The sequence below is a fragment of the Lolium perenne genome, chromosome 7 (assembly GCF_019359855.2).
Source record: "Lolium perenne isolate Kyuss_39 chromosome 7, Kyuss_2.0, whole genome shotgun sequence".
Classification (NCBI taxonomy): domain Eukaryota; kingdom Viridiplantae; phylum Streptophyta; class Magnoliopsida; order Poales; family Poaceae; genus Lolium; species Lolium perenne.
The window spans coordinates 105,031,466-105,103,554 of record NC_067250.2 but is presented as its reverse complement, the minus strand read 5'-3'; the positions used below and the strand labels follow the sequence as shown (position 1 = coordinate 105,103,554).

The 72,089-nt window shown below is 45.3% G+C and overlaps 1 protein-coding gene, 1 long non-coding RNA gene and 1 other non-coding gene across 3 annotated transcripts; 1 reads left to right on the top strand and 2 right to left on the bottom strand.

Annotated features, from left to right (window-relative positions):
- Positions 1 to 23,554: 23,554 nt before the first annotated feature.
- Positions 23,555 to 26,818, bottom strand: LOC139833175 (uncharacterized). Its single transcript, XR_011748420.1, has 3 exons — positions 26,666 to 26,818; positions 24,822 to 24,880; positions 23,555 to 23,777 (listed from the first exon to the last, which is right to left on the bottom strand). It is a non-coding gene; the product is annotated as an uncharacterized lncRNA (long non-coding RNA).
- A 16,920-nt stretch (positions 26,819 to 43,738) lies between these two features.
- Positions 43,739 to 43,810, top strand: TRNAP-UGG (transfer RNA proline (anticodon UGG)). The gene has a single exon. It is a non-coding gene; the product is annotated as a tRNA-Pro (tRNA).
- A 159-nt stretch (positions 43,811 to 43,969) lies between these two features.
- On the bottom strand, positions 43,970 to 47,977 carry LOC127316420 (beta-galactosidase 11). Its single transcript, XM_051346809.1, has 11 exons — positions 47,663 to 47,977; positions 47,391 to 47,503; positions 47,235 to 47,301; positions 46,996 to 47,088; positions 46,732 to 46,875; positions 46,406 to 46,500; positions 46,221 to 46,326; positions 46,020 to 46,104; positions 45,787 to 45,905; positions 45,347 to 45,702; positions 43,970 to 45,259 (listed from the first exon to the last, which is right to left on the bottom strand). The coding sequence occupies exons 1-11, from the start codon at positions 47,960 to 47,962 to the stop codon at positions 44,203 to 44,205; spliced, it is 2,535 nt and encodes an 844-aa protein (XP_051202769.1). The 5' UTR covers positions 47,963 to 47,977; the 3' UTR covers positions 43,970 to 44,202.
- Positions 47,978 to 72,089: the final 24,112 nt, after the last annotated feature.

Genomic DNA, 72,089 nt, shown 5'->3' with positions numbered 1-72,089 from the left:
TTTGGAGTGACTAAGTCATACTCCTGCATACAGGAAATTTGGAGTGACTAAGTCATACTCCTGCATACATGAAATTTGGAGTGATTTAGTCATACTCCTGCCTAGGCGTATAATATGCATACTCGTAGTCTTCATAGCCGCCGCCGTTGTACCGGTAGTCGTCGCCTTCTAAGTTGTCGGCGTCGTCGTCGCTCTTGTCGTCGCTGTCGTCGGGCGGCGCTCGTGGCTCGAATCGAGGGTAGCGCAGCGGGGATATCGCCGGCCGTGATGTAGTCCATGACGCTCTGCGAGAGTCCGGCCGTACCACCATAGCCGATGGCCGGCCTCGTGGAAGTTTCCGGGAGGCGGACCGTCCTCCTCATACCTGGCGAGCGCCCTCTCACGCCGATTGATGAAGAAGGCGTCCCAAGTATGCTGGTTATCGGGATGCCGTAGGGATTCATCCGCTGCTCCGGCGTGAGGTCGAGGTACTAGTGGTTCGTGATGGCCGCCGGCGCGCAGCACTCGAGGACGGGAGGGACCGGCACGCCGCCGGCGCTTAGGCTCCAGCCGGCAGGGACGCGGTAGCCCGGAGGGCAAGGGTAGTTCGAGGCGCAAAGCTCCTCCACCTGCTGGTAGGTTAGAGTGGGTGCGTTGGAAGCCATGAGAGAGTGATGAGAGATTGTAGAGATGTGATAATGCTGGCCAAGCCGGGCTACCTATATGTAGTGACAAATGGCGGGAAAAATGGGAGCGGGAAGACAGGAGGCGGGAAGAAAGAGGCGGGGAGAAAGTGGCGGGAAGAAATTGGCGGGAAAAAATTGGCGGGAAGAAAGAGGCCGGAAGAAATTGGCGGGAAACAATTGGCGGGAAGAAAGAGGCGGGAAGACAGGGAAGAAATGGCGGGAAGACGAGGAGGGAAGAGGGGGTCGGCGGAAAGAGGCGGGAAGAGGGGGCCAACGAACTTTTGAATTGAATTAGTTTTATTTTTATGAATTTTTGATAATTTGTATTTTTAAAATTTTGAATTGAATTAGTTTTATTTTTCTGAATTTTTTGATATATTATTTGTATTTTTAAGATTTTGAATTGAATTAGTTTTATTTTTATGAATTTTTTGATATATTATATGTATTTTAAGATTTTGAATTGAATTAGTTTTATTTTTCTTAATTTTTTGATATATTATTTGTATTTTTAACATATTGAAATGAATTAGTTTTATTTTTCTGATTTTTTTGATATATAATTTGTATTTTTAATATTTTGAATTGAATTAGTTTTATTTTTCTTAATTTTTTGATATATTATTTGTATTTTTAACATATTGAAATGAATTAGTTTTATTTTTCTGATTTTTTTGATATATAATTTGTATTTTTAAGATTTTGAATTGAATTAGTTTTTTTTTCTGAATTTTTTGATATATTATTTGTATTTTTAAGATTTTGAATTGAATTAGTTTTATTTTTCACATTTAATTTCGAAATAATTTCGAAAAAGGCCTTTAGTCGCGGTTGGCTGCCAACCGCGACTAAAGGTCGTTTTCCGCGGAACCGCAAATGGGGCCAAAAATGGGCTTTCGCGGCGGTGGGGGCCACCAACCGCGACTAAAGGGTGACCTTTAGTCGCGGTTGGTGTCCCCAACCGCGACTAAAGCCCATTTGGTATAAATACACGCGCCCTCGCCCGCGCACTTCATCTTCTTCGCAGATCGACTCGTCGCCTCTTCCGCGCCGAAGGCCTGCCGCGCGCCGTGTCGCCCTCGCCCTCGACAACGCCGCCCGCCGTCGCCCCGTCGCCCGCCGCCCCGTCGTCGTCCTCGCGCGCCCCGGCCGCCCCGTCGTCCTTCGAATTCCTCGCCGTACGTGTCGTCACCGCCCGCCCCGGCCCACGCGCGCCGCCCTCTCGCCCACGCCGCCGCCGCGCGCCGGCCGCTATCACCGGGCGCCGCCCTCGCCCACCGCGCCCGCCGCGCCTCGCTCGCCCGCCCTCAACGGTGCCGCCTCGCTCGCCCACGCGCGCGCGGCCGGCCATGTACAGAGAGAGATGAGAGGCCGGAGAGACGAAGGGGCCGTGGCCGCCGGCCCCCTTTTTTTTGTTTTTTTTGTTTTTATTAATTATCTCACAATTTGTTAATTAAAATTGTACACTAAAATTTGACTTAAAAAAAGATTGTGTAAAGAAAACTAAAATTTGACTTAAAAAAATTAAAATTGACTTAAAAAAGATTGTGTAAATTAAAAAACTAAAATTTGACTTAAAAAAGATTGTGTAAAAAAAATAACCACCGCACGTATACGGAGGGGGCAGCGAGCCCCTCGTCGCCCCGTCCGTATACGAGCGGTGTTTTTTTTTTGGGTCGAGAGGGGGTGGCACCACCTTTCGCCACCGCGCGCCCTTTCGTCACCGACCCCGCGTGTATACGGAGGGGGCGGCGAGGCCCTCGCCTCCCCCTCCTTATACGCGCCGGCCGCCGGTGTTCGCGGCGAGGGGGCGGCGCCACCGCCACCGCCGCCCCCCTTTCGCCCCCGCCACCGCGCGCCCCCCGTCCGCCGCCCCCCGTTCGCCACCGCGACCCCGCATATATGCATGTGTTGTGTCTCGACTCCGACTCGCGCGCACCCCTTCCTCGCCCTCCTTTTGCCACCGCCCTTTCGCCACCGCCACCGCCCCTTTCTTTACTTAATTAATTTGTTTTGACTACATGTTTTCGGGATCGACATATGGCGGACGATAGAGCTGACCCGATTCTGGACAACTATGATCCGGACGCTGAAGACCATATGTTCGGCATCATAAAAGGCGATATTCTATATGTGCCGACCGGAGAAGAAGAAGATGATATCTCTTCTTATCTGAACCTTGAGGGTGAAGATGAAGGGCGCCGTCAGCAAGATGATGCCGAAGAAACGTCGATAAACGACGATCTTCAATTGGAAGTAGCAACCACCTCCGACGCCGAGGTAAATATATATACATATTGAGCGTCTGGTGATACAAACTAACTGATTTGAATAAATGTGTGTGTACTAACGCGCGTGACTCTCTTTCTTATTTTAGCCCTCGGCCGGATCGTCGAAAAAATCGAGTACGTCGTCAAAGCGTGGCGCAACCAAGACGATGAAACCAAACGAAACATGCACCATCGAGGTTGTCGATGAAGAAACCGGCAGGCCGCTGGAGCCCAGCAAGAACGCCACCAAGTTTATCAGCCAATGCGGAGCCGTTGTTAGAGACAACGTCTCGATCACCGTCCAGGAGTGGAATGAGCCAAAGAAGGCACGTCTTGGTTTCACTTTTGTCGATAAGAGAACAAAAAAAGATTGCTTCAAGAAGCTTATGGAACATTTCGTTCTACCTCCGGAATACCGCAAATACGATGAGGCGGGTAACAAGATTCAGGAAAACAAGGAGAGGTGCAAGCTAGTCAAACAGTTCGCTCTTTCTAAGATGGCCAACGCATTCCGGAAATACAAGCAAAATCTAGCCCATGACTTTGTCAAGCAGGGCAAGACTCCGGATTTCAAAGGACAATATGAGAAACTGCAACATGATTGGCCAGAATTTGTGAAGCAAAAGAAATCGGAGCAGTTCCTTGAAATATCGAAAAAAAATAAGGAGAATGCGGCCAAGAAGGAGTACAATCATATTATGGGGCCAGGAGGGTATCGCTTTTGGCAGCCTAAGTGGGAGAAGATGGAGAACGAGCCGAGGGCGCGAGGAATCCGTCCAGTACGGAGGATGGGACCCAAGGGCCAAAAGCTGGTGGTACGGGCATGGGGGATCGCTGAACCCGGAGACAGGGGAGTGTGTTTATCAGGGCAAAATAATTACACCCACCCAAAAGCTTATTGAGGCAATGAGGGATGCTCAAGAGGGGAGGATCAAGTTCAACAGAGAGAACGACGCCCTGACAAAAGCCCTCGGGAATCCTGAACACGGAGGACGTGTACGAGGCATGGGGCCCATTCCGTGGAAAGTAGGGTTCCCCCAGAACGATGACCCGTACGGTTACAGAAGCCGTAAGAGAAAGATGGATCGGGATGCAGATGTTGTGGCGAAGTTGGTAACGGAAATGGATGTGATGAAGAAAACCGTGAGTGTACTAGTCGCCGAAAGAGATGCAGCTCGGGCGCAGCATGAAGATCATCCAATGGATCTCGGAAGCCAGCAGCGGAGAAGAAGCAGCGTGGCTTCCACGGAGGCCTCACCGGCTGGTGCACCGACGATCGAAATTACTGCACCGGAGCCTCTGGTGGTCGAAATTACTGCACCGGAGCCTCCTCGCTACCCCGTGGACGATATAAAGGAGATGAAAGCATGTCATCTGTATTATCCTATCGGGAACATGTCCATGAAGGTAGCCATCGGCAGTGCTTTACCACCTGGAGCACTCCACCACAACAACCCCATTCAAGATGGCTATGCTCGTGTCACGGTGGAGGAGATAGTCCAAGGGTTTGAGGACCTGGACATTGACATTGCTACACCTGAAGGGGTGAAAAGACTTGGAGATGTCAAGCGCCAGTTCATTCTATGGCAGAAGAAATTTATCAAGTTTCCAGGCGAGGCGCCAACAAGTCCACCCCCGTACGGTGGTGGTGGTGGCGGTGGCGGTGGCGGTGACGGTGGCGGTGGCGGTGGCGGTGACGGTGGCGGTGGCGGTGGCGGTGGTGGTGGTGGTGCTTCACCTACACCTCCTTCACGTCAGCCGACGCCGCCCCCCAATTCACCTCCGGCGGGTAAGCAGACGCCGCCCCCCAGTCCTCGTCCGGCGGGTCATGATCAGACACCGCCCCCCAATCCACCTCCGGCGAAGAAGCAGAAGCAGTCCTGGGTTATTAACCCGGACCCTTATGTACCTAGAACCACAAAGATACCAGAGCCATCACTGAAGCCTCTCCCCACAAGGCCTTGGGAACGTAGTGCCGAGGAAGTCGACGCACACGCGGCTGCTGAATATGAGAAATGGAAGGTGGACTGCAAGAAGAAAAGAGAGCCCGAGCCCAAGCAAGTATTTTCTGACAAGGAAAAGAGCTGGGCTAAGTCATTTTTGAACACACCATCCCAAGCCGCGAAGAATCTGCCTGACGACTATTTACATGAACTTCGTAGGCAAGCACTCGCGTTCAAGAGGAACCAAGAGTTGGCGGAGAAGAAAGCCTTGGAGGAGGCCGAGAAAAACTTAGAAAGGGGGAAAGAAGTTGCCCAGCTCGGGGAACAAAGTAAACAATCGATCGCCCCGCTCATAGTGCAAGCCGCCGGTCCGGATGCCCCCGATATCATAGCAGCTGCGGCAGCACATGGATTGACTGTAACGGGTGCCAGAGAACAAGCGGCCGACTTAGGTATCACTCTTCGTGCACTGTTAGGCCTTGATGAGGCGCCAATGAAGGACGTAGTATTTACATATGTGAAGAATGGCCCTCTCGTCGAGCCTGCGCAGGAAGAGGATCTACCTCGACAAATGAAAGGTCTGCTAAATTGGTACAAGGGTTACATAAAACATAAAAACGCCAAAGACTATATCTATGCGGAAGTTAGATATGAGCATCACTTCAAACATTACTATGTACAAATTCATCTGAGTGAATTGTTCCAGCTGTTCAATCTGCGCGACCTCGACAAATCTATCATCAGTTGCTACGTTCTGTAAGTGATTTATTAATTTCTACCCCATCTCGTTCATTGCCTGCACTATATATATATATATTGTCCTAACTATCTTGTTGTGTACGCTATTATGCAGAATGAAGAAGCAGGAAATGCGAATAAGGAACATCCATGATGTTGGGTTCATTGACCCACAAATCGTTAATTCATATGTGTTAGAACACCACCCCGCCGACGTGGAGGATGACCTGTGGCGGTTTATTAGAAAACAGACACTCAAAAGTGATATTCTATTTCCTTACCATTTTGGGTGAGTGTTTCTGTCTTGAGCACATTCTCTTTTGTTTACTCCATGCATGGTATGTGGCTAATCGATGAGTTATGCATGACTGTGCATGTATCGTGTCCGCAGGTTCCACTGGATTCTTATGGTAATTCAAGTTCAGACCTCCTCAGTTCTCGTCCACGACTCTCTGAATATGGATCCGGCGCTTTGGGCCGACAAGAGAAAAATGATGCAAAAGTAATTATTTTCATTCATTTGCGCTCTATATCGATCGGCCTATTTCGTTCATCATTTCCTAATATCAAGTAACTAATTAATAACTCTCTTGTTCATTTAATTTTCTTTGCCTCGTAGGGTTTGGAGACGGTTCGTAGATACCAAGGTCGGTGAATTCAAAAAAGAGCTACATTTTAAAATGGCAGTGCGGACGACTGGGGATATTCAGCCACCGGGGACCAATCTATGTGGATACTATGTTTGTGAGAGGATCCGGAGATACTGCAATGAGCGGGACCAGAAGTGTGAGAACAACATCCTGAGGAATAACCTCCGGAAGACGCTTAGTCCAGAAGCTCGCTTCCGACCACTTCAAGAGGAACTAGCTGGATGGTTGGCGAGGGAAGTCATCGATCCTAGAGGAGAACACCATTACGATGACGTAGAACTTTATATGCACTAAATTATGGATGGAAACTTGTTCAAAATTGTATATGGTCATCCGATATTGAATATATATTGTATATGGTCATCCGATATTGAATATATATTGTATATTCCTCTTGAATTCTTTTTGGTTCTAATTTCAAATTTGTTTGAAATTGTACATTCATATGCATGTATGTAGTACCGTGAAATATGTGAAACTCCTTCAAAATTAAAACCCAAAAGAAATAAAACAATACAAATTAAAAAGAAACCAGATTTAGGGGGAGGGGGGCTAAACCCTAAACCCTGCGGAGGCCATAAGTCGCGGTTCGCCAGCAGAACCGCAACTAAAGGTCCGCCGCCTGGCGCTCGCCTGCGGCCCACGTGGACGGGCCTTTAGTCGCGGTTCGTAAGGAACCGCGACTAAAGGGGGGGGCCTTTAGTCGCGCTACTTTGGTCGCGGTTGCGCAACCGCGACTAATGGCAGTTGCGAACCGTGACCAAAGCCCCTTTTTCCACCAGTGACACGACGTACCTAGGTTCACGTCCCCGTAGTGGAGGATCGCTACGTCCTGCTAGCAATCCAGTATATGAATATATGGGTACAGGGGGCCGCCATAGGCGGAGTAGTTGTATCTAGTCTAGTTCTAGTTCGCGGGTTGCGATGTCTAGGCGTGTCGCCTCTATGATCTATGTTTCTAAATATGCGTGTGTCCCTAAGGGGTGCCCCTGCCTGGCTTTATATATCAGCCAAGATAGGGTTTACAAGAGTCCTAGTAGGATTCGTGTTGGAGCCTTCTTTCCTTGTAGTCCAAGTTGAGGCGCGTGCAGGTCCAGCTCGTCGAGTCCTTGTGCTGGTCCAGCTTCATAGTTTGCACCGGGTATGGCAATGTCGAGTACCCGAAGGGTTATGCCCACGTCAATCGGCGGCCGAGCAACGGTGCCCACAACACCTGATTGTTGGACCAAGTCCATACCCGAACGCCGCCGCTTACTGACCCTCATCACCGCGACCAGGCTGGCAACTTCGGCGGGGGTTGGCACAACTCCGCCTGCCCCGCGAGACACCTCCACCACGAGAGAGGGTGGCAGAAGCTGCGAGCTACCTCCAGCGGCCGGCGGCGTCCAATCGAGACTCATCGCGCCGAGATCTGGTGGCAGCGTTGGAGAAAATGGTGATGGCGTGTAGATCAGCGGTGGCGGCGGGCGAAAAGGGCTCGCGTTCAGTTCGGCCTTTCGACCCTTACAAGTAGGGGACGAGTTGCGTTTTCGGGTTGGGCCTGTAAATTTTTTTTAGGCTGGCCTCGTTGATGGTTACTAATCTACGCCATTTTGCAAACTGAACCTGTAAACTTGCGGTTATTTTACAGTTTTCGGCTGTTTACGGCTGTTAGAGATGCTCTTATGGCAAAGCCTAGGGTGCCTTTTTGAAAGGATAGATGGGGTGATGGTAATCCTAGGGTGCCTTTATTGTAGTCGGTTTATATTTAGTGTAACTCAGGTTAGGGTTAGCCGTTCGCCCCATATATATACTCTATAATCTGAATCAATCAATGAATGAGTATACAACAATTGCAATCTTACATGGTATCAGATATCGATCCTCTCTAGGGTATGGCCCCTCCATCCAAATCGTCGTCGCGCCCGGCTACTTCGAGTGGCGCACCGCCATCACCACCGCCAAAACCACCACCACCACCAAAGCCTCTACCTCTCTAGCTCTAGCTCCTCCTCCTCCTCCCTCTACCATCTCCTACACCGATACAATTGGTGATCTTTATCCTATTATCCCAATCACATTAGATCTTGCCGCTCACAATTATTACCATAGGTGTCATCTGGTTGAAGTTCATCTAGGTCGATGCCATCTTCGCGGCCACGTTTGTGGTGACCCAGCGTACCACTGCATGGTGTAGTACACAAGTCATTGACATAACACAAGTGAAACATCGTTCCACTCATATTACATCTCTCAGAGTGGTACAACAGAAACATATGTGAGTCCAAGGTATGTCTATAGAAGTACACACGAACTGTTTACATAAGATCCACACAGCCTCCTACTTTACAGTGAGGTAAAACTTCAAATAAAGCTCCAGAAGAACGACTCGTAGTCTATCTTATTGCTAACTCAAGTTTAAGAGCTAATTGGCTTGCTATAGAAATCTAGCTACTTCGGTGCTAGGATTAGGGAAAGGTTCCCTTCTATTACTAGTCTAGGTTTCCATTATAGCTGATGCAGAAGTTGACTCCATTGGCTTCTTTGATTGAATTCATCTTGTTGTAGTTGACTCATTTGTCTTCGAGTTTCACGGTAGTTTCTCCTTCGGTGCCTTGATCTAAGAAGGGGGTTCAAATGGGATAGAATGAGTACGAGCGTACTCAGCAAGTTCATATTAGGAAATATGTGTATCATGCACTAGCTACAGCCACAGACCAGAAAGTTATAGGCCAATGCAAGTTTTTGTAATCATTTCTTCAAAAGGTTTATTTTATTCTGAAAACTATGCCCGTCAGTCTTCACAGGTTGACTAGAACTTCGTGGAGTTCCTTTCCTGCCGCGTTCGCAGTTCCCTTCCCGGAACAGGGAGTGACAGTCACAATTCTTGATACCCTCTGCAGAGGTGCGTTACTTTACCCCACAAGAGATCTTAACTTTGTTGCCGGCCGAGAGTATGTCCTCGTCCACACTTCCTTTGGTGTGAGGCCCAGTATAAGATCCAAGCCAATCACTGCCTTCTCCGCGACCCTGCAAACCCACCCTTTTGTCCGACCCTACACCTCCAGTAGACTTCTCCCGATAATACGGCTTTACTCATGGTGTACTCCGGACAATCCATCATAGATCGTAGAGCTTATCATCACTAATGGATGGGGATTTAAAAGGCTATCCCAACCTATTGCGGCAGTGCCTCCAACACCCCGCCAGCTCTACCAATCCGTTGGCGTGCAGAAGGGAAAAGATACAGCTGACTTCCCCAGAGCCATTATAGATCTTATGGATAACGCGATATGTACGGCGCTAGAATCACTGGACGGCATTGGTACTTAGTCCTAGATGAGTAGTACCCATGCAATGGAACCTCCACCATATCAACACATACCATGGTTCCATTGCCTACCACATAGTCATATTCATAATTGTAAAATAATACTTTGCTTTTCAATGCATGAGTGATAAGTATAGTACTTTGCATATAGTTTGATACAAATAATCAAATGACATGAGCAAGCGATGAATTTGCCTTTCTTGACTGCAAGATTATGCAGGCAAAAGCTTCGATACGTGATAACTCCAAATGTTGAAATACCATCATCGTCCGGTAAGGACAATGTTTAAAGAACTGGCAAAGATGCTATAATTCATAGTATGAGATGCAATTGTCCCGAGCATAACTTGATCCCGATGATTTAAGATTGATGAGTTGTAAAGATTTCTTTAGGGTGTGTTGCACTTTTAGAATGGTTCTCAAACAAGGTTCTTATTAGGGTTTGGTTATATTAGCATCATAACCAAGTGATATTAGACATCATAACAATCATACACCTACATAATAGTGATGGAATAATGTGTAACGAACAGTTGTCAATTTTAAGTTCTACAGATCATGGTTGATGATTACTTATACTATACTTCAAAAGAATAACTTTTGAAGAACATGTTGTTTAAGAAATAATGAGTATTTCAAAGAAGGATTAGGCTTCTAAGGTTCGATTGACATTTGTACTTCAAAAGAATAACTTTTGAAGAACAGGTTAAATAAGAACAAGAACTATTATAAATAGGAGCTATGTAACTTTAGGGTTTATTATTGGGTTCATTTAGTTTCAATAATAGGAACTAGTTGGGTTCTTAAATAGAATGCGTTTCTATATAGCAAGTATTGGTAAGGTTATTACTATGGTTTCCTATATACATCATATCAAAGGATGGTTGTTTAAGATGGTTCTATAAATTAGCTATTAGGGTTTACTATGGTTTCACAACTACTTAACTAAGTAATCTCTAATGGTTGCCCAGCTAAGTGGTTTATCATTTCCTAAGTAGGGTTGAGTTGGATAGGAGCATGTGATGTGATTTGCTACACAAGGTTGTAACTAGGGTTCATAATTATGGTTCTACTAAATTATGATGGTTGAGGTTGATCCTAATGGTATGGTATATAGGATTAGTGATCAATGGTACTAATTCAATTAATAAGTTAGGGTTTATACCTAGGTGACATTATTGGATCATATAGGTTTTAATTAAGAATAGGAACATGAAATGATAGTCTCCTGTGAATTGGTTCTATGCTAGTGGATCATAAGAATTATTCAATTGTTGCTTATTAGGGTTCTATGTATCAAGTAAATCTCACATGATCACATGTGACACATAACTAGGGTTTTAGAGTTGTTTCTAAAGTGTAATGATCACATGGATTAAATCCCTAGGGTTTTAGGTTTGCAACTACTACGGATGAACACATGAAATAATGAGATCAATGTCTTACTTAAATTAAAACTAGGGTTTCTAAATTATGGTACAACTCCTAAAATGATAATTGGTAATATAGTTGTGGTTACAAATTACTTTGAATCAAAATTAGTAATGGTTTAACATTTTATTAATTTTCCACAAGAATTAATAATTAGGGTAACTCCTATTTTGGTTTAATTAAGAATCAGGGTTTAATAATTGTTATTAGGGTTTAAAATAATTAACTTGTTAACTAAAGATGTTTAAGTAAATAAGTTTTGGATTTACCAAAATAATATTGGCTTATAATATTTTCTTGAGTTATTACTTATTTAAAGAAAATGGTAAATGGTAATTTGCAAATTAGGGTTTATGAATTACCACTAATAATTAAGTTAATGCAAATATGATAAATAAAATTAATCTTAACATTTTACTTAGTTACTGAATAGTTAAAAATTTAATTTTTACACTTAACAATTTGTTGAATTCAAATGGTATTTTAAATAAATGAAATGGCATAGTTAATATGGTTAAAAATAAATGAATTTTGATTTTGACACACATTTTTGTTTTATATTTTATTTGAATAGAGTTTATTTTTGTGAGCATTTTGATATATTATTTATCTTTTTCTGAGTTGAAATGAAATTTCTATGATTTTGCAAAGTTTCAGACATTTACTGGAATTTGAAATAAAACGAAAATGCTAAAGATACCGGTTCGCACCTAGCCACTGCGACTGACGAGTGGGGCCCGGGTGTCCACCTCAGCAGCCACGCGGTAAGGTCTGGTCAACCTTGACCACGGGTTTGACCTCACCTGCGTTTAACCGTCGGCGGTCTGCTGAGGACGGCGCCGCCGTTTTATGGCCCCCCGGGACGCGCGAATAGAGTTTCCTGACTCTCCTCGACTCACTGAAGCTGATGGTGATGTTGGTTTGGCGAGGGGTTCACCGGAGCTACGCCAGCAACAATGTCCCGCGGCGGTGCTCTCCGGTGAGGTGGCTAAACGGAGCTAGAGAGAGATCTAGGAAGCGAAACTTGGTTCATCAGGTGCGCGAGCTCACCGTGAAGATGATGGTATGGTCGTCGAGGGCGTTGGTGGTCGGAGACGAGCTCAATTTCGCCATTGCCGGCGAGGTACTGCAAAAGGGATCGGCGAAATTCGTCGGCTTGAGGAAGATCCAGGATGATTCCTTCCTCCCAGATGATCTACGGTGCCAGGCTCTTCCAACGAGCCACTTGGTAGACGCCGGGGTGGTCTCCATCGACGGCTAGCCGGAGAACTGGCCGGCCATTGCGGGAGTTCCAGTGAGATGTAGAGAGGGCTAGAGAGCGAATTGAAGGGCGGCGAAGAACAAGGACTATACGGTGATGATCTCCACCTATTTATAGGCCGAGGGAACCCTCGAGGCTTCGACACGACGACGGCGACGGTCAGGAGGTGGCGGTCTCTGGATGATCTAGTCTGGCGAAGATCTTTCTCCCGCGGATAGACTCGGACGCGAGAGAGATTGGGCGAGGTTCTGAGAGTACTGACGACGTCCGAGACGAGCTTATCGTCGACGAGGTCGTGGCCTACTGGCGCAAGCTCGCTGTCGACGCCGGGGAAGAGAACGAAGATGATGGCCTCCTATCGCACGATTTTTGAAGCACTTGAAACGGTATGTGGGTTGTTTTCGTTGGTGGGCTGGGCTAGTACTGGGCTGTCGACGTGGTGGTAATGGGCTACTGCGGTGCTGAGGTCCAGGTAAGTTTCCCTCCACTTCTTATTTCAAATTTTCATTTCCTTTTTCTGTTTTTATTTACTGGTTTGAATTCAAATTGAATTCTGTTTTGTTTTACAGGTTCTAAAATATTTGAACATTAATATAATTTGATAATGATGCTTGCTGCATTGTTTTGTTTTTAAACAACATTTATTAATTGATTAAATTTGTGTTGTTGGAAAGCACAAATTAAAAATGCAAATAGATATGAATTTTAGGGTTCATCTCAATTACCCTTTTAAATTTAGAAATCAATTCTGTTTTAAAAGATCTGAAATTGAGAACATGTGAATGGTGAACATATTCTATTTTGCAAGTGCTTAGCCTATTGATTATTCCTATATAATTTGGGTATAACTAGGGTTTAACAAATGGGAAGGAAAATGGAATTGCTTTATGATTTCATGTGGAAAATTACTTCTAAGGGTTTAAGAAGATGGTTTGATGAACTCTATCTTTAATAATCTTGCTTAGCAATTCTGGCTTGGCTTACTTGAAATAGATCCTAAGCTCATCCTGGTTAATTTAACTACTTATATGAATACTATTTTATTTGGTTCACTAAACAAGGTACTTGGATAGCAAAGTAAAATGGAATATTGATTTCATTCTACTCCCAAATGGCATTAGTTTTTCAGTATATATGGCTTGGGTTATTACTTGTGATCCATGATACACAAGTTAGGGCTTAATATTTCATGTGGGGTGGATCCTATATGAAAGGGTTTGGGGTTTTGGGAATACTTCACTAATTGAAGTTTAAATAGGCATGAGTCATGGCAGGGTTCTATTTATAATCCATAGTGATACTTGGATTGGAATTTAAATATGGCATAGGGTTTTAATAGTGATCACTCAAGTGATACCCAACTAGAATTTGAGTGTGTGCATAAGCTGGGGTTATGCTAAATTGGCTAGGATTACTACTCCTCACTTAGGTGGAATTATTGTATCAAGGCAATGCTAGGTTTGTCTCAAGTGTTTGACTAGGCAAGGTTTAAATACAATATCATTACTACTCTATACAAGGCATGAGTATTGGTCTGGTTAACTACTAATGATTTAATTATCATTTCATGTGAAGAATGAGATCTATGGATCACTTATAGAGGTTTAACTTAGCATCTCCATTTATAAAGTAAGATCATGCATTAGACATGATCCACTTAATTCTCACTACTCTCTCTTCTTTAATACTTCTCTCCACACACTCACTTAGATTCTTAGGGTTTATGATCATCACCCAATTTGTAATGATCAAAGTATTGGCCTCATAACAATTCATTGGTGAATTATGGTCTCTATCCAAGATCAAGTATAATTCCATATACTTGAGTATACCTCTTTAGGTTGAGCTCTTCTGAATAGGTAGGGTTTCTCTAGGGTTTATGATCATTACCAAGTTGTAATGATCACAACACTTGTCTCTTTCTTGAATCACTAGTAAAAGAGGTTCTTACTTACTATCAAGTGTTTGCTAGGTCAAGTAGGGTTTAATACTTGACTTGTACTCCTTATAGCATTGATTAGTATTAATGGTTTACCTCACATAGATAGGTTGAATATTCAACTAGGTTCTACCCAATGAATAATATAAGCATATGAATGATTCTCTCCTTTCTCTAGGGTTAATGGTATGAGTTGGGAAACAAGGTTGGAATGATCAAAATTTAATGAGGAATGAATATGAGTGTTCTTGACTTGGTTCAAGTATTGTAGTTGAAAAGATATACCATGTGACTCATGGTAGGAACATTTATTTAGTAGAAGACAGGGATAAGATAAGTAAAGAATAGTGTCTTACTTAATTGTGTTCTCTGATTTACAGTTGAATAATTATTCATGTGTTGTTGTAAGGAATGGCATGTTGAGATCTTTTATGAGATCTTGTAATTGACCCTTACTTAAGGTGTTGTTTGTTGTAAAACTAATTCTATTTGATCTAGCCCATAGATCAAATCATCTCTACCCAAAAACAAGGTTTTAGCAAAGGTCACAGTGAAGTTTATAGCGCTTGACTTGATGATCTACTTCAATTCCAGCAAGTCAAGTGAAACTTCAGTGACTGTGGTAAGTTTTATTTGAAAGCGCGAAAATTCCCTGGATTTTCTATGCATGAATGCAATGCACACTTTGGTGTTTTCTCATTTTGTAGCCTCTAAACCTGGGATATTACAACGTTGCCGCCGACTCGGTGCCGCGCCCCAATGATCCGCAATGGGTCAAAGACGATCTCGCCATTATCCAGTGGATCTACACGCGTGTCTCCACCGAAATCTTCAACCTCGTCTTCCATGATGCCGCCACCACCTCGGCGCTCTGGTCGGCCCTTCGGCAGCTCTTCCAGGTCGACGCTTGTGTCACCAGCCTCAACAATGATCTCTGCAACACCGCTCAGGGCGACCCCTCCACCAACATGTACTGCCAGCACCTCAACGCCATCGCCGACGAGCTCTGCGAACTCGGTGATCCAATGACTGATTGCCAACTCATCAACATCCTTGTTGCCGGTCTCAGCGAGCACTTTGATAAGAAGGCGTCCCCCCACATTCATCAAGGTATGGTCCCTGCTTCAGCATGCCGACAGCAGGCAGGCTCACAAGGAGACCCACCCGCATGTCTTTGTCGCCACCTCCTGCCACTGCACCACCTGCACTGCTCGCGCAACGTCCTTCTGGGTGGCGTCCCAACCCCAACTATCGGGGCAAAAACCCTACGTGGCGTCCACCCCGCCCACCACCGCCACACACACTGTCCTTTAGCGCGCCTCCACCTCCTACGTCTCCAAGCTGGCGAGCCACGCAAGATCCTTGGACAAGGATGGTTCAGGCTTGGTTTATGCCTTGGGCAGCGCCTTCCCCGATCGGTGCGCCCCCGACCTATTCTGCTCCTTGATGCCAGGCATGCGCCCCCCAGAACGGCTACGCTAGACTGCTCGGATCGCGGCCGCCGCCACAAGCCTATCATGTTGTGCTAATGCCCTACATGTACGACACTGCGCCGCCCTCCCTCTACACCAACCCAGGAGGTGGTCTTCATCTACCGTACCAGCTGCCAACCCTGTCGCCTCCGATATCATTAGTAGCCGCACCATCTTCGCGCCCTGCTGCGACGCCAAACTGGGATCAAGCCGTTTTTCTTCAGGCCATGAACAACTTTGCTGCCCAGGGAAACTCAGTTACGGACTGGATTTTTGATTCTAGTGCGTCTAGTCACATGTCTTCATCTAGCAGTATGTTGTCAAATTGCACTCCCTCCTTGTTTTCCTCTATCACCCTCGGCGATGGTTCTTCTATTCCCATTTACTATGCCAGTCACACTAATCTTCCCTCTCTTAATAAACCACTTGTTCTTCGTGATGGTATTGTCGTTGCCTAATCGACGGTACCTCGGAGGAGGGATCCTCACGAGGGGGAGAAGAAGTAGGGGCCATAGGGCGGAGTGCACACGGGACGGTGGTACGCGATTTACCCAGCTTCGGAACACCTGCACGATGACAGGGCCTACTGCTGCTTGTCTGGAATTATCTGGGCGCTTTCGCGTTGTTACAATGAGTTGAGGTTCTGCCTCTAGGGCTCCCGGGATCCGGCTTATAAAGGCGCACGGATCTAGGGTTTACACGGAGAGGCCTAGCCGGATTACAGATAGCCTAGCTACGGTACAATATCTTGCCGTGCACGTCACGGATCCGCCTTCCATATACATCGTACCGGATCCGGGTTCCTCATGGGCCTCCGTGGATCCGGGTTACTCCTAATGTCGGTACGGATCCGGCTTACTGATCCTGGGCCGGACTTCTTCCTTCATGATCAACAGCAACTGGGCCGCCCGATGGGCCACATGCCTCATCACCATCTGTGGGCTACCCGGGCTTGCCGGATCTAGGCACTGTCGATGGTACACCCCTGAAGTATACCCACAACAGTAGCCCCCAGAGTTCTCCGAGTTTCACCTGCGGTTTCCGCCTTGCTGGTCCATCATGATCTCCGGCAAACGTTGGTAACGCGGAGAAACTTGAAGAGCTCCAACTTTGCATTTTCTTCTTTCCTAACCTTTAGTCAGAAAATCCCCCATCCCGCGGGACTTCATCCATCGACAGTTTCAAAACATGTCTCCGGGTTACTCCCCTGCTTGTGAATGAGAGCCAACTTATCCTCACGCAATTACCCGGAATCTTAAAAGACTCAAACGGTTCCGCCAATTCTGGCGCCATTTTCGCGCGATTTGTGCGGTAACTTATCTCTAGCCATTTTTACCGTTTAGGGTTTTGGACACGTGTCACACATCCAACGGTGCGACGCTTGCATTCCGACCACAGGATGCGGAGCACGAATCTTATCCCTCCAGCCTATAAATATCCACCGTCGAGGCCTCAACCCTCATTCACCCCCCTCCTCACCTCTCTGCCGAGCGCCGCCACGAACTCCTTCCCCGCCGTGCCGGAATTTCACCGGAACATCGCCGGAGTCGCTTCGCCACCGCGTCGTGTTCATCCTGTTCTTAACATCAGCGAGCCACCGCGCGGAAAACTCGTCGCCGGCGACTCCGACCACCGCGAACGCCATTACGGTAAGTCTTCGAGCTTTGCTTTCGCGCCGTAGTTGGTAGGGGTGAACTTGGGGAAGATGATGTTGGATCCGACTAAAGAAAGTTTCCGCCAAACCCTTTTTCTTCAGATGTCTTCAACGACTCCGCCTCCGACCTCGGAACCAATCATGGCGACCCCAATCTCCTCCGCCCCTCCACCCTTTGTTCCAGTCAGGCTGGATCCTTCAAAGGATTCCGGCAAGGAGGCTGAGGGTACCTCTGCTCACCCGGAGAAAGCTTCCGGGGCGGGTCAAACGGAGCACCAGACGGAAGAGGTTGCCAAAAAGTCGAAAGCTCGCAAGCGAGACTCCGAAGCTAAGGGAAAATGGTGGTCCTGCACCACCACCGAGATGGAGCTGAAGAACCTCGAGGCGGAGGGCTTCCTGCAACCCGGAAGCTGGAGGTCAGTTCCAGATGAACTAGCTCCAGCTCCGAGGGATGATGAGATGGTGCTGACGAAAGCGCTGGTGGAACGCGGTTTTTCATTTCCGCCTTCGGACTTCTTCCTGGAGATTCTGAAGGCGTATGGGCTCCAACCCCACAACATATCTCCGAACAGCGTGCTTGCCATCAGCAACCACGTCACCCTCTGCGAAGGCCATCTCCGGGTAACCCCCGAGCTCTCTCTGTTCCAATATTTCTTTACTGTCAAGAAGGAGAGGATCCGGCAATCCGCCGAACTTGCTACATGCGGATCCATCACCTTTATAATCCGCCCGGGCCGCGTCTACCCCCCCATCGACCGCCACGAATCCGCGAGGTACTGGTCCGGGGGTTTCTTCTACTTGAAGGACGTCTCCGACCCCGCGAGCGAAAAGAAGCTGCCGCCTTTCAAGAACTGCCCCGCCACCAAGCTTCCGTCATGGTCGCACTGCCCCCACCTTTCCGAGTCGCCCCAGCTCACACACGCCGTCAGGCGGATCTGTAAGCTGACGGAGGAGGGGCTGACGGGGAAGGACTTAACCCTCTCCTGGTTCACCAAGCGGATCCAGCCGCTCCAACAGAGGGACCGCCTGATGTTCCAATACACAGGGCGCGATGACGCAATGCGCGCTACAAAAGATAATCTTTCCGCCGATGCCATCGACAAGAGGATCCGGCTCCTCATCAAAATCCCACGTGAACTTCACGTTCACGTGTGCAATAAAGACATTCATACGAATGGTTCCGGAACCGCGGTACGTCGTCTCGACTTTAATCTTTTGTTTCTCTTCACATTCAAACTTTTTTATCTAAGTGTTTAACTTTGCATTAGCTCGAGGCGCTTGAAGAAAACGAACTCGGAACTCTCCTCCGGGTTCCTTCTACCGGCAACACGGATCCGGAAGCCGCATCGGAGGCGGAAGCTCCTGAAGCCCCACGCCCTGCTAAGAGGAAGAAGCCAGCCCCTTCCAGCCCCTATGCGAAACGCCCCCGCGAAGTGCTTAGCACTGCGGCTACCCGGAAAGCGGAGGCGGAAAAGAAGCGCCTCTCGCTGATTAATACCAGCAACAAGGGGCAGCCTGCCATCCAGCATTTCTTCAAGCCTTCCGGGTAAGCGCCTATTTCCGAGATCCAAGTTCTGGTTTTACGCTTAAACTCTTACTTATGCTTTTATGTTATTTCTGAAGCTCCGGAAGCCAGCCCCCCAAGGCCCCAAGGGTCCCAAAGAAGAGAGCCAGGCCATCTCCGGCTTCCTTTCCTATTACTCCTGAGGTTGAAGTTCCGCCCAAGGCTTCATCCGCCAGCAAGCCGGATCCGAAAGACGTCATCGACCTTGATGACCTTCCTGAGGATCCCGCTCACCATGGCGACTCCGCCAAGGGGACCTCCTCACCCGTTCATCCGCAAGATCAGCCAAGCTCCGCCTTCGCGGGGCCCACAGAAGAAGAACAGGAGCAAAAGGTAAAGCTCCTTCAGGTCACCAACGCGACTCGGGTCAACCTCCAACCAACTCCGTCCCTTCAAAAGCTTACCCTTGCACAGCGTCACGCGGAGGTTTCCGCCATGCTGAACAAAGTGTGGGGAAAGCCGGACGAGGAAGTGCGAGAACTCGCCGACCTGGAGGACAGCCTGAAGGAGTTTTTCGCCAAGCACAAGGAAGTGCGGCAGGTGATACTAGCCCCCAAGCATTGGGTGATATATTTCCGTGTAATATGTATTAGCCGATGCTTTCCCAAAATGTACCTTTAGGCGGAAATTTGAAATATTTATCCCAAGACTTTGAATTCTTCGCTAGCCACCCAGATTTTAATATCCGACTAACTCTTTGCTGCTTCGTAGACCACGCGGAAACTGCACGAGGATCTGCGCGTGCACGTGCTGGAGCAAATCACGGAAATCGAGGGGCTGCGCCAGCACGCGGAAAATAGCAAAAAAGATATCCAGCTGCTTGAGACCCGCCTTCAAGGTACGAGATCCGGGTCTTTACTTCTTGTGCTGACATAGTTGTTCAGGATGCATAATATGTGCAAATTTCTGCCTTCAGAAGAAACTGCCAAGCACTCCTCGTTTGATGAGCTTTCCGCCAAGGTCAAGGTGCTTGAGGCGGAGAACGAGTCCCTCAAAGCCTTCATCCAAGAATCATCCAGCAAGGAGACTGAGGCGAGGAAAGAACTCTCCGAGAAGCATGCCCGCGACTTGGCGGAGCTGAATGAAAAACTGGAGAGAAGCCAGGGTCGCGTGATCTCCGTGGTAGCCAAGAACAAAGTTCTGGAAGCGGAGGCGGAGGCCATCGATAAACTTATCTTCTGTAAGCATTTTTCCATGTCGTTGCTCCGACTATCTTATATGCCTTCTCTCTAACGGAACTGGACCTTCTTCCACAGCAAGCCTTGGCTTCGAGTGGTCTAAAGAGTCGAACCTGAAGAGGACGGAGGCATATGATGAAGCGCGGATCTCAATTGACGCGTTATTTGAAGCCTGTCGCGGAATTGCCAAGACTCTGTTTCTGAAGAAGGCCAAAACCACGATTATCGATACGATGACCAAACTTATGAAGCAAGTGCCGGATTTCATCAAGGATTGGCAGAAATCTTCAGCACGCGGAGCCGCCTCCTTAGTCCTGGCCACCTGCAAGGCTCACTTCCCCTCACTCAACCTGGCGGATGTTGCACGCGGAGCCCCCAAGGATTCCGACATGGGTGCCCTCCTCGCGGAAACCGAAGGCTATGAGCAGTTGTTTGTCAGGCGAGTGGATCACTCGTTCTGGTATAACAAACACGATCTGCCCGAAGGTTTTTCCGATGCAGAGGAGGAGGCAGGTGAGCCGGAGTATTATGGGGAAGGCTCCGGGTCAAGCGGCGAGCATTCCGGAGGAAACTCTGGTGACGACTCTGAAGCCGGATCTGGTGATAGCGACGACGGCTCCACCTACCAGCAATCTGAAGAGGAGGACTCCGAGTAGAGTTCCTGTTTAAACAATGAGACAAGTTGCATCATTTTTGCCCCAGAGTGGGTTTGTAATAAGACTTAAATTCTTAAGCAGCTAGGAACGAAACGATTATGCATGGGGCGGAAACACTTATCCTGCTATCCGTTAATGTTATGTGCATGTTTCGTTTTGTGTCGGAAAGCAAGTGCTGATTTCGTTGTTTTCCGGCTTGCCCACTTGACCTTCCGCGAGCCGGAAGACCTTAGCCGGAAACGCTCGCTAGCGGCGACGAAGCCCAATGGCAATCCGTCAATAACCGCGGAAACAAGCCCCCAAGCATAGGTGCCGGAAATCGCTACTAGGAATCCACGAGTTCGCAACAGACAACAACTTAATCAGAAAACTTAAGCTTACGTCCTAAAGGACGATTTTTGAAAATCACAACTTTTATACACGCCTAGGCGGAAACATCCAGCTCTGCGGTTTTAGTCGGAAAAAACATACACGATCTAAAATGAACAAGTAAAGGAGGTAAAAGACTCAAAGAGTGAACCATAAGCTTTATTTCATTGATCATGTATAGCTATTACAGAGTTTGTAACTCGGAAAAAATATGCTAAGTGTAGAAAGGACGTAGCTGTGCGATGTTCCAAGGGCGATCTGTTTCATCGTAGATGTCATCCGGATCCTCCCGCTTGCGTTTCCGGTGCCAATTAGCAGGTCTATCCCTCAGCTCGCGGAAATCAACAAGGTAGTACGACCCGTTATGAAGCACTTTGCTAACGACGAAGGGTCCTTCCCATGGAGATTGCAGCTTATGGTCTTTCACCTGTCGAAGGCGGAGGACCAGGTCTCCTGCCATGAAGGAGCGTTTCCGAACTCGACGACTGTGATAACGTCGGAGCTTCTGCTGGTAGATGGCGGAGCGCTGGTCAGCTAAGTTCCGAGCTTCCTCGATCAGGTCCACAGATAGCTGTCTGGCCTCATCAGCTGTTTCTTCATTGTAGGCGGAAACTCGCGGTGAATCGTGGATGATGTCGGAGGGAAGCGCGGCTTCGGATCCGTATACTAGGAAAAATGGGGTAAACCCTGTTGATCTGTTAGGGGTGGTTCGTAAACTCCACAAAACAGCTTCCAACTCATCAGCCCAAGCTCCGGCTGCTCGTCGCAGCGGTTCTTCAAGGCGCGGTTTAATTCCTGATAATATTAGGCCGTTAGCCCTTTCAACCTGACCATTGGATTGTGGGTGAGCCACAGATGCAAGGTCCAGCCGTATCCCCATTGTTTCACAATAATCCCTCAATTCTCCTTGAGCGAAGTTTGTGCCATTATCTGTGATTATGCTGTGTGGGATGCCGAATCTCATCACGAGGCTGCAGACAAATTTTAGTGCTGTAGCACCATCGGCTTTTCTCACTGGCTTTGCCTCGATCCATTTGCTGAACTTGTCAACAGCGACCAGGAGGTATTCAAAACCGCCAGGAGATGATCTTTTTAACTTTCCAACCATATCGAGCCCCCAGACCGCAAATGGCCAGGTGATAGGTATGGTCTTCAGCTCTTGGGCTGGAGCGTTTGGTTGAGTAGCGTAGTACTGACAACCTCGGCAGGTCTTGACTATTTTGTCAGCGTCTTCTTTAGCTGTGAGCCAATAGAACCCTAACCGAAAAGCTTTTGCAACGAGTGACCTGGGAGCGGCATGATGCCCGCAATCCCCTGCGTGGATCTCTCTGAGGATCTCAATGCCATCTTGATTGGAGACGCATTTGAGAAATACCCCTGCTGCACTTCGTTTGTAGAGCTGTCCATCAACTACTGTGTAGGTTCTTGCTCGTCTGACGATCTGTCTTGCGAGGACCTCGTCCTCAGGCAACTTCTGATCGATGAGGTAGTCCAGGAAAGGCTGTGTCCAAGCCGGAATGATAGCCATCACTTCCCTAGCCGGAGACACTGCCACCTCTGGGTTTTCCGGGTTAGCGCCCTTCACCGAGGGTATCCGGAGATGCTCCAGGAAAATGCCAGGCGGAATTTGCTTCCTGCCGGATCCGAGCTTGGATAGCATATCTGCCGCTGTGTTATCGTCTCTCCTGACGTACTTGACTTCGTATCCGAGGAAGCACTTGGCGATCTCATCAACTTCGTCTCTGTAGGCCGCCATGACGGAGTTTCTGGCGTTCCAGGTTCCGGCTACTTGTTGTGCCACCAGGTCGGAATCTCCACAGCATATGATGTGCTTGATCCCAATTTCCTTAGCGATGCGCAGACCGTGTAGTAGAGCCTCGTATTCCGCCATGTTGTTTGTAGCTTCGAAGTGGATCTGCAGAACATACTGCAGTTCTTCTCCGGTAGGGGACTTCAGGGTGACTCCGGCTCCTGAGCCTTGATGCTGCTTGGATCCATCGAAGTGCAGGACCCATGTTTCTGGTTCCGGCTCCAGACTTGCATCCGGAGCTTCTGTCCAATCTGCAACGAAATCTGCCAAGACTTGGGATTTTACCGCAGTCCTAGGCTTGTAAGCGATGTCGAAGGCGGATAATTCGATGCCCCATTTAGCCGTACGTCCTGTTGCGTCAGCGTTGTTGAGAATTGTTGACAGCGGAGCCTTGCTCACAACTGTTACTGGGTGCTCTTGGAAGTAGTGTCTCAGCTTCCGGCTGCCTAGGAACACTCCGTAGGCTAGCTTCTGAAAGTGAGGGTATCTTTGCTTTGACTCCGTCAGCACCTCGCTAATGTAGTAGACAGGTCTTTGGACGTCATATTCATGACCTTCTTCCTTTCGCTCCATGTAGCACCCTACCTTTTAATAAAGGCAAGATACCTGTGTATAGCGCTATTCCCGGGATCACTGATAGCACACACATTACAAAATATAGTAATCATTGCAATAGTATCAAATTACTACATCGTTGATCCAGAGGGTACAATAAAAACTTACAAATTGCATAGTCAAATGGACTAGCTCAGAATAAACACAGCGGAAAGTAAATCAGCAATGAGCCTTCATCATCTTCATGTGCCACAGGCAGTCATGTTGGAATGTAGACTCGAGATCCTACCACGTACTTCTCCTCAGAAAATCCTGCATGTTTGAATATGCAGCCCCACGAATGGAGGTCAGTACAATGATGTACTGGCAAATGACACTTATATGGTGGCAGTTTTGGGCATGACTATCTACATGATATTTGGCAAGTGGAGTTTAGGCAAATTTGCATAAAGCCAATTTTATCCTACATTTTATTTAAAAACAAAACATTTTTACAAAACTTGTAATGATGTCATAAACAGTACCATGGTTACATCTCCCATGTACTATCCGACAGTTGCTACTCAAATTTTAACTTATTCAGAAAAGGTGATGAGATTCTTCCGTACATTCCCTGCCTAGAAAGCTCAAATTGTCCATAACCGGGGACACGGCTAAGATCTTAGGTTTACTCTCGAGAGGTTGTGCACTTTCACCTTACGACCCACCCTTCCCAAGAGAAGAAATGAGACAAGATCTTTCAGAAGGAGGCTTCAACCATAACCAGCTAGACCCGTTCCCGTTTGGTTGCAAGCCACATCATCATGTCCAGCAACAAGTTTGACCTCACAACTTACTTAATCCCGGCAGAGCCCATAATACCATAAGGCTGCACTGGAAGCTAACTAGAACATGGACGACATAGTAATCTCTTTAATCCTGGGTGGCCATCCACAAGTGAAACTCACAAGCTTAAAACCATTAAAGATAATAAACCCCCGCACGATCCCCTGGTGAAAACCAGAGGTGCAGTCTAGAGCAACCACTATTCAACTGCGCACTCTCAGGTACCCACCTGCCACTGGTTTCTCCAGGGTCGGAGCCCTGAGCAGCCGCCCACCACACAACCAATCCACCCAGGTGATTCATTAAGGTTGTTAATTTTAATTCTCAATACTCACAATCCAGAATAATCAAAACAGCAGTGGCATTTTGTTATTGCTAGGCAACTAAGTATCCTAGCAAAGGTTCATGGTGGCTACACACTACTAGGATTGATAAGCATAGCATAACTTTCGAAAACAAAATCCTACCATGCATACTAGATTGAAAAACACTAATGCATAACAAAATAGGTAGGAATTGAGTGTCACTTGCCTTTTGGTAGTCGAAGCGCGTTCACTTCTCTTAATCAAAATACGTGCCTTTCCGTACAACTATAACATAGAATATAGCACAACATAAACACACCATTCAATTACAACATCATAATCAAACAAGACAACAATCGGAAGTCGCTCTATGGTACTAAGGTGTGGCATGAGGTTTGGCTTGCAAGATATCGCTATGAGAGTTTGGACGGAAGGTCACATGATTAGAAAGTAATGTACTATCCAAGATATAATTGAAGAATCTTTATGCTTTACAAGAGCATGAAAAGAATTTGGAACAACTCATGTGAATTGAATCATATAAGTGACAAATAGTGCAACACAAATACTATTGAATAAGTGTGACAACAATTACTCAAAATAGTATGAATTACACATAGGCTTGGGTATGGAGTTGTGACATATTGAACTACTCAATTACTCATTTGTAAATTGAATAGATCAATATAAACCAATAAGATTAAGTGGACCTAAGATGGAATATGTATAAATGGTAATTAGGATGATGATGGATGTTTGGACTCAAGATATGTGTGATATGAGGTGGAGTGTATCAAACACAAGTATCCAAGGCATACCTAATTGAGATACATTATCAATTAGTGAAATAACTCAAGTGAAATGTGAATCTATGTGAACTAGGTGGAGAGGTTTAATGTAGTAAGGATATTTGTTCAAGGTAAAGTGTCTAGTGGTATTATTGTGTGGATGTGATCATGAGTTTCACCTTCACAAAAGAATCATGTTGAGAAAGGCTTATAGAAATCGATAATGAATATATACTCAATTTCTCATATTTGAATTTGAATATTTGCAAAGTGATTCAAATATTTTGGACGGTGGTGCTATTGGATGAAGTACTGTAAAGCAACGCTTATGCAATTGACATAGTGTGACAACACTTATCAGAGTAGCACAAGGTCACACATAGCATTGGATATTAACTAATGATATGGTGAACTATTCAAATAACTCATTTGAAATTCGAATAGTTCGAACTAAGTGGAAGGATTGAATGGCATGATGGTGTATAGGCATGAATGATATCGGGATTTGGTTCGCGGTGCCTAATGGATAACAAAGATTCATCACATGTGATATGAGGTAGAGTATCTCCAACCTACTAAAGCAAGGTAAAATCTAAACTAGAACATGTCACACTTTACTCAAATAACTCAATTGTTATTGAATAATATGAACTAGACAACCAGGGCTAAGTTATGCATTATCTGTGAACATGATAAAGAATTATAACTGGTGCTAGAAGATGGGTATGATCATAAGGATCATTTTGCCTAAAGGAACTATTTCAAAACCAGTTATAGGACTACACTTTTCGCGAAAAATTATTAGAAGAAGTTCTCCGGATGAAAGAACTTTCTACACGGAAGTTGTAGAGAATTCCATTATAAGCGTATCGCCAAAAGAATCTCTCGAAAAAAGTTAGTAGGATTTATTTTATAGACGATGTTGCGGATCAAAGTGATACCACGGAAATAAAGTGGGCGAAACTGCCACGCAATAAGTCTAAGATGATCTACGTGATTTGCTGATTCCAACGGTATAGGGTTTGTCGAAATCCGACGTGTAGAACTTAAGATATCGATTTTACAAAACTAGACATAAGTGGTCACAGTCCTAATGGTGTATGAAAAGTTATCCGAACAAGTTGCTCGGATGGAAAAACTTTCTACATAAAAGTTGTAGAGAATCTAATTAGAAACTTAATGGAAGAACCACTACTCTAAACGGAGGTGTAGATCTAAAAAAATAAAATTACGAAGTTGCGTACAACAGTCTACGTAAAAAGAGCGGGAAAAGAATTATTACCGGGCAAGGGTTGCGTTGAGACGCGGCGTTTCCCAAAATAGCGTTGCGGATGCTGCGTCGCGAGTGTGCGCCACGAACAGCAGCGTCGCGCAAGAGAGAGCAGCAGGAGCAGCTTTTGCGTCGGGTGTGCTGCGCCGAAAAGAAAGAGAGGGGACGCTGGGCGCTTGTGTGTTGGGGCTGCCTAGGGTGTCTCTTTTATAGGCGTAAGCTGGAGGAGAATTAATGAAAGGAGTCGATGTGGGACTAAAAACAAAGAAAAAGGCGGCGGGGGCAGGCGCTGGCGCTGGCGAGATCGCGCGGGGCGCGCTGGCCGCGATGCTGGGCATGGCCGGGTGGGCCGGGGACTGGATCGTGCGGAGCTCGGCCGGTGTGGCCGGGTGGGCTGTGGCGCGCGGGGCCTGGGCGAGCTGGACCGCGGCAGGCGACGCCGTGCTGCCTGCCGCGCGCGGGCGAGCTGGGCCGGGCTAGCTGCGCGGGCTGGGCCGTTCAGCCTGGCCGCGTTTTTTTTTCTTCTTTTCAGATAATGAAAATATATTTTTGGAGGCTCAAAAATAATCCGAAAAATGCAAATAAGGTATCGTTGGATTCATTATGAAAAATACTTTAATATGAGACTAAATTTGGGACAAAAATACAAAGTTTATAAAACCAAAATTTGACATATATGTCTATGTGGCTATAGTGCCTTTTTAGGGTTTAAGGTTTTCTCAAATAAAATATTTTATAAGTTTTAAAACCATCGAACAAAATAGAGCTGTTGGCAAATCTTTCAAAAACAAAAATTTATGAAAAAAATTCTAGGGTACTATTTTCTAAAATAAAAATCCATTAAGGATTTGAAAACCTTAAAAACCAAGATATGTTTAGTTTTGAAAATACTTTGAAACCAAAAGTCCTTACAAACCTTATTTTGGAAAATACTTTTAAATAACTTCAAAAAGTTTTAATTCCTTGTGAATTTTCAATCAAGTTCAAACAATCAAGCATTAAATTCATTTTTATTTGACATTCCAAAATTTAGAAAATTTCGGGATGTGACAGACTACCACCCTTAAAAGAAATCTCGTCCTCGAGATTTGAGAAAGGCTAGAAAGAAAAGGTTTTTGGGCTTAGGTCTTCTAGAATGTTCGTATTGATTATTGCTTCTCGTTCGGATTTCTCCGAGGAGATTTTTGAAGTCAACCTTGGGCTTTGAAAACGTTACACTAAACCATATACAGTCATACCATCAAATGTATCCATTCTTACGATAGTACTCCTCCCATGGGTTCTATTTCGTACATGGGTATACTCATGGAAACTCCTTGTGATACCTTCTCCAAATACCAACTCATGCGGCATCTTCGTGTAAATCCATAATTCAGGGGTATGGCTTCTACCACCCTTAAAAGCAACTTCTGTTAGGTAGTCTTAGGTTTTGGGTTTAGGCTAAGATCATCTTGGATATGATTTGGCACTGGGTCATGGTTTGAAACACCTATGGCTTATGGCTTCTGAGTTAAAATCGAATAGGCGAATGTTTATTCACATATAGTGAACACATATCTCTTCAAGGTGAGTCAAATAAGTTTCCTTCATAGTAAGGCTTCTAATCCAAATGGTTGGTTGAACTAATTTTTGATACTGATGGGTCACTCTTTGAGTCAATCAGGAGACCATGATGTGTAAACTTCATGACTTTCCTCATCTTTGTTTATTAGTGTTTTCGAAACCTTTCACCACTCTTTATCTAGTGGCTAGATCTTCAAACTAAAGGTAGTCCTACCCTTGGCAACACTTGCCTACTATAAGGGTATAATATTTCTCCACCCTAAGGTTTATGCTCATTCGCCGACATCTCACTTGTAGGTATGTCTCTCTAGATCCGCAAAGTCAATATTACGAAAGCGAATAATAAGAGTAGTAGGAATGGTGATCAATCCATCCTGCACCCAGATCATTACTCCGTAATTGATTTATTGAATCTCGCATTCTAACACTTGGTCAACCTCACAAGTTTGAAAAAAAAATCCATGGAGAATTGAATCAATGTTTCAATCCCCATTATTAAATTGTTTTGAAAACATTTCTATCGATCCCTAGCTACGGTTTTGCGTATCTCACAAAGTATACTTCTTCATCTTGATCGGAACATCAAGGTTGGTTTCACTAAAGTTGTCTTCATGGCGGGTTGCCGAGAAAACATTCTCTGGGTTGGGTATAGATGAGAATAGATAGAAAGTTCTAAAGAAGATTTCCTACCCAAACACATCAGATCAAGGCAAAACATCTTACAAACAACATCTAACAAGCATCAAACAACATTTTTCAAACACAAAATAACTAGTATGGTCATACCTCAATTTGGTAAGATCAATACTTTGTTACTTTATCGTTGGTTCGCTAAAAGAGAACTAATGGTGGTCTAGTCTATTTCTATATTGGATGCATCAAGTTTCTATTCTACTCCTTCGGTATATCTTCGTGTGTTGTGCCGTTTGCATCGAAGTCCTTCTTCAAGTTCTTCATTGGTCTTCCATAAAACATTTCTTGCGGAGTCGAAGGATATCACACGAATCATCACTCTTCATGCTTCAGGGACATGGTCATCATCAGTCCTTGTTGATAGTTTTGATAAGATGGTCATCTAAGGCAAGAGGAAATAATTTTGAAGATAGAATAGAGGAGAATACTAGAAGTTCACAAAGCAAACATCCTTTTGATTAAAATAGGATTAGAATTTTTTTTTCATCCTAGGGTCTTCCTATTTCTAATCCAAACCTAGGGTCTCGATCCTACAGGCAACACTATGCTCTGATACCATTCTGTAGCACCCTACCTTTTAATAAAGGCAAGATACCTGTGTATAGCGCTATTCCCGGGATCACTGATAGCACACACATTACAAAATATAGTAATCATTGCAATAGTATCAAATTACTACATCGTTGATCCAGAGGGTACAATAAAAACTTACAAATTGCATAGTCAAATGGACTAGCTCAGAATAAACACAATGAAAGTAAATCAGCAATGAGCCTTCATCATCTTCATGTGCCACAGCAAATCATGTTGGAATGTAGACTCGAGATCCTACCACGTACTTCTCCTCGTAAAATCCTGCATGTTTGAATATGCAGCCCCACGAATGGAGGTCGGTACAATGATGTGCGGCAAATGACACTTATATGGTGGCAGTTTTGGGCATGACTATCTACATGATATTTGGCAAGTGGAGTTTAGGCAAATTTGCATAAAGCCAATTTTATCCTACATTTTATTTAAAAACAAAACATTTTTACAAAACTTGTAATGATGTCATAAACAGTACCATGGTTACATCTCCCATGTACTATCCGACAGTTGCTACTCAAATTTTAACTTATTCAGAAAAGGTGATGAGATTCTTCCGTACATTCCCTGCCTAGAAAGCTCAAATTGTCCATAACCGGGGACACGGCTAAGATCTTAGGTTTACTCTCGAGAGGTTGTGCACTTTCACCTTACGACCCACCCTTCCCAAGAGAAGAAATGAGACAAGATCTTTCAGAAGGAGGCTTCAACCATAACCAGCTAGACCCGTTCCCGTTTGGTTGCAAGCCACATCATCATGTCCAGCAACAAGTTTGACCTCACAACTTACTTAATCCCGGCAGAGCCCATAATACCATAAGGGTGCACTGGAAGCTAACTAGAACATGGACGACATAGTAATCTCTTTAATCCTGGGTGGCCATCCACAAGTGAAACTCACAAGCTTAAAACCATTAAAGATAATAAACCCCCGCACGATCCCCTGGTGAAAACCAGAGGTGCAGTCTAGAGCAACCACTATTCAACTGCGCACTCTCAGGTACCCACCTGCCACTGGTTTCTCCAGGGTCGGAGCCCTGAGCAGCCGCCCACCACACAACCAATCCACCCAGGTGATTCATTAAGGTTGTTAATTTTAATTCTCAATACTCACAATCCAGAATAATCAAAACAGCAGTGGCATTTTGTTATTGCTAGGCAACTAAGTATCCTAGCAAAGGTTCATGGTGGCTACACACTACTAGGATTGATAAGCATAGCATAACTTTCGAAAACAAAATCCTACCATGCATACTAGATTGAAAAACACTAATGCATAACAAAATAGGTAGGAATTGAGTGTCACTTGCCTTTTGGTAGTCGAAGCGCGTTCACTTCTCTTAATCAAAATACGTGCCTTTCCGTACAACTATAACATAGAATATAGCACAACATAAACACACCATTCAATTACAACATCATAATCAAACAAGACAACAATCGGAAGTCGCTCTATGGTACTAAGGTGTGGCATGAGGTTTGGCTTGCAAGATATCGCTATGAGAGTTTGGACGGAAGGTCACATGATTAGAAAGTAATGTACTATCCAAGATATAATTGAAGAATCTTTATGCTTTACAAGAGCATGAAAAGAATTTGGAACAACTCATGTGAATTGAATCATATAAGTGACAAATAGTGCAACACAAATACTATTGAATAAGTGTGACAACAATTACTCAAAATAGTATGAATTACACATAGGCTTGGGTATGGAGTTGTGACATATTGAACTACTGAATTACTCATTTGTAAATTGAATAGATCAATATAAACCAATAAGATTAAGTGGACCTAAGATGGAATATGTATAAATGGTAATTAGGATGATGATGGATGTTTGGACTCAAGATATGTGTGATATGAGGTGGAGTGTATCAAACACAAGTATCCAAGGCATACCTAATTGAGATACATTATCAATTAGTGAAATAACTCAAGTGAAATGTGAATCTATGTGAACTAGGTGGAGAGGTTTAATGTAGTAAGGATATTTGTTCAAGGTAAAGTGTCTAGTGGTATTATTGTGTGGATGTGATCATGAGTTTCACCTTCACAAAAGAATCATGTTGAGAAAGGCTTATAGAAATCGATAATGAATATATACTCAATTTCTCATATTTGAATTTGAATATTTGCAAAGTGATTCAAATATTTTGGACGGTGGTGCTATTGGATGAAGTACTGTAAAGCAACGCTTATGCAATTGACATAGTGTGACAACACTTATCAGAGTAGCACAAGGTCACACATAGCATTGGATATTAACTAATGATATGGTGAACTATTCAAATAACTCATTTGAAATTCGAATAGTTCGAACTAAGTGGAAGGGTTGAATGGCATGATGGTGTATAGGCATGAATGATATCGGGATTTGGTTCGCGGTGCCTAATGGATAACAAAGATTCATCACATGTGATATGAGGTAGAGTATCTCCAACCTACTAAAGCAAGGTAAAATCTAAACTAGAACATGTCACACTTTACTCAAATAACTCAATTGTTATTGAATAATATGAACTAGACAACCAGGGCTAAGTTATGCATTATCTGTGAACATGATAAAGAATTATAACTGGTGCTAGAAGATGGGTATGATCATAAGGATCATTTTGCCTAAAGGAACTATTTCAAAACCAGTTATAGGACTACACTTTTCGCGAAAAATTATTAGAAGAAGTTCTCCGGATGAAAGAACTTTCTACACGGAAGTTGTAGAGAATTCCATTATAAGCGTATCGCCAAAAGAATCTCTCGAAAAAAGTTAGTAGGATTTATTTTATAGACGATGTTGCGGATCAAAGTGATACCACGGAAATAAAGTGGGCGAAACTGCCACGCAATAAGTCTAAGATGATCTACGTGATTTGCTGATTCCAACGGTATAGGGTTTGTCGAAATCCGACGTGTAGAACTTAAGATATCGATTTTACAAAACTAGACATAAGTGGTCACAGTCCTAATGGTGTATGAAAAGTTATCCGAACAAGTTGCTCGGATGGAAAAACTTTCTACATAAAAGTTGTAGAGAATCTAATTAGAAACTTAATGGAAGAACCACTACTCTAAACGGAGGTGTAGATCTAAGAAATAAAATTACGAAGTTGCGTACAACAGTCTACGTAAAAAGAGCGGGAAAAGAATTATTACCGGGCAAGGGTTGCGTTGAGACGCGGCGTTTCCCAAAATAGCGTTGCGGATGCTGCGTCGCGAGTGTGCGCCACGAACAGCAGCGTCGCGCAAGAGAGAGCAGCAGGAGCAGCTTTTGCGTCGGGTGTGCTGCGCCGAAAAGAAAGAGAGGGGACGCTGGGCGCTTGTGTGTTGGGGCTGCCTAGGGTGTCTCTTTTATAGGCGTAAGCTGGAGGAGAATTAATGAAAGGAGTCGATGTGGGACTAAAAACAAAGAAAAAGGCGGCGGGGGCAGGCGCTGGCGCTGGCGAGATCGCGCGGGGCGCGCTGGCCGCGATGCTGGGCATGGCCGGGTGGGCCGGGGACTGGATCGTGCGGAGCTCGGCCGGTGTGGCCGGGTGGGCTGTGGCGCGCGGGGCCTGGGCGAGCTGGACCGCGGCAGGCGACGCCGTGCTGCCTGCCGCGCGCGGGCGAGCTGGGCCGGGCTAGCTGCGCGGGCTGGGCCGTTCAGCCTGGCCGCGTTTTTTTTTCTTCTTTTCAGATAATGAAAATATATTTTTGGAGGCTCAAAAATAATCCGAAAAATGCAAATAAGGTATCGTTGGATTCATTATGAAAAATACTTTAATATGAGACTAAATTTGGGACAAAAATACAAAGTTTATAAAACCAAAATTTGACATATATGTCTATGTGGCTATAGTGCCTTTTTAGGGTTTAAGGTTTTCTCAAATAAAATATTTTATAAGTTTTAAAACCATCGAACAAAATAGAGCTGTTGGCAAATCTTTCAAAAACAAAAATTTATGAAAAAAATTCTAGGGTACTATTTTCTAAAATAAAAATCCATTAAGGATTTGAAAACCTTAAAAACCAAGATATGTTTAGTTTTGAAAATACTTTGAAACCAAAAGTCCTTACAAACCTTATTTTGGAAAATACTTTTAAATAACTTCAAAAAGTTTTAATTCCTTGTGAATTTTCAATCAAGTTCAAACAATCAAGCATTAAATTCATTTTTATTTGACATTCCAAAATTTAGAAAATTTCGGGATGTGACACTCCACCACGATGACGAGGCTGATGACTTTGTTGGTAGCTGCCAGATAAAGGAGCATTGGCTCTGACTCTGCTGGGGCTGCCAAGATAGGTGGGGAGGTGAGTATTTCCTTCAACCCTCGAAGAGCTGCGTCAGCTGCGTCGTCCCAGACAAATTTGTCTGTTTTCTTCAGCAGCTTGTACAGAGGTAGTGCCTTCTCGCCAAGACGGCTAACAAACCTGCTGATTGCTGCGACGCAACCAGTTAGTCGTTGCACATCTTTGAGACAAGTTGGCCGTTTGATACACAGGATCGCCTTGATCTTTTCCGGGTTAACCTCAATGCCTCTGTGAGAGACTATGAAGCCAAGGAGTTTTCCGGCTAGCACGCCAAAGACGCACTTCAGCGGATTCAACATCATCTTGTACCTGCGGAGGTTGTCGAAGGTTTCTGTGAGGTCGCTGATCAAGTCGGATCCTTTCCGGGTCATGACCGCGATGCCGTCGACGTAGGCGTGCACGTTCCGGCCAATTTGGTCCTTCAGGCACCGCTGCATCGTACGTTGGTAGGTGGCACCTGCGTTTTTCAAACCAAAAGGCATAGTAACATAGCAGTAAGTACCAAACGGGGTAATGAATGAAGTCGCCTTTTGGTCGGGTTCCTTCATCCGGATCTGATGATACCCGGAATACGCATCAAGAAAACACAGAAGTTCCGCCCCTGCCGTCGAATCAATGACCTGGTCAATGCGCGGCAAGGGGAACGGATCCTTCGGGCAATGCTTGTTCAAGCCAGAGTAATCGATGCACATTCTTAGTATTTCAGTGTTCTTTTTGGGTACAACGACGGGATTCGCGACCCAATCGGTGTGGATAACTTCTATTACAAAACCTGCTTCTAGTAACTTTGCTAGTTCCATTCCTATGGCGCGGCGCTTCTTGTCTCCAAAGCGTCGCATAGCTTGCTTCACCGGTTTAGCCCCCGGATTTATGTTGAGGTAGTGCTCGGCGAGTTCCCTAGGTACTCCGGACATGTCAGAAGGTTGCCATGCGAAGATATCCATGTTAGCGCGGAGGAACTCGACGAGCGCGTCTTCCTATTTGGGGTCCATGTTGGCTCCGACTGAAACCTGCTTGGAAGAGTCGCCTTTGATGAGGTCGTGCTTCTTGGTTTCTATCGCGGCCTTGAAGGAGGTTTTCTGCTCGGAGATCTGCTTCTTGGTGGTCTGCATCTCAGTCGGATCCACCGCGGCTCTGTAGCCTTTTAGCTCTTCTCCAGATATCACAGACTCTGCGAAGGCGGCTTCGCCTAACTCGCACTCATGAGCCTTTTTGTAGTCTCCGGATATGGTAATCATACCTTTAGGACCCGGAATCTTGAGCTTGTTGTAGATGTAGCACGCTCTTGCGTGGAACTTGTGGTAGGTGGGCCTGCCGAAGATGACGTGGTAGGAGCTCTTGAAGGGCACAACTTCAAACGTGATCTTTTCTTCGCGGAAATTATGAACATCGCCAAAAGCCACGGGAAGTGTGATGCTGCCGAGGGAATTCGCCTTCTTACCCGGAACCACGCCATGAAACTCAGTGTTGCTGTGTTTGAGCTGTTCCTTGGTGAGGTTCATCCGCTCTAGAGTCTCCAGGTACATGATGTTCAGGCTAGCTCCGCCATCCATGAGGCACTTGGAGAAGTCATACCCATCTATGCGGGGACTTACAACCAAGGCGTAGCATTCTTTTGGCACAATTGCGGGGTGATCCTTCCTATCAAATGTGCACGGGATTTCCGACCACCTGACGTACTGCGGCACAGCCGGAACTATGGCGTTCAGGATCCGGGTAGCTGACTTGGAGGCGCGTACTGTTGGGGTTCCGAGGAAAGTGTGGTAAGCCCCCACGCTCTTTTTGTCGAATGGGTTGGATTTACCTGCGGATCCTGCCTTGGGATCCGGCGAGTTATCATCCTCATCCATCGCCTCGGAACTATCGTCCTCTTTGTCCTTGTTCTTGCCCTTGCCTCCTTTGCCGCGTGGGCGGTGCTTCCGGGCTCGCTTGTATCCTGCCTCCGGGTCGTTCTTTAGATCATTGACCCACTTGCAGTTGCGGTTGGTGTGAGTGGACTTCCCTGTAACCGGATCCAGGTGGGCCAGGCAGGGCATGTCTCTGTATTCTTCGTAGGTTTGCGGGGCGCGGGATCCGCCAGCAGTGACCTCAGAGGTATGCTGCTGACCCCTGCCGGCTCCGCCTCCACGTCCGCGTCCTCTTCCGCCTCCTGAACCTCCGCGTTGAAACGCCATGGCGACCATCTCGGATCCGCCACTCTTCTGGTCATCAAGGTTTTTGCGCTTATGGCTGCTGCTACTGCCGTTATCACGGTTCTTCTTCTGTTGATGTAGGGGGATTGCTGTAGCTGCGAGATCACCGCATGCGTCATCATCGGCGGCAGTATGATCACTGGCGATGGAGATCATCTCATCCAACGTCAGCTTGCTTGAGTTAGCCAAGCGAGTGAGCGTATGCCTCAGCAATCCTCCCCTCTGCAGTCCACCAATGAAAGCGTACATGGCGGTGGTGTGGTCGACGTTTTCGCACTCGTTCCTGCATGCCAACCATCGTGTGAGGTAGTTTCTTGAGGTTTCTCCCTTCTTCTGGATGCAGGCTTGCAGGTCGCTTGCCGTGGCAGGTCTTTTGTAGGTGCCTCTGAAGTGTTTCTCGAAAGCGGTCTTCAGGTCAAACCAGCAAAAGATGGAGTTCTTCTCGAGGTCACTGAGCCAGATCCGGGCTGGACCTACAAGGTACAACTGGAGCATGCGGCAGGCGATGTTAGGGGTTCCTCCGGCAAAGGTTACTGCATTATAGTAATCCTCAATCCAGGTATCCGGCCTTTCGGTGCCATCATAATGCTTCAGATTTTCGGGTAGCTTGAGGTTCATCCTTGGCTTTGGTTCCTCTCGAATCATCCTGCCAAAGCACTTCGGACCAATGTAGTCGGTTCTGTATTCGTTAAGGCGATCCCGCGCGTCGCGCGGGCCGTGGCGGGGGGATTGTGAGCGAGAGCGAGATCTCCGGCCGTCGCCTCCGCCTCCACCTCCGCCGCCACCGCTAGGTGGTGGTGAGGGAGACCTGCGAGGTGGGCGGTCCGATTTCTTGCTTCCGCCATCTGATTCTCCTCGGCCTTCCTGGTGCTGGCTCCGGCTCCTGTGGCTGCCTTCGCCCTGGCGCTGGCTGCCCTGGTCATTCCGGCGCGGCTCCGGGTCACGGCTCCGACGAGGCTCTGGGTCGCGGTTCCGGCGAGGCTCTGGGTCACGGCTCCGGCGAGGCTCTGGGCCGCGCTCCTCATTCCGACCCCTCCTGGGCTCGGGCTCATGAACATTGTTCTGGTTCCGGCGTGGTTCCGGCGAGCGCTCCCTATTTCGGTTTCTTGGCAGCACGTTGTCGCGGATAACAATCCCACCATGCCCTGGGGGCCTGGTGTTTCCGGCTGGACTACGGCGGCGAGGGGGTCGCGGGTAACCGTTAGGCGGAGGAGAGGGGTTGCGGTATTTGTCTCGTCCAGAGTACATCGCATCCTTTCCCTTTCTTGGATCTGACGAAGGCGTCTTTGACGGAACAGGGATCGGATTTGGGTGTTCCCTGACTCTTCTTCTGCGCTCCGAGGATCCGGTGTGTGATTCATCATCGAGATGCCGATCGGCGCGGGCGTCCTTCTGCGCGGTAGATACACAGTTATCCGGGTTGGATTCCAACCTGCGCGAAGTGTCTGCCTTGCTTTGCTGCTGCATTGCTGAAGCGACAAGTGTGCGGAGGTAGTTGATATCAACCTCTTCGTCCTTCTTCTTCAACAGCTCCGCAGCTTTTTGCATGTTGTCCTTTGGGGTTTCCAGCGGCCGGTGCTCTGCGGGCGTGGCGAAGTTGATCCTGCGAGGTGGAATTGCTTCTCTAACAATTCGATCAGCCTCCGCCTGCGCATAGGTCATCTTTACTTCCCACTCTTTCGCCATGCTCTTGACCTGCTCGAGTGTGGCAGTAATCTCGCGATCCTGTCTGTCGAAAGTTTCCGCCAGACCTGCAGCTTGCTCCCTTTCTTCCCTTAATGCGGCATCGGTATCGGCGAGCTTCTTGGCTGTGGCCAGCATTTCCTGTCTGGTGGCCTCTAGAGCCTCCAGATCTGCGGCGTCGCCCGGGGTTATAGGTTTGTTAAGGACTGCTCGCGCCACCATCTCCTCGGTGTGAGATTTCCTCCGAGGAAGAATCCCTGTGGGGTCGCACCGAGACATTGGAGATCCTTGTTGGGATGGTTGAGGGTCGGATTGGCTGGTTGGGTCTTCGCATCCGGTTGTCCCAGTGGCCTCTTGTTGCGAGAACCTGCTTAGGCTGGGCGGAGTCGACTTCAGGCTGATCACCGAAACCGTACTCCCCTAGCTTGCGGTTAAACTCGTCAGTATCCATGGAGGGTGTATCTCCGGAAATTGGGCTTAGATTGCCCAAAATCGACTCTTCAACCGGAGCTTCGCTTTCTCCGACAGGCTCAGCCTGATCCGGATCTGCGCCGTTTTCCGGTGCCTGTACCTGCTTAGGACCAGCTCCGTCTTCTTGAGGGGCGGTTCCGGCGGTGTGGGCCAAGAAGTGTACGAAGTGGCACCTCTGATTTTCTAACACCTGGGAGACCCAGGCGGATCTGCATTGGTCTTCCACCGTTGTTTCCTGCACAGGGGCGGATTAGGTGGGCTTTGAAATTTCCAGATCTGAGGCAGAATCTTCCTTAGGAAGCTCCTGCGTCTCAGATCGGATCTTCGCGACAGCGTCCAGCTCTGCGGCGGTCGCGTCTGCGTTACTTACCAGTGGGTTTCCGTCGGAATCGACGGTTTCCCCGATGAAGATGTGTATGCCGCCAATTGGGACGATGGAGAGCTTGACGGGGTTTGTCCTAGCCGGAATCCAGCACTCATCCGGAGGGACGATCGGCAGATTTCCGGCGTAGAGGACGCGCCCCACAGCGATGGTGTCGTCGTAGCTTCCCATGGCGGAACCCTCCCGGTTCCGGCCTCCAGACGCCACAGGCCCCACGGTGGGCGCCAACTGTCGTTGCCTAATCGATGGTACCTCGGAGGAGGGATCCTCACGAGGGGGAGAAGAAGTAGGGGCCATAGGGCGGAGTGCACACGGGACGGTGGTACGCGATTTACCCAGCTTCGGAACACCTGCACGATGACAGGGCCTACTGCTGCTTGTCTGGAATTATCTGGGCGCTTTCGCGTTGTTACAATGAGTTGAGGTTCTGCCTCTAGGGCTCCCGGGATCCGGCTTATAAAGGCGCACGGATCTAGGGTTTACACGGAGAGTCCTAGCCGGATTACAGATAGCCTAGCTACGGTACAATATCTTGCCGTGCACGTCACGGATCCGCCTTCCATATACATCGTACCGGATCCGGGTTCCTCATGGGCCTCCGTGGATCCGGGTTACTCCTAATGTCGGTACGGATCCGGCTTACTGATCCTGGGCCGGACTTCTTCCTTCATGATCAACAGCAACTGGGCCGCCCGATGGGCCACATGCCTCATCACCATCTGTGGGCTACCCGGGCTTGCCGGATCTAGGCACTGTCGATGGTACACCCCTGAAGTATACCCACAACAGGTATTGTTGCACCCGCCCTCATCAAAAATCTTATTTATGTTCGCCAATTCACTCATGATAATCTCGTTTCTGTCGAATTTGACTATTTTGGCTAATCTGTGAAGGACTACATGACCAAGGCGGAGATCATTCGCTTCAATAATTCCGGTGACCTCTACACTTGTGAATCATGCCAACAAGGAAAACATGTGCGACTTCCCTTTAGTTCCTCTACTTCTTCTAGTACTTTTTCGTTTGAATTGTCGCATCGTGATCTCTGGACGTCTCCTCATGCTAGTATCTCCAGTTTTAAGTACTATCTTATTATTTTTGATGATTTCACACACTTTGTATGGACATTTCCCTTACGCAAAAAACCGATGTTTACACTATCTTTCTAAATTTCCAACGATATGTAGTTGTTCACTTCCTTCTTCCTATTTCGTTTTATTTAATGTGACAATGATCGTGAGTTTGATAACTTAGCAATAGAGACTTCTTTCTTAGGCATAGCATTCTCTTACGCTTCTCCTGCCCTATACATCTCCACAAAATGGTAAAGCTGAACGATTCCTTAGAACTATCAATGACATTATCCGCACCCTTCTTCTCCAGTCGTCACTCCTTCCGAAGTTTTGGGTCGAAGCTCTCCGAACAACCACCTACCTCTTAAACATTCGACCATCCAAAGCTAACCTCAACATAACACCATATCTTTCACACTTTCGCTCTCATCCAACCTACTCCGATCTTCATGTGTTTGGTTGTCTCTGTTTTCCTAACTCCTATGCTACATCGCCCGATAAACTAGACCCGTGCTCTGCAGCCTGTGTCTTTCTTGGATACTCTGAAGAACACAAAGGTAGGTTATCGCTGCCTAGACCTTCTCTCCGGACACATACACATATCTCGTCATGTCACCTTTAGTGAACACATTTTTCCATATTATTCAAGCGCTGCTACCACTCCTTTTCCGTCACATACACCTTCTTCCTCTCGTCGTGCTAATCTCTCACCTATACACCTTGCTACTATCAACGAAACTGTTACCTCTGTCCTGATAGCTCCTCCCACGAACACCCCTGCCGCGGCTGCTGATCCACTACAAACCACAACAATGGTAGCCGATTCGCACCAGAACCCTGTTGTGGCAGCCTCTTCTACCACGCCATCCACTGCCTCATCTCCCTTGCCCGCACCATTCGCCGCACCGGGCTCTCAGCCTTCCCAAAACCCAACCATGTCCCTACAACCTCTACCACTAACGGCTCATGCCATTCCCATTGCTCAACTTCAGAATGACCACGATATGCGTACACGTGCAAAATCTGGTTTTCGTCTACCCACCCAATGCCTAAATCTTTCTGCTACTATCTCTCTTTCTCCTATTCCTAAAACATACAAATCTGCTCTTTTAGATTCCCATTGGAAAGCTGCAATGTGTGAGGAATATAATGCTCTTCTTCAAAATGACACATGTCAACTTGTTCCCTGTCCTCCCGGTGCAAATGTTTTTTTCTGGTAAATGGGTTTTTCGACAAAAAAATAAATCTGATGGTACTCTCTCTTGCTACAAAGCCCGTTGGGTTTGTCGTGGATTCTCCCAACAAGATGGCATTGACTATGACGAAACATTCTCCCCAGTTGTTAACCAAGCACCATTTGTACTGTCCTTAGTCTTGTTGTCTCCTCCTCATGGTCCATTCATCAACTTGATGTTAAAGATGCCTTTCTTAATGGTACTCTTAATGAAACAGTCTACTGCCAACAACCTCTAGGTTTTGAAGATCCTTCCACTCCTCCTCATGTTTATCTTCTCAATAAATCTTTATATGGTCTCAAACAAGCCCCTCGTGCATGGTTTCAATGTTTTTCAACCTTGATTCAAACTATTGGCTTCACTTCTTCCCATTCCGACTCTTGTCTTTTTGTCTACCACATTAATTCTCACGCGCGTATCTCCTTCTCTATGTTGATGATATTGTTTTTACAGCCTCCACTCAACAATTTCTTGATCATCTCATATCTCTTCTCAGCGCTGAATTTTCCATGACAGATCTCGGTTCACTCCATCACTTTCTAGGCATTGCCGTCACACGCGACACTCATGGTCTCTTTCTTTCCTAGCACCAATACATTCTCGACATTCTAACCCGTGCTGGTATGCTTGACTGTCAGCCCTCTCACACACCTGCTGATACTGCCTCTAAGCTCTCCTCCACTGGTCATCCATTTTCCGATGCTTCTCTTTATCGTAGTCTTACCGGTGCTTTCCAATATCTCACTATCACTCGTCCTGAAATTTCCTTTGCCGTCCAGCAAGCCTGTTTGTTTATGCATGATCCACATATTCCTTACTACAATCATGTTAAGCGTATTCTTCGTTCTCTTAAAGGCACCCTTGATCATGGTCTTCACATAAAGTCTTCCTCCCCCACTTCTATGACATCATATTATGATGCATATTAGGCCGGTTGTCCATACACTCGAAGGTCCACGTCCGGACATTGTGTTTTTGTTGGTAACAATTTGATTTCATGGTCTTCAAAATGGCATGTTACAGTTTCTCGCTCGTCAGCTGAAGCAGAGAACCGTGCGGTTTCCCGTGCTGTTGCTGAAACTGTGTGGTTGCGTTAGTTTTTATCGGATCTTCACATGCCAATTCGGAAGGCGACAATCGTTTATTGTGATTACATCTCTGCCGTTTACATGTCCGACGGGCCAAGCACATCGAGATAGACATTCGTTTTGTTCGAGAAAAGGTGGCTTTGGGGCAAGTTCAAGTTCTTCATGTTCCCTCTTCAGCTCAGTTTGCGGACATCTTCATCAAGGGCTTACTGACTACACCATTTACTGATATTTGATTCAGTCTCAACATTGCTCCACCCCACGTTGACACTGCAGGGGATGTTAGATTATATTGTGGTCGGTTTATATTTCTTTTAACTCAAGTTAGGGTTAGCTGTCCGCCCCATATATATACTCTGTAATCTGAATCAATCTATCAATGAGTATGCAACAATTGAAATCTTACACTTTTGAATGATAGATGGATTGCCAGTCAGAGCGTGGATATGATTGCACCTGTTTTTATTCAGCCTTGTGAATCACGCTCTCAACACATTTGGATTCACGAGCTTTCGGCTGGCCTCTTGTCTCTTGGTGCCGACAATGGCCCAATATCTAGAGCTTTGGAACGCGGTTTGAGCCATTTAGCTGGTGTATGATGTGGATGACTCCTTTGGGTGGATTTGGCCTGCCTCAAAAGGGTTCTCGACTAAGTCGGCGTACATGGCCTTCTTTGAGGGATGCACGTTTTGGCCATGACATGAATTAATTTGGAAATGCAAAGCTCCCCTCAAGTTCAAACTATTTGCATGGAAAGTGTAATGGGATAGATGTTGGACGGGAGAGAGGAGGCTTCGCCATGGTCTAACCATGGATGATGATGGATGACTCTAGCACATTATGTTTGCAAGCAACAAGGACAATTGATCACCTTATTCGTAAATGCCCTTACAACCTTACTCTTAGGTCATTTGGTTTGAAGTGATGAAGGGCTTGGGTTGTACCTCTCTAGCACCCTCATCGGTGGATTGTCTTTTTTTGCGAAATTCCACCGATATTGATAATCATCAACTATAGTACAAACAACCAAATACGTAATAAAATTACAAAGTATTTGGACCACCTAGCGATGACTACAAGCACTAGCGCAAGCTGAAGGCGCGTTGTCGTCCTCGCTCCTCCATCACCGGAGCCGAGCAAAACTTGTCGTAGTAGAGCTTGTTATAGTAGACGGACGAGAACTCGTCGGGCAAAGGCTCTAAAGGACCAGCGCACCAGAGCAACAACTATCGTCAATGTTGACTACTGTATATGGGAAGAGACTGACCTAAAACCACATCAACCGACCGGATCCAAGAAATTCGTCGGACACACAACTCCACACGTCCTCCGCTAGTGCTAGACGCTCCACCGGAGTGAGGATATGATGGGGAGAACATTATTCTAACTTCAAGATGTAACCGCCGCTTCACCATCTCGAAGAAGACACTGGGAGAAACCTAAACAAAGAACATAAAGCCTCCCGCTGGCGAGACAGGTGAAACCCTAGATGGCTCTAGAGCCGCCGCATGATCTCCTTTGTATGTATGCACATATCTATATTAGGTGTTAGCTTATTGATATGTGGATTGTCTTCTTGAATGGGGCCCGACGGTGACTCCCATATATGGAAAGTCGAATGGCAACCTCAAGTGCACTACCTCTTCCTCTTGGTGCTTAATTGTGAAAAAGTATGCTGTATTTGTACTTGATTTGTGGGCGTTTATCTAGTAATTGCATTTATTGTGGATTTTTGTATTTGGTTATTCTCCTGTTTATAAAAAAAGCGTGCACTCGCGTGTTCATATTTAAGATTGTATACCGTACACTTGAGGATGTGTACAACAAGGGCGTTTGGTCTAGTGGTATGATTCTCGCTTTGGGTGCGAGAGGTCGCGAGTTCGATTCTCGCAACGCCCCTTCAGTTTTTGATGAAAGTTCATTTTTTCACGTGTCTGTGAACTAGTCTGCTCATTATTTTCAGAACTTATTCACCAAATCGATTCCCTATTAATTTTTTCTAATAGTCAATTCTTTTTGAAACGGATAAAAGCCCGTTTTTCAAGAAGGCAAGTCTGATTTTACATGTGTCAGTGAACTAGTCTGTCCATTATTTTCAGAACTTATTTAGCAAAAAAATGGATTGACTTTCATGTTTGCTTCTCAGCGTCCATCTACTCCTACAATTCACAGGAAAGAACAAATTAAGTACAACATGCACGCATCCCAAAAACAACAAGCATGAAAACGACATCGGCGGCGAGGAGGAGGAAGGAGGAAGGAGAAGCCTATGATCTATATAGGGTGTTAGCTTATTGTTCGGCGGTCTTCTGCCTCTTGGAGCACTTGGCCTGCACGGCGAGCGTGGCCGTGGTGCCGGGGCAGTTGAGGTCTCCGCCGTACAGGTCGTGCGACACGACGAGCTCGCAGCTCTTCTTCCCTACGCACGCCTTCTCCACGATCTCCTTGGCCTTGGGCGTGTGGCAATTGCCCACCGTGTAGTTCCCGCAGATCCCCAGCGGGTTCCCGTAGCTGGCGAACACCACCTGCTGGATGGTCTTCTTCTCCGGGCACGACAGCACCGCCCGTGGCTTGAGGTCGTTCGTCACCGCCGTGAGCTGGCTGTCCTTCCTCTCCCACGACCGCACGTGCCCGGGGTTCTTCTCCGAGATGAAGCTGCAGATGTTGTCGCGCTTCACCGTCAGGATCATGATCGCGTCCGGCTTGCCGCCTTCCTCCTCGAAGAGGGTCAGCACGTTCCCCGTCGGCTTCAGGAAGCACCGCGGCACGTGGTACAGGTACTGCGACGGCCGGCCCAGCGCGTGCTTGTACGAGCTCCAGTACCGGCCCAGCCCTTCGCCGTTGACGAACAGGATGCCCTTGCCCATCGGGTTCAGGTCGATCACCACGGGATCCTCCCCGGAGGGCATGTCGAAACGCCGCCGGTACCAGGTCAGCGGCTGGTCGAACACCGCCGGCTTCCACTGCACCTGGCCGCCATTCTCCGTGTGCGCCTGCTTCAGCTCGCCGTCCAGGCCCACGATGTGGCCCCACCCGTTGTCCGACAGGTCCAGCGTCCCCGTGTTGAGGCCCTGGATGGTGACCGCGTGCACGCCGGCCTGCCGGTGCTCCAGGTAGGCGCCGCTGTCCTGCATCCCGAGCGTGCTGGAGAGGATGGAGACGTGGTTGATGCCCACCCTCAGCTCCACGGGCTTCTCCAGCGTGAACGCCTTGTTCATCTTGGTGCCGTGCCCCGCGCCCACGTACTTGCCGTTCACGAACGCCACCATCGCGTGCCCGTGGCTGCTCACCTCCAGCACCGGCGTGATGTCCCGCCGGAATGGCAGGTCCTCCGCCTCCAGCTTGAAGCTACAGCATACACATCGGCATGCCGATCATCAGAGAAGACTGACGCACTTGCATTTTGCAACTGCTGGCGTGGAGCACGAAGCTTACCTGGTGGTGTACCAGATGTAGTCGGTCTTGTCCTTGGTCAGGTTGTAGGACTCGAGGGGCTTCTCCGTCCGGATATTGGTGAGCTTGTAGGTGGGCACCTTGTCCCCCTCCGTGTACATCTCCCACACGTTGTTCTGCACCGTCTGGTCCGTGAAGTGGAAGGTGCGCTGGTTGTGCTGCGAGTTCACGTGCTGCGTGCTGAACACCACCGTCTTGCAGTCGCCGAGGATGCTCACCGACCGCCGCGGCACGAAGTACTGCTGCCCCCGGAACGTCACCGTCCCGTCCTCCTTGGTGTTGTGGTTCGACAGGAACGCCACGCACACCTTCTGCTCAGGGATCTCGAACAGACGCGCCTGGATATATATGAAGCGGCCAACGGCCATCAGAAACAAAGGTCTCCATCAATGGTGATCGTTCACGGTCAGATTCGAGAGAACCTCGTAGAGCTTGCCCAATGGCTGCGAAGAGGGGTTCCCCCAGAGGAGAGCCTTCTTGCACAGCCGGAGTGCTTGGTGCAGGTCCCTCAGATGGCCCCACTTTGGCTCCTTGTACATACCTGCAGGTTTTGTTCATAGTTGAGCAGTGAGCAGTCTGAGGATACAGCACCTCGCTCGTCAGAAAGCTACATAACGAATTCTTCAGACTTCCGTTCAGTGAAGATGAATTTTACCGAATTCGTCGAGAGGCGCCTCGTCGTAGTATCTCGGCATGACGAAAGAGGCGCCTGTTCTTCCAAAGTTTGTTCCTCCATGGTACTGTTCATAGAGGCAACCGTGCAATTCTGTCAGAAATATTACTTGATTCATTCGAACGCAAGACAGAAAAGTTTTCTGTTTAAGATCATTGTCAAGAGCAGATTACTCATGTGTACCATGTAGTAGTTCACCATGCTGCCGCCCACGGAGAAGAACCGCGCCACGGCGAACGCAATGTCCTCGGCCGATCTCTGAGACGGCGGATCACCGAAAACTCTGTACCTGTATACACCAACAGAAATAAAACAAGTTTAGCGCACTCTACTCTCTTAAACAATGAGCAAGGAGAGATTCAACTTACTGCGCAGTCCAATTCTCAGTCCATAAGAGGGGCTTGGTCTTGTCAGTTGGACCTGGCCATGTATCTCCGCAGTGCCTACCGTTGCAGGTGGGGATCTAGAGAGGAACATGATGGTATGAATTTATCAGGGTAGATCCTAAATCAAGAAGAGATTCCTATATACCATCATATATTTCCAGTCCACTAACTGCAAATTTAAAATTGTTTATACATTTGAACAAGTAATGAACCTATAATAGAGGAAACAAGGAATCACACGCTGCCATGGTTCATAAACTGATCATAGAAAGAGCATAATAAACATGTCTGGTCGTAATAAAGTTTACCACTTCATGTGGAGCTTTAGTCTGCTTGCACATGAACCACGGCACCCCCGTGCCGGTGCTGATGGCCATCTTAGCTGCCCAGTCGATGTACCTGGTTCCGTTCTCTTTGAATGCCGCCTCCATGTGCTGGTACTCATTCTCAATCTAATTTATGCAGAAACATTTCGTCAGAGAAGCAAAAAACTTCATGATCAACATTCATCAGGCCATCAATTAATACGTCGCCGGAAGAATATAAGTGAGTCAAGGAAGGTAATGTGGTACCTGTGCCAGAATAATAGGGCCTCCTTGTGATGCGAAGAGCTTGGCATCCTTGAACTTGTTCACTATCATAGTCACAAACTTCTGCATGAGCTTCTGTATAAAGAGAAAACCCAAAAGGTACATGAGCCTGAAATTATCTCTACATGTACATAATTTTACTTGTAACTTGTATCTAGTAATTGATATGTCTGCAACTGATAATTTTTTGTGGCTTGGTGTAAGAATGTCAGATGGATCACCTTGAAAGGCTCATTGTCAGTTCGGAAGACGATGTCGGGGACCTCCCGGAGCCAGTAAGGCAGCCCTCTGTAAGAAGAAAATCCTCAATTAAACGGAGAGAGATGTTGTTGCAGAAATGGACGGGATGAGATGTGAAGCAAACGAGACGAACAAACCCATGGTTCCATTCCGCCTGGACGAAGGGCCCGATTCGGACCATGGCGAACATCTCATGCTCCTGGATGAGCTTGAAGAACTTGATCATGTCGTACCTCCCCTCGAAGTTGTACTGAAACCAAGCGATCAATCCATCGATCGATCGAGGAATTGCATGAATGGATGAGCACACGTAATGGAAGTTGTACACGCACGCGCACGCCAGGGGCGCGCGTGAAGAGCGTGAAGAATCACTGAATCAGATGAATGAGGCGGAGTGCGTGACAGTTACCACGCCCATCTCGGGTTCATGGCCGTTCCAGAAGACGTATGACTCGATGACGTTGAGTCCGCCTTCCTTGGCCCTGGAGATGAGGTCGGCCCACTCGTGCGGCGGGCTGCGCGGGTAGTGGATGGAGCCGGAGAAGAAGATCTCCCTCCGGCCGTCGACCATGAGCGACCGGCGGTCGTAGGAGATGACGGTGCCGGGCTTGGTCAGCCCGTACGCGTCGGCGCCGCCGGCCGCCGCGAGCGCGAGGACGGCGACGGCGAGCGCCGCGGCGGCGGCGAGCCGGACGCGGAGGAGGGACATGGCGGGTGGATCGTGCATGCGGGGAAGCTAGGGGCTTCGAGTTCGCGCTCCCGGTACTCCTAAAATAGGAGGGAGTTTAAAGGCCGGGCGTCGACGAGGAGCGGCCGGGCGGGAACGCCGGGACCGACGTGCGCGCGCGCGCGGTCCGTCCGTCCACGCACCGGGTGTGGCGAGCTGTGCAGCTGCCAGCGGGGAGAACGGTTGGTCTGGGCGCTCGTACGCGTGGGCGCGGGCGCGGGGGGTTTTCGTCGTGGTTTTGGGCGTTTTTCTTGATTGACTGAATCAACGCCGTGGATCGGCATGGTTTGCGGACGGGGTGTCGCCTGCATGCTACTGCTGGGAGGGGGAAATTAGCCGAGAGGTTTACTGAATTGCCATTTCTGACGACGATACAGCTGCTGAAATCAAGTCGTTTCAATTTATTTGTTCCCCTGATTTGGAAACAGTAATATGACCTTGCCTAACCATTCTATCGTGCACTCACTAAGGGCGTGTTTGGTAGCCTGCATGCTCTTTGGCTCGTATCGGTCCAGCAATTTTTGTTCTGTTTGGTTGCCTGGGCCGAATCGCGTTGTTGCACGAACTAGTTCTCAAAGCACCATCGGGCCAGGTCCTGGAGGAACGCCAGCTTCGCAAGTTTCTAGCGGTGCAGGCAAATCTCCAACACGGCCAATGCAAAAGGAATCTTCGCGCACGCGCGGAGACGAGGATGGAGATGGCGAGAGCTACGGCGCGCATCAGCGAAAAGCGAAAAGGAGGACGGCAAGGATTATGTCACCTTCCGTCGCACCCCATGGAATATTTCTACCCCCTCCTCCACTCTACCCCTAAATTTTGAGCTCCTCTTCCCGTCAGCAAGCAGGTAAGAGGCGCACGCATCTCCGATCGACGGTGGCGGTGAGTACATCTGGGTTGTTTTATCTACTTCCTGGTGCAGCACATCTTCACCTCCGGCGATGACTATAAGGAATCCCTTATCCCGGTACCGCGGTAATGCTTAGATCTAGGTTAGGAGTTGTCAGATCTTGTCTAGGGTTTGGTCTTGTAGCAGGGGTTAGTCTGGATTGTGCTGAGCTATCATGATCTTGCTAGGGTTCGACATTTATGGTTGCTTGTTTGTCCCAAATATGCTCACCTACCATGATCTTGCAAGGGTTTGTGCTATTCACATTTGCAATGAATTGCTTGTCCACATGTCTTTGCTTCCAAGTAAATTCACGTCATATGTACTATGATGTCTGTAGGACTCCTTCTGTGATGACTTTAGCCAGGTGCTTGTCTGCGTTGGGGACTCTTAGATCCCCTCGCAAGTTCCCGATTCACATCCCTCATATGACTCCAAGGTGGCGGTCACCACGTTGCCATCCGTCAATGGGCATGTGACTGACCTGGTGGCTCAGGTAACGGCAGAGGTTGCGGCTAGGTTGGCCACCACAAAGAAGAACAAGAACCGCAAGGAAACGGACAGGGCCTTGAAAGCCGGGCAGAAAGGGATTGCCACCATGAAATGGCTTCCATTCATGTCCAACTTTGTCTTGGAGAAGATGTGCGGCTTGGAGAAGACGTGTGACTTGATCAAGACCGGAGTGAGAACTGACAAAGGATTCAAGGAAGTCCATCTGACTGTTGTGGCGAAGGACATGTCCTCCATTCAGGTGTACAATCACCTGAGGAAGTGGAGGCAGAGGTGACTCACCATTAGCAGGCTCCGCGATCTAAGCGGGGCTCAGTGGTGCGAGGATACCAAATACATCATCCTTGAGGGTGAGCGCTACTGCGTGCACGTCACGGTGAGCACGCTCAGTCCACCTCACTAACTCTTTTGATCAGCCACTATCAGAACTAACATCATTGTCCCTTCGTATCGTAGGATCACCCAAAGTACGCGGAGTTCCTGAATGTGCCCATTGCCAACTATGACGAGATGCATACCATCTTCTCTTTCGACCTCGCCACCGGCAAGTACGCCATGGGATCCAGTGAGCCCCTAGGCTCGGCTGCAGCAAATCCTTCACCTGAGGATGCTGAAACCCAGGACTTCGACACGATCAACCTCGATGGGCCACCTGAGAAGGATGGCGACGCGCCTGAGAAGGTGACCCCCAGCAAGAGGAAGAAAGGCGCCTTCGTCGACGACGAGCTGGTGGCCTTCACCAACATGACTGTTGCTGTGAAGAACGTCGCACATGCCATCAGGGACAACAAGCCCACGGACATGCACCCTAACCTATACAATGCGGGCATGGACATGCTTGGCTTCGCTGAGAATGATCTCATGGCCGCCCTGAGCCACCTCGTCGACCACAAGGCCCAGGGTTGCAGCTTTGTGGGCATGATCGAGCCACACCGCGTCCTCTGGCAAAGGAACTACCTTGCCAAGTACCACTGCAAGGTGTAGTGGTGCCCTTGAGGGGGTGGTTTAGGGGATGCATGCATGGAGGTGATGAACTTGATGATGCTGATGATGATGATGATGATGATGATGATGATGATGATGATGATGATGATGATGATGATGATTATGATGATGATGATGATGTACAGTTTGGCAGTAGCTAGGGTTGAAAAACATTTGATGGCCCCCTTTTGTAACTATGATGAGGTGGTATATACTAACCCCTCAGGTGATGGTGAACTTGCGATGTTAGGATGACACCCACTTTTGTTATGGTGGTAGGATGACACCATGGTGTTGGAGATATGCCACAGAGGCAATAATAAATTAGTTATTGTTATACCTTAATGTTCATGATAAATGTTTACATCCCATGCTATAATTGTATTAACCGAAACATTGATACAAGTGTGTTATGTAAACAACAAGGAGTCCCTAGTAAGCCTCTTGTATAACTAGCTTGTTGATTAATGGATGATCATGGTTTCGTGATCATGAACATTGGATGTTATTAATAACAAGGTTATGTCATTAGGTGAATGATATAATGGACATACACCCAAATGAGCGTAGCATAAGATCAAGTCATTAAGTTCAATTTGCTATAAGCTTTCGATACATACTTGCCTAAGTCCTTCGACCATGAGATCATGTAAATCACTTACACCGGAAGGGTACTTTGATTACATCAAACGCCATTGCGTAAATGGGTGGTTATAAAGATGGGATTAAGTATTCGGAAAGTATGAGTTGAGGCATATGGATCAATAGTGGGATTTGTCCATCCTGATGAGGGATAGATATACTCTGGGCCCTCCCGGTGGAATGTCGTCTGATTAGCTTGTAAGCATATGATTGGATCATAAGAGATGGCATACCACGGTACGAGTAAAGAGTACTTGTCGGTAACGAGGTTGAACAAGGTATGGAGATACTGATGATCGAACCTCGGACAAGTAAAATATCGTGTAACAAAGGGAATCGGCATCGTATTTAAAAGGTTCAATCGATCACTAAGTCATCGTTGAATAAGTGGGAGCCATTATGGATCTCCAGATCCCGCTATTGGTTATTGCTCGGAGAGGAGTCTCGACCATGTCTGCATAGTTCGCGAACCGTCGGGTGATGATGACCCTCAAGTATAGGGGGTGTATCGTAGTACTTTCGATAAATAAGAGTGTCGAACCCAACGAGGAGCAGAAGGTGTTGACAAGCAGTTTTGATGAAGGATTCACTGTAAATGCTCACAGACAAGTTTTCAGGGGGTTTTGATATAGCAGATAAATAAAGTACAAGTAAGTAAAATGCGAGAGTAATAATTGCAGCGAGTGGCCCAATCCTTTTTAGCACAAAGGACAAGCCGGTTTGTTTAATTATGATGACCAAACGTTCTTGAGGACACATGGGAATTTAGTCTAGTGCTTTCGCTTCATATAGTTGATTAATCTTCATTGTTTTGATAAGTGTTGTGTGGGTAAACCTGAGCTAATGCACCGCCCTTCCTAGGACTAATACATATACCTGTGATTAAAAACCTTGCAAGCATCCGCAAATACAAGAAAGTAATTAAGATAAATCTAACCACAGCCTTAAACTCTGAGATCCTGCTATCCCTCATGCATCGATATACCAACGGGGTTCGGGTTCTTTGTCACTCCGGCAACCCCACAATTCGCAAACGAATACAAGATGCATTCCCCTAGGCCCATAAAGGTGAAGTATCATGTAGTCGACATTCACATGACACCACTAGAAGAATAACAACACAACTTAAATATCAAACCATTAAATATTACTCAACATAGTTCACTACAAACATTTAGACTTCACCCATGTCCTCAAGAACTAAACGAACTACTCACGAGACATCATATGGAACATGATCAGAGGTGATATGATGATGAATAACAATCTGAACATAAACCTTGGTTCAATGGTTTCACTCAATAGCATCAATAACAAGGAGTAATCAATACCGGGAGAGTTTCCCCTATGAGATAATCAAGATTCAACCCTAGATGTTACAGCGGAGACGAGGTGCAGCGGTGGAGATGATGGTGTTGGTGGTGGAGATGATGGTGATGATGATCCCAATGAAGTCCAGCTCGATGATGGTGACGATGGCGACGATTTCCCCCTCCGGGAGGAAATTTCCCCGGCAGATTTCAGCCTGCCGGAGAGCTCTTTTCTCTCTGGTGTTTTCCGCCCCGCAGAGGCGGCTGCGTCTATTCTCAATGTCCCCCCACGCCTTAGGGTTCTCGGGAGATAAAGTACGCGAAGGAGAGACGGCCGAGGGGGGTCATGGGCCCCCTCCCCACAAGGCGGCGCAGCCAGGGTGGAGCCCGCGCCGGCCTATGGGGGGCCCATGGCGGCCCTCCTCAGCCTCCCCTTTTGGCGGTGTCCGTCTTCTGGAATAATAAGAGCTTCGGTATATTTTCCGTCAATTGTTGATCTTCATAAATACGGTATCCTGACGGTGCTTTTTCCAGCAGAATCCTGACTCCGGTGAGTGATTCTCCAATAATCATGAAACATGCAAAATAGGTGAAATAACATAACTATCATCTCTAAATATGAAATATATCAATGAATAACAGTAAAATAGGATATAAAATAGTGATGCAAAATGGACGTATCAACTCCCCCCAAGCTTAGACCTCGCTTGTCCCCAAACGAAGTTGAACTCAGTAAACAAGACCACATGTTTATGGAGTGAAGAGTCGATAAATAAAATACGGACAAGAAGCATCACATTTATTAATCCACACAAAACATTCTAGTAAACAACTTCCTCATATAACTCAACTTGAAACAAGTAAAGAGAAATCACAAATAAAGGTGCATAGGAAATCATAATTGGTGATGGCAAACTTTGTTCTTGGCCAAAGAACGATTAACAGATTGTACTCATTTTTCAAGCATAGATAACCTTCAAAGTCATATCCATTCAGATAAATTTTGTGCTAAACAAGGAAGAATAAAAGACATGATTAAATAGATCACAATATAAATGGTTGGATCACAACAACTCAATTGCTTGCTTGAGATGGAAGGAAATAGGTTTACTGGCTCAACACAAAAGTAAAAGATAGGCCCTTCGCAGAGGGAAGTAGGGATTAAATCATGTGCTAGAGCTTTTTAAGTTTTGAAATCATATAGAGAGCATAAAAGTAAAGTTTTGAGAGGTGTTTGTTGTTGTAAACGAATGGTAGTGGGCACTCTAACCCCCTTGCCAAACATACTCTCAAAGAGCGGCTCCCATGAAGGACGTTATCTCTACCAGCAAGGTAGATCATCCCTCTTCTCTCTTGTTTACACATGTACTTTAGTTTTATTTATGGATGACACTCCTCCCAACCTTTGCTTTCACAAGCCATGGCTAACCGAATCCTCGGGTGCCTTCCAACATTTCACATACCATGGAGGAGTGTCTATTTGCAAAATTAAGTTGCTTACTGATGAATCAGGGCAAAACATGTGAAGAAAGTTATTAATGAAAGTTAATTAATTGGGGCTGGGAACCCCGTTGCCAGCTTTTTTTGCAAAATTATTGGATAAGCGGATGTGCCACTAGTCCATTGGTGAAAGTTTGCCCAACAAGATTGAAAGATAAAACACCACATACTTCGTCATGAGCTATAAAACATTGACACAAATAAGAGATAATAACTTTTGAATTGTTTAAAGGTAGCACATGAAATATTTACTTGGAGTGGCGCAAAATTCCACATAGTAGGTAGTTATGGTGGACACAAATGGCATGGGTTTGGTTTAAGGTTTTGGATGCACGAGAAGCATTCCCTCTCAGTACAGGTCTTTGGCTAGCAAGGTTGATTAGCAAGCATAAGAGTTGAGGGAAACAAACAAATACATGTGATAGAAACAATCATGCATCTTACTTGTAAGCACAAACAATTTTAACTTCAGAATACTAAGCTCATTAGCTAACAAGAAAGATAGATGCTGAAATAATATATCTACATGTACTTCTCTCTTTTCTACTTAAGCCTCAAAGTATTTTTGCTATTGACCAATACCAAGTTTGCCAAAACCAAATAGATTTACTTGGTGCTCCCAAAGTGATACCAATACTAACAACAAGATCAATCATATAACAGAAATTGCAAACTAAAATAAGGTGTGCAAAAAGTAAATGATAAAACTTCTCATTAATATTCCATAACGATAACTCACACCAAGGGATACATAGATAATCAATTAAAAGAGAGATACTTCCACACTGCAAACCATCTTATATGACAACTTCCCTACTCATGATATGACACTACTTGACAGTAAAAAGGTAAAAGATAGTGATGATGTGATACCGCGGCACTCCCCCAAGCTTGGAACAAACCAAGGGGATGCCAATACCAATGATGAATTACTCCTTCGGTGATGGTGGTGAATTCTTGATAAGCTTCTTAACAAGCTCCTTTAGCTCATCAATCTCGTAGGTGAGGTTGCGGATCAGCTCCGAGTTTTGCTCGACGTGGTTAAGAAGTATGTCAGACGGTGAGTCCCAACTCTTAGAGTTATTTCCCCACTCCTCAGCTTCAGGTTTCATCCTTCCTGCAGTGTTAGAACGATCCATATCCCAACTACTTGGCAATACTGCCTTGGGAATCCTTTCAATTTGACTATTATGAATTAAAGTGTGGAAAGGGTTGTCGATGCCTGGAGGAGATGTCCTTGGAGCTAGGAAGCGATGTGGGACTCTTCCTCCGGTGGTAATCCATGCGCTTCTCTTGGTATTGAACGGATTTGCCACCACCCCGATGCTTGCAACGGTGGCACGCGGGTATACACGCGGGTCTTCCTCCACTTCTCTTTCATCTTCACTCTCGACTTCTTCTTTCAATTCGGGGTCTTGAATATCTTCCTCTGAAAGCTCTTTGCCCTTGTTGTTGGAGACCATGGCGCTTCTAGATCAAAAATAGATCTTGGCAGAAAACAGCTCGAAACAAAACACGACGAGAAAACGATATACGGACCTCTGGGGATCCGGGGGATTATATAGCAAAAAAATTCACGACAGAAGGAAAGTCCCAGGTCGAAAACGAGTAGAAGAGGGACTCCGAGGAGACGTCACCATAGGGCGGCACGGCCAGGGTGGGGCCCGCGCCGGCCTATGGGGGCACGCCCTCGTGCGTCTCCTCCGCTCCGATTCGATCTCGTAATTTTTCATATTTTCTAAAAATAGCAGAAACATTGTTCGGAAAGTTAAACGCGGACTTTTTATTACCAGAACTGTTACCTATTCGAGATCAAACTCTGCAGAACTATCAATTTGATCTTTGATGAAAGCTTCCGGAGTCACCACTTGAATAACATCAATATCTTCATTATAAGAATTTCGGGAAATATAATGCTTGAGTCTTTGTCCATTCACCACTTGTGTGGCATCACCTTTCAGAGAACCAATTTTTATTGCCCCTGAACGATACACCTCCACAATGACATCTGGTCCTTCCTATTTTGAGAGTAATTTCCCTGCAAAAAATCTGAGACGAGACCGATACAATAGGACTTTATCTCCAACATTAAATTCTCTTTTAATAATTCTTCTATCATGCCATTTCTTAACTTTCTCCTTAAATTTTTTAGCATTTTCATAAGCTTCACTTCTCCACTCATCTAGAGAACTCAATTGTAGCAACCTTTTCTTACCGGCAAGTTTAAAATCTTTATTAAGTTCTCTTACAGCCCAATAAGCTTTGTGCTCTAGTTCTAAAGGTAAATGACAAGCCTTTCCATAAACCATTTTATAAGGAGACATACCCATAGGATTTTTATAAGCAGTTCTATAAGCCCACAATGCTTCCTTCAACTTACTAGCCCAATTTTTCCTAGATTTATTAACAGTCTTTTGCAAGATAGATTTAATTTATCTATTTGATAATTCTACTTGCCCACTAGTTTGAGGATGATAAGCGGAAGCAATCCTATGATTAATACCATATTTAGCAAGAGTTTTTCTAAAACCACCATGAATAAAATGAGAACCTCCATCAGTCATAATATATCTAGGTACTCCAAACCTAGGAAAGATAACATCTAAAAGCATTTTTAAAGAGGTCTCACCATCAGCACTTTTTGTGGGTATAGCTTCCACCCATTTAGTAACATAATCAACAGCAACAAGTATATGAGTATTACCTTCTGAAGAAGGGAAAGGACCCATGAAGTCAAATCTCCAACAATCGAATGGTTCAATAACAAGAGTATAATTCATAGGCATTTCATTGCGTCTAGAGATATTACCAACTCTTTGACATTCATCACAAGACAAAATAAACTTCCTTGCATCTTTAAAGAGAGCCGGCCAATAAAAACCTGACTGTAGAACCTTTTGTGCGGTTCTATCTCCAGCATGATGTCCTCCATAAACACTACCATGACACTTACTCAATATCTCTTGTTGTTCATATTCGGGGACACATCTTCGCATAATACCATCCACTCCTTCTTTATATAAGTGTGGGTCATCCCAAAAATAATGCCTCAAATCATAAAAGAATTTCCTCCTTTGCTGCGCTGAAAAGGTTGGGGCAAGTACTTGGAAACAATAAAGTTAGCATAATCAGCATACCAAGGACTATCTCGTGAGCTCACCTTTATTATAGCCAATTGTTCATTTGGAAAACTATCATTAACAGGAACAGGATCATAAGCAATATTTTCCAATCTAGACAAATTATCAGCAACAGGATTATCAGCGCCTTTCCTATCTACAATATGTAAGTCAAATTCTTGCAAAATAAGCACCCATATAATAAGCCTTGGCTTAGCATCTTTCTTTTCCATAAGGTACCTAATTGCAGCATGATCAGTATGAACTATGACTTTTGAATCAACAATATAAGGTCTAAACTTGTCACAAGCAAAAACTACAGCTAATAATTCTTTTTCAGTTGTATCATAATTTCTTTGAGCAGCATCAAGAGTTTTACTAGCATAATGAATAACATTCAATTTTTTATCTACTCGCTGTCCAAGAACAGCACCAACAGCAAAATCACTAGCATCACACATAATTTCAAAAGGTAAATTCCAATCAGGAGGTTCAACTACTGGAGCAGTTGTTAAGGCTTTCTTTAGAGTTTCAAAAGCTTCCTTACAATCATCATAAAAAACAAAAGGTACATCTTTTTGAAGAAGATTAGTAAGAGGCTTTGAAATTTGAGAGAAATCTTTAATAAATCTCCTATAAAAACCAGCATGACCAAGAACACTACGAATACCTTTAACATCCCTCGGATAAGACATCTTCTCAATCGCTTCAACCTTAGCTCTATCAACTTCAATACCTCTTTCAGAAATTTTATGCCCCAATACAATTCCTTCATTAACCATAAAGTGACACTTCTCCCAATTAAGAACAAGGTTAGTTTCTTCACATCTCTGCAAAACTTTATCAAGGTTTCGCAAACAATTATCAAAAGAATTCCCATAGACAGAAAAATCATCCATGAATACCTCCACAATATTTTCACAAAAGCCATGAAAAATAGCAGACATGCATCTTTGAAAAGTAGCAGGAGCATTACATAAACCAAAAGGCATACGCCTATAAGCATAAGTTCCATAGGGACAAGTGAAAGTGGTTTTCTCTTGATCTTTAGTTCTAACAGCAATTTGTGAAAACCCAGAATGACCATCAAGAAAGCAGAAATGAGTATTTTTAGATAACCTTTCTAGCATTTGATCAATAAATGGTAAAGGGTAATGATCCTTCTTAGTAACTTTATTAACTTTTCGATAATCAATGCACATTCTATACCCTACAACTACTCTTTGAGGGATAAGCTCATCATTATCATTAGGTACAATAGTTATTCCTCCTTTCTTAGGAACACAATGCACAGGACTAACCCATCTACTATCAGCAATAGGATATATAATACCAGCTTCAAGAAGTTTCAATACCTCATTCCTTACCACATCCTTCATCTTAGGAATTAAACGACGTTGATGTTCAACAACAGGCTTTGCATCATCTTCCATGTTGATGGCATGTTGGCAAATAGCAGGAGAAATCCCCTTCAAGTCATCAAGAGTGTAGCCAATAGCTCCTCGGTGTTTCTTCAATATTTCCAATAATCTCTCTTCCTCAAAATCTGAAAGCTTAGCACTAATAATAACAGGATATGTTTTCTTATCATCAATATAAGCATACTTAAGATTATCAGGCAACGGTTTCAAATCAAAAATAGGATCTTCCTTTGGTGGTGGTGTTGTACCTAGATCTTCAACCGGTAAGTCATGTTTAAGAATAGGTTGACGAAGGAAAATTTCATCAAGCTCATTCCTTTCTTCCCTAAAGACTTCACTCTCATGATCCTCCAAATGTTGCTGCAAAGGATTAGTAGGAGTAAGAGCAATAGATGCAAGCTGTTCAACTCTAAAATCATTATTAGGCAATTCAGCTTTATAAGGAACTTTGGCAAATTTAGAGAAATTAAACTCATAAGATTCACCAGCAAATTTAGTCACAATTTTCTCTTTATTGCAATCTATAATAGCTCCACAAGTATTTAGAAAAGGTCTACCAAAAATGATAGGACAAGTCTTACTAGCAGCAGAACCAAGTACTAAAAAAAGTCAGCTGGATATTTAATCTTACCACATAGAACTTCCACATCTCGAACAATACCAATAGGAGAGATAGTTTCTCCATTAGCTAGCCGAATAACCACATCAATATCTTCAAGTTCACAAGAACCAATTTCATGCATGATTTCCTCGTAGAGCTCATAAGGAATGGCACTAATACTTGCACCAATATCGCATAAACCATAATAACAATGATCACCAATTCTAACAGAGAGCATATGAACACTGGCTTTCCTAGACTTATTAGGATGTGAAACAATATTAGAAGCATCTTCACAGAAAATGATGTGACTATCTTCTATATTTTCAGTCACAAGGTCTTTAACTATTGCAACAACAGGTTCAACATTTATTTGCTCCTTAGGTTCTATAGGTTTCTTTGCACTTTTATTAACCACACTAGTTATAACAGAATACTCCTTCATTTTAGCAGGGAAAGGAGTTTTTTCAATATAAGCTTCAGGAAGAATATGATCAACAGTTTTAATTTCAATACATTTACCTATAGGTGAATCATTTTTATCTTTATAAGGTTCATGATACTTATCAAAATTCTTCCTAGGCAATTCAAAATGAGAGGCAAAGGCTTTATAAAAATTTGCAACAACTTGAGAGTCAAGACCATAAGTAGCACTCATATTACGAAATTTATCGGTATCCATAAAAGTTTCAATGCATTCATAATCATAATTTATACCTGACTCTCTACCTTTGTCGTTCTCCCATCCTTCAGTATTTTCTTGGATCCGATCAAGAAGGTCCCATTTAAACTCTTCTTTGTTGCGCGTGAATGATCTAGAACAAGAAGTATCCAGCAAGGTTTTATCTTGAAAAGAAAGTCTCGCATAGAAATTATCAATGATGATATTACTAGGAAGCTCATGAATGGGGCATTTGAGCATTAAAGACTTCAATCTCCCCCATGCTTGGGCAATACTCTCTCCATCATGAGGCCAGAAATTATATATGCGGTTCCGGTCTTTATGAATTTCACTTGGAGGATAGAATTTAGAATAAAATAGAGGCACAATATCCTTCCAATCAAGAGAATTCTCATTCTTCAGCAATTTATACCAATGCGCCGCTTTACCAGATAGCGACATAGAGAATAGTTTCTTCCTAACTTCATCCATTGAAATACCTGCACACTTGAATAACCCGCATAATTCATGTAAAAACAGTAAATGATCTCCAGGATGGACGGTTCCATCCCCTTCATAGCGGTTATCCACAACACGTTCAATAATTTTCATAGGTATTTTATATGGAACCTCTTTCTCACCCGGCGCCTCATCCACTACCGTTGCAGTAGTAGTAGATTTTCCAAATAGGAATTCAAGAGAAGATCTCTCCATAATGAATTATAGCAGCAGGCAGAAATAAAAACAGCACGTACAGTAAAAGTTTTCCTTACCAATTCCACTTACCAATAGCGCTTCACTCCCCGGCAACGGCGCCAGAAAATAGTCTTGATGACCCTCAAGTATAGGGGGTGTATCGTAGTACTTTCGATAAATAAGAGTGTCGAACCCAACGAGGAGCAGAAGGTGTTGACAAGCAGTTTCGATGAAGGATTCACTGTAAATGCTCACAGACAAGTTTTCAGGGGGTTTTGATATAGCAGATAAATAAAGTACAAGTAAGTAAAATGCGAGAGTAATAATTGCAGCGAGTGGCCCAATCCTTTTTAGCACAAAGGACAAGCCGGTTTGTTTACTTATGATGACCAAACGTTCTTGAGGACACACGGGAATTTAGTCTAGTGCTTTCGCTTCATATAGTTGATTAATCTTCATTGTTTTGATAAGTGTTGTGTGGGTAAACCTGAGCTAATGCACTGCCCTTCCTAGGACTAATACATATACTTGTGATTAAACCCCTTGCAAGCATCCGCAAATACAAGAAAGTAATTAAGATAAATCTAATCATAGCCTTAAACTCTGAGATCCTGTTATCCCTCATGCATCGATATACCAACGGGGGTTCAGGTTGCTGTCACTCCGGCAACCCCACAATTCGAAAACAAATACAAGATGCATTCCCCTAGGCCCATAAAGGTGAAGTATCATGTAGTCGACGTTCACATGACACCACTAGAAGAATAACACCACAACTTAAATATCAAACCATTAAATATTACTCAACATAGTTCACTACAAACATTTAGACTTCACCCATGTCCTCAAGAACTAAACGAACAACTCACGAGACATCATATGGAACATGATCAGAGGTGATATGATGATGAATAACAATCTGAACATAAACCTTGGTTCAATGGTTTCACTCAATAGCATCAATAACAAGGAGTAATCAATACCGGGAGAGTTTCCCCTATGAGATAATCAAGATTCAACCCTAGATGTTGCAGCGGAGACGAGGTGCAGCGGTGGAGATGATGGTGTTGGCGGTGGAGATGATGGTGATGATGATCCCAATGAAGTCCAGCTCGATGATGGTGACGATGGAGACGATTTCCCCCTCCGGGAGGGAATTTCCCCGGCAGATTTCAGCCTGCTGGAGAGCTCTTTTCTCTCTGGTGTTTTCCGCCCCGCAGAGGCGGTTGCGTCTATTCTCGATGTCCCCCACGCCTTAGGGTTCTCGGGAGATGAAGTACGCGAAGGAGAGACGGCCGAGGGGGGTCGTGGGCCCCCTCCCCACAAGGCGGCGCGGCCAGGGTGGAGCCCGCGCCGGCCTATGGGGGGCCATGGAGGCCCTCCTCAGCCTCCCCTTTTGGCTGTGTCCGTCTTCTGGAATAATAAGAGCTTCGGTATATTTTCCGTCAATTGTTGATCTTCAAAAATACGGTATCCTGACGGTGCTTTTTCCAGCAGAATCCTGACTCCGGTGAGTGATTCTCCAATAATCATGAAACATGCAAAATAGGTGAAATAATATAAGTATCATCTCTAAATATGAAATATATCAATGAATAACAGTAAATTAGGATATAAAATAGTGATGCAAAATGGACGTATCAGGTGACGCGCTTAAGGTTCGATGTCGCATAAGTAGATTTGGAATATGAGATGGAGTCCGAAGTTTTTGTTCGGAGTCTCGGATGAGATCTAGGACATCACGAGGAGGTCCGAAATGGTCCGGAGAATAAGATTCATATAAGGGAAGTCATTTTCCGCGGTTCGGTAAAAAGTCCGGTGTTTTGACCGGAGCTTCTAGAAGGTTCTAGAAGGCCACCAGTGGGCCCACCACCCTGGGAGAGGCCACGTAGGCGCCACATGGCATGGTGGGGCCTGCCCACTATGACATGTGGGCCCTGGCCGGCCTACCCCTTAGAGATAAGATCTATCTCTTAATTTAAATGGTTTAAATCTAGAGATAAGATCTATCTCTAAAGGAAATTGTTTAAACGAAGAGATAAGGGGAAGGCTTGAGGGGGAAGAAAAGTCTCCCCCCAAGTGCCGGCCAAGGGGTAGGTGGGGCCCAAGGGGAACCCTAGGCCGACCCCTCCCCCTATATAAAGAGGGGAGGGGTGGCCGGCCAACACACCAATCCAGAAACCCTGGCCGCCCCCCTCTCTTCCTCCTCCATACGCTGCGCAGGCTTAGGTGAAGCCCTGCAGTAATTCTTCTCCACCACCACCACCACGCCGTCTTGCTGCTGGGATTCCGTGGAGATCTACCACACCTCCGCTGCCCGCTGGAACGGGGAGAGGAAGGGGCTTCATCGACACCGTACGCGCGACCGAGTACGGAAGTGCTGCCGGATTGCAGCACTGGGGACGATCGTCTACACCAACAACGAGATCTAATCTCGTAGGCTTTGGAAATCTTCGAGGGTTAGTATCACATCAATCTCGTTGCTCCGATCTTGTAGATTAGATCTTGGGTGTTCCATAGATTAGATCTTGGATTTATTTGTCTTGCGGTAGGAAATTTTTTGTTTTCTATGCTACGAACCCCATCAGTGGTATCAGAGCCATGTCTATGCATAGATGTGTTGCACGAGTAGAACACAATGGTTTTGTGGGCGTTGATGCTTTTGTTGCTTTAGTTTGTGTACTTTGCATCTTGCGGGATGGTGAGATGAAGTGGCCCGGGCTAACTTTACATGACCGCGTCTCATGAGACTTGCTCCATGCTTGACATGCAACTTGTATTGCATAAGTGGCTTTGCGGGTGTCTGTCTCTCCCACCATAGTGAAGATTCCAATTTGCACTTTCTGTTGTCAACACTAGTATTACCGTTGTGGTTCATGTTCGTAGGTAGATTGGATCTTACTCGAAAACCCTAAACCACGTAAAATATGCAAACCAAATTAGAGGCGTCTAACTTGTTTTTGCAGGGTTTGGTGATGTGATATGGCCATGTGATGATGATTATATATTATGTATGTATGAGATGTTCATTATTGTAACATGGCAACCGGCAGGAGCCTAATGGTTGTTGTTAATTTTTGTTAAAGACCCGTGTGACTATTCATCATGTAATAGCTTAATTTCAAGTAGTTGTCATAGTAGCTATAAATGATGGCAACCATGAAGCAGCGCCATGGACCTTGGTGCAATGCCGGTGATGATGGAGATCATGATCGTGTGCTTTGGAGATGGAGATCAAAAGCACAAGAAGAAAGGCCATATCATATCACATATTATGAATTGCATGTGATGTTAATCCTTTATGCATCTTATCTTGCTTAAATTGCGATGGTAGCATTATAAGATGATCCCTCACATTAATATCAAGATAATAAAGTGTTCTCCCCTCGTATGCACCGTTGCTACAGTTCGTCGTTTTGAAGCATCTTGTGATGATCGGATGTGATAGATTCTACGTTCACATACAACGGGTGTAAGCCATGTTGCACACGCAGAAATACTTGGGTTTGCTTGACGAACCTAGCATGTACAGACATGGCCTCGGGACAACGGAAACCAAAAGGTTGAACACGAGTCATATGGATGATATGATCAACATGTTGATGTTCACCATTGAAACTACATCATCTCACGTGATGATCGGTTTTGGTGTAGTGGATGTGGATCGTGTGCCACTTAACAACTATGAGGGATGTTGTATTAAGTGGGAGTTCATTAGTAATTAGATTAAAATTTGAACTAATTATCATGAACATAGTCTGAATAGTATTTTGAATTAAATTTGTAGAATTGGCATCCGTTTTTCTACCGTGCGCTAGTCTTGTAATTGAGATTGAAATACTGTTAAGTCTGACAAGTAACTTTACGGACTGGTACCGTATTGTTAAAGAATCAAGAAATGATTAAGTCCTATTGCAAACTTTTAGTAAACCTCACATTGTTGATTCAAAGAACAATGGTTTCAATTAGTACCTAGAATCATCTTGTCTCCATGAAACTTGAAGTTCAAATCTGTTTGAAAAGTGAGGAGCTAAAAATTTAGTTTTCAGAAATAAGCAAGGTATGCGATATATGTGATATCTAAGACCTTATTGCAAGGTGATAGAATATAATTTTGTGAGACTACATAAACTCATAAGTTTTATGGGAATGTACAAAGGTTGAAGACGCCAGGCGTCCCAATCCTCCAACTATTGGGGCACTAACGATATTCGCATATCCATGAAATGATCGTCCTTAGTATGCACCATTGCTAAGACTCGTCGTTTCGAAGCATCTCGTGATGATCGGGTGTTATAGATTCTACGTGTGCATACAACGGGTGCAAGCCAGATTTGCACATGCGAATACTGAGGTTAAACTTTACGAGCCTAGCATGTACATACATGGTCTCGGAAAGTCATGATGATATGATGGATAAAATTATGAGTGAAATTGTTCATCATATTACAAAGTTACTAATAGTGAAATCTAGAACACTTGTCATATGATGATCAACTTCAAAATAAGAACCTCAAGGTTATTGGTATTTGACCAACAAACCTAGAAGTTATTGAAGGTGAAGTGTTTTCTGAGAATGAGAAAAGCTAAAAGAGAAACTACAAAAGATATTTTGGCAGAAAGAAAGGAAAAGACTAGAAAGTCTAGGTTAGGTGTATATAGATGATATACATGTTATGGATGTATTCCTTGTTTTGTCACATAATGAAATTATTGGGTATTTGTATCAGATTGGTTGGTATGAGATGTCATACAGTACAACGCAATACAAGAATACGATGGCCTAAGTGACTGATAAGGAATATGGTAATAATGCACGTCTGGAACATAATAAAGTGTTATTATGTTTGTCGTTGGCATTCCACCTAGCCCTTAGAATTTATAATAAAGAACTTGATAATTGTTATTTTTCTCTGGTCAAATGAAAAACAATGAGTTGTTCAAATTATGACATTACTCCATGTACGATGGATAAGTTATTATAAATCTTAATGGTGAAACACACATACATAACACTGACACTAAAATGCCATAAGGCAAATGATTTGAATTCCACTTATCTGTGGAACCGCCATTTAGGTCATGTTAGAGAGGAACGCATGAAGGAACTCCATGCAAATGGATTTTTGGAGTCATTTGATTTTTGAATCGTTTGGCGCTTGCAAATCTTTTCTAAAGAGAATGACTGAAGTACCGTTCATAGGCCAAGAGTTAAACGGGCAACTAAACTTAGTGGAAACATACATGATGATGTAAATGGTTCAATGGGCATAGTTGTGTGCGGGAGATTCTTCTACTTCATGAAAACTTCCAACAATGAATTAAGTATATATATGTGGATATATTCGATAAGGAAGAAGTTTGAAACATTTGAATGGATTCAAATAAATTTCAGCATGAAGTGGAAATCATCGTAATAGAAAAGTCAAATATCTATGATTGGATCATAGTGGAAATATTTGAATTACGAGTTTTAGCGAACATCTAAGAGAGTTATGAAGTTGTTCTACAACTCACGTTTCTTGGAGTATCATAGTGATGATAAAGTGTCCGAGAGATGTATCCAAACCTTGTTGCATCAATGATGAGATAAAATAAAATGAAGCCATTGTATTTTTGTGGATTATGCTTTAGAGACTACCGCTTTTACACTGAATAGAGCATCATCATGATCCGTTGAAATGACACCATACAAGTTATGGCATGGGTATAAACCCTAATAGTCCTTTCTTAAAATTTTGGTATAAGTAAATGAGTTTACAACCAAAACCGGATGAATGTCTTTGTTGGTTATCCCAAGAGAATGGATTTGGAATTCTTCCCACTATGAAGTAAAAGACAAAAGTGTTTGTTAATGTTACTTGCTTATTTCCAAGAAATTGTTTTCTAGCGAAGTATTTGAGTGGGAGGACAATAGAACTTGATAAGGTTTATGAACCTGAGCATAATGATCAGAGTAGCGCAGCATCGGAATTGGTTCCGGAAGCGGCCACGACGATCATGGCTCCCGTGACTACAAAGTGTTTTAGCCATGGAGATCGAAGTACATATTGAACCTTGTAGGTATGGTTTACTTTGTGATCAAATAAATGATTTGTGGACAAAGGATTGTTTTTGAAAAATGATAAACCAACTACATACAAAGAAGTTATAATGGGTCCTGACTCCGTTAAAATGGCTATGCGCCATGAAATCCAAGATAGGTGAATACTTTTTGAAAGTAAATAGATCTATAAAATTGATGGACTTGGATGGAATATCCTTAAAGAAGCTTGACTTATCGAAAAGTTGTTTACGACAAAGTTCAAAGAGTTGACTACGATAAGATTAGATCTTCCGTGGCAATGCTTATAGTCTATGTGGATTATTCTAGTAATCACTACATATTTCTTTTATCAGATATGATAGTAGGATGGCAGAAATACATTCCTTACCAGAAGTGTGTATGAAGGATGTATATACTAGATACAACCAAGAGTTTTGCTGGTCCGTGGAATACTAGATAGGTATACAAACTTCAATTGGATGAAATGAGTATCACGGAGTTGGAATCTTCACCGGATGAAATAATCAAAAGAGTTTTGATTTCATTAGAAACGATGAGGATGGTTGCATTTGCAAGAAATTAAGTGGGAGCGCTGAGACATATTTATAATACTTTATGTAGATGACATATCGTTGATTAAAAATAATGGGATCATGTACTTGATGTGATTAAAAGGTTTCATTGAGAATTAATTTCAATGAAAGGATATGGACTGAAACATATTTAGTGTCAAGATCTATGAAGATAGATTGAAACACATAATAGGTTTAAGTCAAAGTACATAGAATGAAAATTGAAGTAGTTCAATATAAAAATATTAAGAAGGTGTTCTTTTCCATGTTTAACAAAACTTGAGTGTATTTGACACTCGATGAGTAAAAACACATCAGTGATTTTAGATCACGAATAATATGTACAAAGTCAGATGTCCTGTGCTCTAAAGTGTTACAAGCATATACCAGAATGATTCATGTAATGATCATTGGACAACAGTGAGAATATCCCTGAGTGTTTCAGAAGAACCAAGGATATATATAGTTTTATATGGGTAATGATAAACAAATCGTTGTAAAATGTTGCACCGATATTAGTTTGGTCACATATAAAAATAAAATTTCAATCTCAATTAGGCTAAGTGTTATTTAAAAAAGGTAGCACAATGAGCTAGATGATTGCGCGTGAAACACATGTCTGTTGGGAACCCCAAGAGGAAGGTGTGATGCGTACAGTAGCAAGTTTTCCCTCAGAAAGAAACCAAGGTTTATCGAACCAGTAGGAGCCAAGAAGCATGTTGAAGGTTGATGGCGGCGGAGTGTAGTGCGGCGCAACACCAGGGATTCCGGCGCCAACGTGGAACCTGCACAACACAATCACAGAACTTTGCCCCAACGTAACAGTGAGGTTGTCAATCTCACCGGCTTGCTGTAAACAAAGGATTAGATGTATAGTGTGGATGATGATGATTGTTTGCGAAGAACAGTAAAGAACAATTGCGATGATTGTATTTCAGATGTAAAGAATAGGACCGGGGTCCACAGATCACTAGTGGTGTCTCTCCCATAAGATAAACAGATGTTGGGTGAACAAATTACAGTTGGGCAATTGACAAATAAAGAAGGCATAACAATGCACATACATATATCATGATGAGTACTATGAGATTCAATCAGGGCATTACGACAAAGTACATAGACCGCTATCCAGCATGCATCTATGCCTAAAAAGTCCACTTTCAGGTTATCATCCGAACCCCTTCCGGTATTAAGTTGTAAACAACAGACAATTGCATTAAGTATGGTGCGTAATGTAATCAACACAAATATCCTTAGACAAAGTTGTAGGGATTCGTTGCATAGAAAACAAAAAATTTCCTACCGCGAGAACGCAATCCAAGCCAAGATGCAATCTAGAAGACGGGAGCAACGAGGAGATCATCGAGACTCACCCTTGAAGATTTCCAAAGCCTACAAGATGAGGCTCTTGTTGCTGCGGTAGACGATCACTTGCCGCTTGCAAAAGCGCGTAGAAGATCTTGATCACGGCGCCACGATCGGGCAGCACCTCCGTACTCGGTCACACGTTCGGTGTTGATGAAGACGACGTCCTTCTCCCCGTTCCAGCGGGCAGCGGAAGTAGTAGCTCCTCCTTGAATCCGGCAGCACGACGGCGTGCACTACAAGAAAAGTTCTGATAGGCAACGTCTCAAAATCGTCCGCTAAGGGGTGTTTTTCGTCGCCTATGGGCCTAACCCGACGATATGGGTTCTGTTGTGGAAACTGCGTCAGGCAAAGTCCTACGACGATTTTTTCGATCCGTCGCGCTTGGGCGCCCTTCCGCCACGGAAAATCGGACCGTTGCCCAAGTGTTTCCGGGAGCCCGTTGACTGCTGACGTCATGCAAACTGACACGTGGCAGATGCCGTTAACTGGCAGTTAACGGCGTTAACCGGCTGAAACCCCGCGGTAGATGGTAGGCCCACACGAGGCCTGCCACGTCTTAAGCGGGCCGGGCCAGCTGACATAGTTTGACCGGTCAACTATATAGCTGGGCTGGTCCATTAGTTACGTGGGCCGGGCCTAACCTCTAAGGTTGACTGGTCAAAACTTAAATGGGCCGGCCCATTTAACATGTGGGGACCACCTTACAGCAACTGGGCCGGCCCAAGAAGCAAGTGGGCCGGGCCAAAACACAGGTGGGTCCCACTTTCCTGTTAAAGGGCCGGCCCATTTAGTGTGTGTGGTCCACCATATAGCAAGTGGGCCGGGCCAAAAACACAGGTGGGTCCCACTTTCCAGTTAAAGGGTCGGCCCATTTAGTATGTGGGGTCCACCATATAGCAAGTGGGCCGGCCCAACAAGATAGTGGGCCGGGCCAAAAATACAGGTGGGTCCCACTTTCCTGTTAAAGGGCCGGCCCATTTGGTGTGTGGGGTCCACCATATAGCAAGTGGGCCGGCCCAACAAGATAGTGGGCCGGGCCAAAAGCACATGTGGGTCCCACCTTCCTGTTAAAAGGCCGGCCCATTTAGTATGTGGGGTCCACCATATAGCAAGTGGGCCGGCCCAATAAGATAGTGGGCTGGGCCAAAAACACAGATGGGTCCCACTTTCCAGTTAAAAGGCCGGCCCATTTAGTATGTGGGGTCCACCATATAGCAAGTGGGCCGGCCCAACAAGATAGTGGGCCGGGCCAAAAGCACAGGTGGGTCCCACCTTCCTGTTAAAGGGCCGGCCCATTTACCATGTGGGACCACCATATAGCAAATAGGCTGGCCCAACAAGATATTGGGCCGGCCCAATAAGCATGTGGATCCCACTATCGTGTAACCGAGCCGGCCTACTAAAGAAGTGGGCTGGCCCAAAATGAAAGTGGGTCCCACACTACTATAAGTGGGCCGGCCCAATCTGTTGTAGTGCCCTACTTGTTTGACTAGTCAACTTGCATTACATTTCATGAGCCTAAAATCTGATATCAATGATACACACAATTACATACACAAATAAAACAGGTAGGAAAATTACAAGGCAATTAATGTGCCCAAACAAAAAAATTACATAGAATCATTGAGGACTTCTATTAGCATCATCAATAACACGTTGACATTTGGCAATCGCCTTGATTGAATCTTGTGTACTCTTTGTCAACATATCAGCTACAGATCTTAAAGCAGCAATACCATGTCTTTTATAAAGTACAGCCTTGAGATATTTACTGTTTGATGAAAGCATTGGTCTAGGTTGACGGCTATGAGAAGATGCATCGAAGAAATATCGAGAACTTTTTGTGGGCCTCACTTCTAATGAAGATTGCTTCATCACAAGCTGCATTACGATAATAATGCAAAAAGAGTTAAACGATGAACTATGCAAACATTTATTATGCAATGTAGATATAAGATAATAACAAGTTGCATAAATAAGACAATGTATGGAACTTGTACTAAGCACAAACTTACATCATAATGTTGCACAGGGTCGCTACAGATCCTTTTTTGGCGACTATCTTCTAATGATGACTGCTTCATTAAAACTGCATTCTGGTAACATTGCAAACATAGTTACAACAATTAACTATTCAAACATGTATTACGCAATGTAGAGATCGGATAACAACATGTAGCAGAAATAAGCACAAGATAAGATAAGATGCATGTACTAAGCACATCTTGGCTCGTTGCGGGTCCTTCTCTTGCGTGCACTAGTCGTGGTCAACATGCCTGTCATTTTAGGTTCAGCCATCAAGTGAAATGCTAATCCTCCTGCTCCATTGTCCTTAATCTGTGTTTAGATATCACATTTAAGACCAAGTCACCTGGTTTCAAATAACAAAAAACTTGAGTGGCAAATGAATAAGCCAATATTTACCAGATATCGATTAAAACCAACTAGATGTTGCTTTGCATGAGATACGAATTTCAGACATTCAGATTTAGAGTAGGGTAATGCCAAGGTTTTCCACATAAAGTAAACTGGCATTAAGAATGACCAAATGTCGAGGTTCAAATCACCTTCGCAGTTTCTCCAAGACAAGCATATCAAATAGGCGAAACATAATAACGCATGAACGGCATTGCTATGGCATGGTACCAAGTGTTAATCTCTTGCATAAGGAACAATGCATATAGGTTATAGATAATAACGGAAGTAAAGCGCCAAAATTACCAACCAAGAACTCAGATTCCAACCTTCCCTAGCGTCCCCACTGTTAATGTTGGATGTTCTAATAAGTGGTTCGCATGATCAATCCCTAGGAAAAATAACATTGACAAGTCAGTCTACGATAATACAAAGACCAGACATGCACGCAGCAATAACTATATAAGCTAAAGACGAGGTATAAGAGCAAGCAGATTGGAAATGCACATAGCATGATTATAAAAGCGATGTGAGAATAGCGAGACACGAGAAAACGACTAGCGGCTAGCGGTGAGCTAATGACGTGGTATAAGAACAAGCAGATTGGAAATGCCCATAGCATGACTATAAAAGCGGTGCGACAATAGCATGCGATACAAAAACAGAGGCGACAAATGAATGGGTATAAGGCTATAAATATGTGGATGCACACAGGTGTCGATAGAATGAACGGGATGGTAGCGACCGGATAATGCTTTTGTACTTGTACAATATTTAAACAAACCTCATGCGAAGCAACACATCAAGAAAGTTAACGGCATATGAGATCTGCAAATAACTACACAAAACATGGCTAAAGAAACACCGCGATCTAACGGGCCAGCGTACTAACCAAGGCTGCGGCGGGGTGGACGGGCGGCAACTTGCATTCCAGCGGCGGCGAACGCGGGAGACGATGAATCGACCCTATTTCAGTAGAAGCGGGCGTTAGTGAAACAGATCTGGTTGGCTGGCAAGGGATTCGGTGAAGTTGATACAGCCGCTGCGCCGAGGTAGTCGGTGGCGAGGTCGGCGGTGAAGCAGATCCGTCGGTGGCGAGGTCGGCGGTGAAGCAGATCCGTCGGTGGCGAGGTCGGCGGTGAAGCGAATCCGTCGGTGACGAGGGCGGCGGGGAGCGGATCAGGTGGGTGGACAGCCAACACGATCAAGGCTACGCCGTGGAGGAGTATGCCGCGGCGAAGCAGATCTAATCTTGTAGAGAGTCGTAGCTTTGGCGTGTGAGAGTATTTTTGAGCTAATGGGGCGAATGGTTGGTGGGTGGGTGTGGGCCTGTGGGGAGGGTTCGGGATCTAGGCAAGATATTTCATTGTTACCGAAT

Bases quoted from the DNA above. Each gene is read 5' to 3' on its own strand.
- LOC127316420 (XM_051346809.1), bottom strand. From the start codon at position 47,962: ATGTCCCTCCTCCGCGTCCGGCTCGCCGCCGCCGCGGCGCTCGCCGTC. The intron at 47,504-47,662 runs GTAACTGTCACG...GCTTGGTTTCAG, and splicing joins ATGAACCCGAGATGGGCGTG to TACAACTTCGAGGGGAGGTA. The intron at 46,105-46,220 runs GTACACATGAGT...CTCTATGAACAG, and splicing joins GCATGGTGAACTACTACATG to TACCATGGAGGAACAAACTT.